The sequence below is a fragment of the Harpia harpyja genome, chromosome 24 (assembly GCF_026419915.1).
Source record: "Harpia harpyja isolate bHarHar1 chromosome 24, bHarHar1 primary haplotype, whole genome shotgun sequence".
NCBI classification, from domain to species: domain Eukaryota; kingdom Metazoa; phylum Chordata; class Aves; order Accipitriformes; family Accipitridae; genus Harpia; species Harpia harpyja.
The window spans coordinates 594245-664488 of NC_068963.1; the positions used below are offsets into that span (position 1 = coordinate 594245).

The following is a 70244-nucleotide window of genomic DNA, read 5'->3' on the forward strand; positions in this document are numbered from 1 at the left end:
CTGGGAGGTACTGGGATGGGACTGGGGGGCACTGGAATGGAGTGGAGGGGAGGCTGGGAGAGGAGTGGTCCAGACTGGTCCATACTGGGTGCACAGGTGCCGCCGGGTGGGCAGGGAGGTGACGCTGGCAGTGGTGACCTTCCTGACCAACGTGGTGGTGGAGGAGCTGCTGCAGGAGCTGCGCCACATCCACTGAAACCTGGTCAGCACCCCAAAACCGGGGGGGGACCCCAAAACCCACCCAGGATTCCCAAAACCCTATGGTGAGACCCCAAAAGCTCTCCAGGACCCCAAAACCCCTTCATGGGACCCCAAATCCCCGCTCGTGGGACCCCAAAAGCTCTCCAGGACCTCAAAAGCCCCTGGTGGGACCCCAAATCTCCCCCCCCGACCCCCAAATCCCCTGTGGGGACCCCAAAATCCACCGTGGGGATACCTAAACCCTTCCAGGACCTTAAAAAACTCCTTGGTGGGACCCAAAATCCCCCCAGACCCCCAAAGCTCTTGATGGGATCCTCAAACTCACCAAAACCCACCCCAAAACCCTTTGGTGGGACCCCCAAAACCCCCAGGGCCCCCCAAATCCCCTGATGGGACACCCAAGCTCCCCCAAGGCCCCCCCGACCCCTCAGGTCCCCCCCAAACCTCCCCAGGCCCAGCACATGGATGGGACCCAGAGGAATTGGGGGTTGTCCCCCCCCCACCACAGGGAGACCCCCTCAACAGCACAAGCGAGGAGCTGGGCACTGCCATCAAGGGGGGGGCACCCCAAAATGGGGGGGACCCCAAAATAGGGGGGTGACCCCCCCGAAAGGGGGCAAGGTTTGGGGGGGATAAGGAACTTGGGGGGGTCTCCTATTTGAGGGGGGTGGTTTTGGGGGGGGTCTCCGGGGGATTTGGGGGGAGCATGAGGGTTTGGGGTGAAACCAGGAGGTTTTGGGGTCCTCTAGAGATTTGGGGGTGTCCTGAGGACTTGGAGGGAGGGATTTGGGGGGGTCCTATGGGGTTTGGGGTGTCCCTGGGTATTTTGGGGGTGCCTGGGGCTTTGGGGTCAGACACTGGCGGGTGTTTTGGGGTGCATCACCCCCCCAGCACACGCTGGCCCTGCAGCCCCCCCGGGACTCGCCCTTCCCCCCCAGCAGCCCCGAGGGGGCCCCGCCCCACCACCCCTGCACCCGGCCCCGCCCCCCGCCCCTTTCTGCTCTGGATCCACCCACCTCCTGCCCCCTTCTGCAGCTGCCACGCCCCCTCAGCCTCCCCACCCATTTTAACCGTGGCTCCACCCCTGTCGACTGTGTCCCCGCCCCCTTCCACTGTCACCCCGCCCCCTCAGTCTTCCCGCCCTCTGTAAGGGTCCTTTCCTCTCCTCAGGCTTCCCGCCCTTTTTAACGGCCGTTCCCCCTTCCATTTCCTCACCGACTGAGGCGCGAAGGGGTCCTGGCGCCGCCACAGCCGGCAGGCAACGGTGGGGAAGGGGGGGACGGGGACACGGACACCCCAGCAGGCGGCTGACCGCCCCAGCATGGACTGGTTCCAGTACAACCGCTGCTTACACCAAGAGAGAGCCCACTTTGCCGTCACCAGGTGTGGCCACGTCCTCCGCACAGTGTGCAGGGGCGCAGGTAGGAGCCCCTTCACCCCCACAAAATGGAGGGGCACCCCCCTCATCTTGAACCCCTAAAATGGCAAAAGGGAAGCAGCCCCCTGACCTTAACCTCCTAAAATGGTGGAAGGGAGGGATTCCCCTCACCTTATAGCCATAAATTGGCGGAAGGGAGGGATTCCCCCTCACCTTATATCCATAAAATGGCGGAAGGGAGGAATTCCCGCCCCCCGTCCAGCTCACCAGATGGTTCCCCCTCCCATCTTGCCAAACTTTTTCCCTCATAACCGCCATTTTGGAGGGGTGCTCATGTCTGTTTTCTCACGCAGGTCCGTGCCCTGTCTGTGCCGCCAACTGCTGCTACCTCCCCATCTCCGACAAGGTGAGTTGCTGCCCTGTCCTGGCTGCCATTTTGAACCCTTCTCCTCCTTCATCCCTGGCCACCATTGTGATCCTTCCTCATCCTCCATCACTGGTGGCCATCTCCTTCCCTCCCCACAGGTGTGCCTGCAGGAGAAGCTCTTCTTCAAGAGCCCGGCCGACATTGCCCTCAAGCACTTGACTCACAAGTCCCAGGCGAGGAGGAGGAGAAGGATGGAGGGCAGCCCACCCCACCCCAGCCATGGGGCCAGCCCCACAGCCTCTGCCCCACAGGTCTGGCGTTTCCAGCGGGCGCAGTCCAACCTGCTGCTGGCCTCTCACAAGGAAGGTGGCTGCCATGTCCTGGACCCCAGCAATAGGTGACACTGTCCTCCCTCAGGGCTGCCATCTTGAGAGGAGTCCACCCTCCTGGAGGCCATCTTGGAAGGGTCTGACCCCCTACACCCTCTCCCCACCACCGTCTTGGGAGGGTCTGCCCCACACCACAGCCCTGCTCCAGCAGGGTGCTGGAGGCGCTGCGGTGGGAGAACGGGGAGCTGCGCCGCACTCAGATGACCCCCCTATTCCCCCACCCTTCTCGTTCAGTCCCCCCATCTCTTCCCCGCCCTCACTGACCCCCATTTTCTCTCCCCACAGCTCTCCCCTGGCTGGCGAGGGGGCAGCAGGTGAGACCCCCGCTGTGGGGTTTCAAAGGGGGGGGCTGTGACAGCATTGGCGGTGGCACCGCCATATATCTCCACGCACGAGCAGCATGCCCCGGCCAGTCAGCATCACCTCCCTGGCGCAGACAGGTAGGTGCCCCCCCTGCCCTCAAATTTTTGGGGGCCCCCCTATCCCCTATTCCCCCCCTCTTTACTTATGAGGACCACTGGGACCACCCTGGGGGCATCTGGGATCGTATTGGGAGCAAGTGGGACCACAGTGGGGGTAACTGGAAGTGACTAGGTACAACTGGGAGGAGACAGGGAGCAACTGGGATCATGTTGGGGGCAACTGGGAGTATCTAGGAGCACATTGGGGCCAATTGGGATATATTAGGAGCAACTGGGACCATGCTGAGGGCAACTGGGATATACTGGGAGCAACTGAAACTACGCTGACGGCAACTGGGATGATACTGGGATTGACTGGGACCACCCAGGGGGAAATGGGGACCATGCTGGGACAATGTTAGGGGGCAACTGGGATTATGTTGGGGTGCAACTGGGACCATCTGGGGGCAACAGGGAGCTGCTGGAATCATGCCAAGGGAGACTGGGATCATACTGGGAACAAGTGGGAGCACACCGAGGGCAACTGGGATCATACTGGGAGCATCTAGGAGCATGCTGGGGGCAACTGGGACCGTGCTGGTTGAGACTGGGATCATAGAGGGAGCAACTGGGACCACACTAGGGGTGACTGGAAGTGACTAGGAGCAACTGGGATCATGCTGGGAGCAACTGGGAGTGACTGGGACCATGCTGGGAGGAACTGGGATCATGTTGGGGGCATCTGGGATATACTGGGAGCAACTGGAACTATGCTGGGCGTGACTAGGAGCACGATGGGGGCAGCTGGGATCATACTGGGAGCAACTGGCCCCTCCCGGGGGCAACTGGCATCCTACTGGGAGCAACTGGAACTACCCTGAGGGCAACTGTGATCATGCTGGGAGCAACTGGAATTATAGTGGGAGTGGGAGTGACTCTCAGGGTAAGCTCCGTTATGCATTGAAACCAAAAACTTGGCATACATACTACACCGAAACGTATTCTCTAGCTTTGCTCTGAAAACCACTGGGGGATTTTTGCATTTTCCCATGGAAAACACCCTTATGGAAGATTCAAGAAGCATCTGTATCACTGATATACCCATGCAGTGGCATAAAACGAGTTGAAGACAAAACTAAGTCACCAAGACCACTTTTTTTTCTTCAAACTAGCCATCTGTTCTGTTTCCATCACTTTCAGCTTTGTCTGCCAGATCTCTCTGAAGATTTCTTTGAGGTTTGTTATTAAAGGATCTCCTCCCGCATTTCCTTATCATTTCACCTAGAAGAATTTCCAGGAAACCAAAACTTTTGTAAGCACTATACGTCACCCATCAACCACGTGTTCTTCTGTGCCTAGCTCCGCGTCTAAAGCACAGATCTGAAGGTAGTTGTCAGAACAGCAACTGCAAAAGAACAGCTCTGTGAGGTCCCCAACACAAGTCACAGCTACCGATCGTGGCCGAATCACATTATCGCTTCCCACCCCGCTTCATCCCTGGCGACGCTTGCCCTCCCGGTCCTCCCGCATGCTGGCGGGATGGCCCCCAGCCTGACTCATGCTACGTGGGGATGAGCCACAAAGGGCAGAGCGTGGCTCCCGCAGGCCATGGCCGTCGCGGGGTCGTCTGCGACGCCGCCAGCCGGGCAGTCCCCGAGGCCCCGTGCCTGTTGCCCCCACGCACCTTCTTTGGTCTGGGCGTTGGTGATCTGCAGGTCGCAGCTGGCCGCCGTCAGCTTCTCGCGGCCCATGATCTGGAGCTTGAGGTCACGCAGAGAGATGTAGAGGCCGTTGAAGGTGACCGTATCATAGTTCAGCTTGGAGAAGAACTTGTAGTGGACACGCGACATGGTCGGGGCCGGGCAATGCCTGCTCTGCGACGGCATCTACCGTGGCAGATGATGATGGCGCCCGCCCGGCTCCTCCCCGCAGCCTCGTGTCCTGTCACCCCCTGGGCCTGTCACTGAGCCGTGTCCCTCCTGTCACCCCCCAGGCCTGTCATTGACCCGTTTCCCTCCTGTCACCCCCAGGTGTCCCTCCTGTCACCCTGCAGGCTGTCACCACCCCGTGTCCCCTCCTGTCAGCAGCCAGCCAGGACAAGACAGCCTGGGGGAGATGCAGCATGCCTTGCTGTGGGGCGCTCGGCTGCCCGCGCCGCAGTGACAGTGAAGGGAGGGGACATCTCAGGCTGTTGGAGCGTAACTTGTGTGTTTATGGAAAGTTCAGTCAAAGAAGCCAGTGGCCATCTAGGTTGAGTGCCATAAACCAATGTACTTCCCAACTGTGGCACATCCACAGCTGCTTGAACTCTGCAGAGGAGGACTAAAGAGTAAGGAATGAACCATTGGCGTTAGGAGGTGCCCCAGGACAATGTTTCTTGCTCTCTCAGTCATCGCAGCTGCTGCTGCAACAGCCCCAGCACAGGACATCATGCCTTGAATTAGGAGGTCTAGTTCTGCTGAGTCACATTCTACAGCTTGCAGCCGTTTCTGGGCTAACTGGCGATTCCTTTCTGTCCATGTACATATAATACAAAAGGCTTGTTGTAGTCTGGCAGGGCTAATGAGGGAGCTTCCATGACTGCTTGCTTTAGCTCTTTAAATGCCTTCTGGGTTTCCAGAGTCAGGAAACCCTTTTGATTTCAGTGCTGTCCTCTATATCCAAGGGATAGTTATTTTTGCTATTTCTGTCTGTTTGTTTTTCCTGTTACTAGTGATTTGGAAGCCTAGCTTTTAATATGGTAGCCTTGCTTATAAGCCTGTGGTGGAATACAAATTATACCTATTCATTCCATAATTTGGCCGTAGCCACAGTCCACAGTACGGCAGCGGAGGCAAACGAGCCCGACTGTTGGATATGCACTTGTGGTGGGTTCACCCTGGCTGGACGCCAGGTGCCCACCAAAGCCACTCTATCACTCCCCCTCCTCAGGTGGACAGGGGAGAGAAAATATAACAATAGGCTTGTGGGTCAAGATAAGGACAGTTTAATAAAGCAAAAGCAAAGGTCGCACGTGAAAACAAAGGAAAACAAAAGATTTTATTCTCTACTTCCCATCGGCAGGCGATGTCTGGTCCCTTCCCGGGAAGCAGGGCTTCACTACTCATAGCAGTTGCTCCCAAAGACAAATGTAAATAACCAGTGCCCCCCCTTCCATCTCCCTTTACTTAACTTTTATTGCTGAGCTGACGTCATACGGCATGGAACATCCCTTTGGTCAGTTTGGGTCAGCTGTCCTGGCTATGTCCCCTCCCAGGATCTTGCCCACCCAAAGCCCTCTGGTGAGGGCAGGGGGAAGTGTTGGAGAGACAGCCTTATGCTGTGCAAGCACTGCTCAGCAGTAGCCAAAACACTGGTGTGTTGTTATCAACACCTTTCTAGCTCCCAATACAAAGCACAGCACTATGAGGGCTGCTATGGGGAGAATTAACTCCATCTCAGCCAGACCCAATACAGGCATAAAGAGCCACCTGAGCAGGGCGGGAGTAAATGCAGGCACCCTGTGTGGAGAAGGGGCAAAATGAGCCTCCCCAAACAAGAGAGGGGGAAAAACAGCTATCCCGAGAGGGACATGGTGAAAGCAAGACAGCCGGACAAGGCCGTGGCCAAACTGGATGCCCCAAGGGGAGGATAAAAAGAAGAAAGCCTCCCCAAGTGGAGCAGGAGCCAAACTAGCTGCCCTGAGCTGAGCAGGAGTAAAACTAACTGCCCCAAGCAGGACTGGGGAAAACTAGATGAGCCAGGCAGGGCAAGGGCCAAACCAGCCAGCTCGAGCAGGGCAGGAATAACAACCAGCTGCCTGATCAGGGCAGGAGCAATACTCACTGCCCTGCAAGCAGGTCAAGGAATTAAACCTGATGCTAAAAAGGCACCAACAAACATTTTTCAGAGGTCCAGGGTGAGAGAGCAGTTGGGGCAGCCAGCCAAGGTCAACCCAGCACAGTTGCTGAAGGTGTTTCTTTGGTAGTGCTAGTTCAGAGTCAGCCCGTGGCTCTATCTTGGGGGCAGAGAAAATTCTTTGGAAATGAACCTGTGAGAGACCAGGTGCTTTGCCACACGAGTGTCACGGACACAGTCCTGTACCCGGGCAGAGTGGAAAAGACACCCTCAGCAACCCGAACGTGCCAGCCAAAGCTGTGAACAGGCACACTTACAGCCCTGGGCAGGTTTTTATTCATCCAGCCCATGCAGCTGCAGGAAGAGGTGGGAGCTCTGCTGGCAGACAAACAGCCCTGCGCCAGCAGCGTGTGGGGAGCTCCAGTGACTGCCGGCTCCAGGAGGTGCCTGGGCTGTGGCGGCTGTGGTGCTCGATGGCCTCAAGGGGACATGTCCCCGTGCAGCCCCGTGTCACAAAGGGGCAGTGATGCGGCACCTGCCCGGCGCTTGTGAGCACACCTGGCCAGGTCTTGGGATCCTGAAAAGCAGGCCAGCAAAAGCTAGTTGGGCTGAGCTGGCCTTCGGGATAACTCAGCTCCTTCCTTTGCTACTTGCGTGCCTACATTTTTCCAACCATTTATCATCTACTGCTCAATTCTCAACTTCCATCCTCTTTCAAAGGTAATTATGATTTGACTTTCAGGACAGATCATAGAGTAGGTAGATACGGGATGAAAGTACAGGCTGGTCTGTGCGTTCCAAGCTGCAGGCTGAGCTATTACACCTTGATAGGCTGGCCAGAGATGGGCTATGGGTAGAGTTCCTGTTTGCTATTTCCTTACCGTATCCTAGGATAGGTAAGTAGGGGGTGGCAGTGTAGTCTGAGGCGTTGGGCTCAGCCTAGAATGACAAGAATCCTGCCCTGACTGAGGCGGTAGGAAGGGAGACAGAAAAGGAGCACGGCAAAGGCAGCCATTAAAATAGCGGCCGAAAGCCGGTCACTCCCGCATCCAAGGTGAGCAAGTGTGGGCTGGAGAGCCCGAGGGCTCTGCTGCTAAGGCTAGCCACAGGTAAGCAGCAGGTCCTCTTCAGAGCAGGTGACACGCAATGCAGTCTTTCAAAAGGGCCTTGGTAATTGCTGTCAGCCGGAGTCCTGTGACAGGGACAGTGGGGCCATCAGCCTGCAGCTCGACAGCGGTTACAAGTGCCACTGAAACACTGTTGATGGCGCATGCTGTTCTGTGGGTTGCGTTTGGGGTTTTTTTTAAGCATTTTGTTGAGCTACAGTTATTTCTTTGTGATCAGGTGAGGGGATTGGTGCTGATCTTCTCTTTCTGGAGCACGTCCTGACCTCCTTTGTCATCCAAAGCTTTCCCCTCTGTTCCTGAGAGGAGTGATGGCCACAATGGGGAACGACTCCCGTAAGTAACGGCTTCACCAGCAGGCTTGGGCTTTGTGAATCCCCAAAGGCAACGGACGTGGCTGGTGCTCCATCCCTGCATGTGCTGACAACCTAGAGTGAATTCTGGGGCATTTCCTGATAGCAGCCAGACTTAGCCAGGTGCTTCCGATTAGACGCAGGAAAACGCTCCTCTGTCACTCCTCTGCCACTAGTACAAGACTTTGAAAGATGACCTCGCTCGTAGAAAGATCTGACATCGGTCGGGTTACCTTCTGTGCTAGACACTTGCTTGTTTTCATCAATTTACAATCAGGAACAGGGGAGACTTGACCTGCTAATCCAAGTCTCGAGAGGGAAAGAAGGTAGCCCTGGGCACAGAAATCGGAGTGTGGGCTTGTTGGACTTTTGGCAAAATAAGCAGGGGAACAGCCTATTTTCCAAAACTGTTTCTTGACCAGTAAATATCAACGGCAGCGTTAGGCTTCCCCCAGTGTTTCTGGGTTGGAGGTTAGAGTTGGTTGTCCTGGGTGCTCCTGTACAGAACTCGACTTTTAAAAATGGTTTTGTGCAACAAAATCGTGTCATCTCTTTTCAAATGTCATTTCCCTGCAGTCATTGCCAAGGGAATGGCTCCACAACAAAGGATCCTCTTTCCCCCGGAGAAGATTTGCATGGATTGGCAGCAAAGACAGAGAGCTGGAGCGGGACTGCACAACCTGGGCAATACGTGCTTCCTCAACTCCGTCCTGCAGTGCCTGACGTACACAGCCCCTCTGGCCAACTACCTGCTCTCTCGTGAGCACAGCCAGTCGTGTGAGTACTTTTAGGAACATTTCCTGGTACATCTGTTGGGCACTTCCCCAGGATTCCCAGCATCTGGAATTTGATTTAGGAGAAAAGCAGCCCTTCTTTGTCAACCCCACGAGGAGCTGTTCTTTGAACGCTCAGGCCTAGAAGCCGCTTGTCTTATCTAGGCGTGTTCATCTTCAGATAGGCACTTCTTTCTAGCCCCGGGTCTTGGTCCCTATTCCTGCAAGTCAAACTCTCTTTGCTTACTGCACAGAAAACTTCTGTCAGTTAAGCATCCCTCTGAAGAAAGTTTTCTACGCACTAAAATGTCCCGGGCTTGTTGGGACGTTGGCACCTTGGGAGGAGTGGAGACTGTTCTTAAAACTTCAGGATCTCCATGAGGTTTCCCATCGCTATGGCTATTTTGCTAACCTGAGGAGCTTGCTTCCCTCCCTCCCTCTTCAGGTCGTCAGCAAGACTTCTGCATGATGTGCGTAATGGAAGCGCATGTTAACAAGGTCCTGCATTCCTCAGTCAGTGCCATCCAGCCTAGCGCTGTCATCAACGTCCTCACACGTAAGTCATTTCAGGTGCTTTTACAGGTTTTCTCCCCTTCTTGTAGGAGAGAATTACTAACTTCTTCTTTCTTAGGAATAGGAGAACATTTCCAGCTTGGCAGGCAGGAAGATGCCCACGAGTTCCTACGCTTTACTGTCGATGCCATGCAGAGAGCTTGTCTGAGTGGAAGCAGCGAGTAAGCACAAGCAAATTACCTTTTCAATGTTCCCGAGCCCTTTGGACTCCTTGGTGTACTCCCACCAAGGAAAACCTATGCCCAGGGCTTTCAGACAAAGCAAGACTCTTGGAGGAGATCACTCTCTGCCTTACCATTTATTTCCAGATTGGACATGTCTTCTCAAGCAACTACCATCATCCATCAAATATTTGGGGGCTTTCTGAGATCCAGAGGTACTTTTCCGCAACTATTGCTCAACTTGGAATTGTCTGTGCCCTTCTGTTGGCCTGTGATAAAGAGCCGATCGTGTGACTGGCGTAGTAGGTATGAAGGACGGAAAGTGGCACAGCCAGTGACTTCCCCTATCGCTGAGCATTTTGATTTGCCTTCCAGTCACGTGCTTGAGCTGCAGAGCAGTTTCCGATTCCTACGAGGCTTTCCTGGATGTCCCTTTGGATATAAAAGTAAGAGGGTTTATAGCTGTGTTTCAAGCCATCCCAAGGCCCCTGTAGCTTTCCGGAATCCATGCGGTTGACTTAAAAACGTATACTGCGAACACAAGAGAGCTTGGTGGAGGAGGGTCGGAAGTGGAATGAGCTGTGTCCTTCTGGGGAGGCCATGGCAGTGGTCTCCTTGTAGGTGCTGGCTTTAAGCTGGACAAGTACGAATTATCCTCTCTGCACCCTTGACGTACTCTCATCCTTCTTCCTTTTGCCCTCCCTCAGCACCCCATCTGGCTCCCAGGCTGATGGGTTGTATCGTTTTCATTATTGATGACCCTGCGGTGCCACAGGGAAGTAGCTCCCGATAGCCCCGGGAATCCCTCAGGAATTCAATTCCCTGAGGGAAATGTTCAGCATCATACCCTCTTTCTGCCTCCTTCTGGACACTGCTTGCGGGTTCACAGTGCGCCTCCTCAGCGTCAGCTGCCTGGGTCTTCTTGTCAACTCCTAGTAAGTGTTTGGGCAAGGGCATTGCCCGCAGCTCACTGCTCTCCTTTCTCACTCCTCCAGGCAGCCTCTTCTGTCACTGCAGCTCTGGAGGACTTTGTGAAACCGGAGCAGCTGGATGGTGAAAACTGCTTTAAATGTAGCAAGTAAGATGATTACTAGCGACACAGTAGTACTAGATCCTGCGGGAAGGTGCTGCATGTCATTGAGCAGAAGTCATCATTTCACATAGGCTTAATGCACGATAATGAGACGCAGCTTTTTTTTAATATGGCCTTATGGTACTGAATAGCCTTAAAATAGTGTAAGGATGTGTGAGACATGAAAGCTTGTCTGGTCTTCTTGGGGGAAAATTGGGTGCATTTCAGCACTTGGCTCTGTGCTTGCTTTCAAGATGTGACAAGATGGTTGCCGCCTCCAAGAGGTTTACAGTCCATTGCGCGCCCAAGGTTCTCACAGTGTGTCTGAAGAGGTTTGAAGGTTGCACCGGCAGGAAGATCAGCAAGGTGTGTATGCCACTGGAGGGCAACTTTCTCTTCCCGGAGCAGGAGATTTCCCAAAGCAGTACGCTCTTTCACAAGCTGTTCATGTTGGGTTTTTCGTGTTCCCTTCCGAGGAGAGGAGAGTTCTGGTGGGAAGACAAGCATGTACTCTGCTCCGACAGAGCTGCTTTGGCTGGGAACAGTTTCCTGCCAGCCAAACCATGCCATGTTGAAGGCTATTTCATGTAGTACTTCAGGATCATTTCTGAGCCGTCCTGGTCTCCCTGTAGGTTGTGGAGTATCCCAAGTACTTGGATCTTCGGCCATACATGTCCCAGACAGCTGGAGAACGGCTCCTCTACACCTTATATGCTGTCTTGGTGCATCGTGGTGACAGCTGTCATGCAGGACACTATTTCTGCTACACAAAGGTAAAGAGCAACTTCCTAGCAGGGAAACAATGTGTGCTGGGGAAGACAAACCTTCCCGGCAGTGTAACTGGTGGCCAAGGTTTGGAGGGAGAAGGTCTCCTTAGGGGCTGGATTGGATTTGCGTTGGCGTACTCTTGGTTCTGTAGTTTTCCGCCTGTGTTTTTGTGGAGAAACCATGCGGTTCATCTCCAGAGACTGATGCCTTTCTTTGCAGGCCAGCAATGGACTGTGGTACAAGATGAACGATATGGCTGTGAAAGGTTGTGGCATCCAGACAGTTCTCAGGCAGCAAGCCTATTTACTGTTTTATGTCAGGTGATGACAAGTATTAAAATGTGTTCAGAATACGTTTCCTTTTCCTGGCTTTGCTATTTTTCTTCTCCTCCTGCATGTTTCTTTTCCTGTCATAGGAGACAATTATTACCTGCATCCTTCAGTGCTGTTGAATCTGAACTACCCCACGTCAGTCCTTATCTTCCCTTGCTGGGCTTCAGGCTGCTGCCCTGGTGTAAAGTGCTACTTGTCTGCTGTCTGAAGCTGGCTAATGTAGAGAAGAGTAGTTAAAGGGGGCCTACAGGAAAGATGGGGAGGGACTCTCTATCAGGGAGTGTAGTGATAGGACGAGGGGTAACAGTTTTAAAGTGAAAGAGGGAAGATTTAGATTAGATATTAGGAAGAAATTCTTTACGGTGAGGGTGGTGAAACACTGGGAGAGTTTTCCCAGAGGGGTTGTGGATGCCCCCTCCCTGGAGGTGTTCAAGGCCAGGTTGGATGGGGCTTTGAGCAACCTGGTGTAGTGGAAGGTGTCCCTGCCCATGGCAGGGGGGTTGGAACTAGATGATCTTTAAGGTCCCTTCCAACCCACACCATTCGATGATTCTATGATTCTATGAAATGGAGGCCGTAGGGACGATAAAGACGAGGACTTGCTCTGACAGGGGCAGACCCCAATCAATTTTCCCATTTGTAGTCCTGGTTACGTCTTCTGTCAGTTGCCGAAACCGCTCCAAGAAAATGACTGAACCCCAGAGAAAGCTGCAAGAACAGCCCTAAATGCAGATCACTCTTTTTTTTCTCCAGGCGCTCTGATTTGAAAATGGGAGAAAGGGTGCCTTCCTCACTGGCACCAGCATATGCCTGTTCCTCCCTCAGTCAATGGGGGGCTGACAGCAAGCAGGAGGATTCTGTGGGACCACAGGGTCTGCCTCCTAGGACTAAGGTAACCTGGGGAGGTGGGTCAGGGCACCAGCTGGACAGCAGATTTCTTTCTAGGACCTTGGCATTGCTCTCTTCTCCCACCCACGCTGCAGCTTTCTTCACAGCCGCAAGGCTGCTCCCTCTCAAAGCGTCCCACCTCGATCCACCCCATTTGTCCGCCTTTGGCCCTTCTGCCTTTGCAGCCCTCCAGGAGAGCCTTTGGGAGGCCCTTAGCTGTCCCCTCCCACAGCTTCTGGGGTTTCCCCACTGTTCAGGTCCTTTCAGGAGGAAAGGGCAGGACCTTTGCACAGCTCTCTTTGCAGGACACGGCGGTGGGCATGGAGGACTCTCCAGAGGACAGCAGCTCCTCTGCACCAGCCAGCACCAGCCAGCTAACCCAGGCAGGTGCACGGGAGGCATCTGCAGGCTGGCCAGGCAGGCTCAGCATCGCCTCCTACGTGGGCTCCTGCTTGCATCGCTTCTTCTGCGGCTGCCTAAGGCTGGTGTCCAGAAGGAAAGCTGCGTGCCCGGTCCGCTCTCCACCATTTGCCCCTCTGCACACTGTGCAAGAAGACAGCAACAAAGAGGAGCAGGGATTCAGCCCTTCTTCCCGCTGCCAGAGGAACAGTGCCAGGGAGAGGGCCCGGAGCAGATCCCCGCAGTGGGGAAGAGATGTCCGCAGCTGGTTGGTGGACACCACAGACTACGACCACTCAACAGGGAGGAGGAGGAGGAGGAGAACTAGTCCTCCAAGTCGTGATCACGCTCCCAGGGATGATGCTGCTCCAGGGCCCCCCAACGGCACCTCCCAGTCGGCTCCTGCACTCAGCGCTGCTCGGGAGCAAACCCTGCCAATGCAGAAGCAGAGCAGATCCCTGCAGCAGGGCTACGCTCTCCGCAGCCGGGTTTTGGAGACCACAGACTACCACCGCTCAGCGAGGAGGAAGGGGAGGTGGAGAGCAAGTCCTCCACGTCATGACAGAGCCCCAAGGGATGATGCAGCTGCAGGGCCCTCCAATGCCAGCTGCAAGCGGGCTCCCACACCCAGGGCTGCTCGGGAGCACGCTCAGCTGTTTCAGAGAGAGCGGAGCAGATCCCCACATCGGGGCTATGACCTCTGCGGCCGGTTTGTGGACACCACCGAGTGTGACCGCTCAGCAGGGAGGAGGAGGGTTTCAGCACCGCGGAGATGCACATCAGGCAATCACTCGGGGGTGCTGAGATGGTGACAGGGGCAGATTGTCGACCTGGATGAGGGAGGAGCATGGCGTCTGACTGCGGCAGTGCCGGAGAGGAATCCAGGAATCCAGGAAGCATCAAAACTTCCCGCAGCAGGGACCAAGCTGCACAAAGGGCACCAGCAGCCCACCCTGTCCCTCCTCCCAGAGCTGCCTCTGGCCAGGAAGAGCTCAGAGAGACCTTCCAGAGACTTGGACAGCTCTGCCGGCTGGCCTGCCTGCCCACAGGTCCCTCAAGGAAGAGCTTTAATCCGTGTTCAGCTTTTGGGATCGCCTTGCAGAAACAGCACTCATTTGCACCCAGCAGGCAGAAAAGCCAAAGCCAGAATTAAAAAGACTCGTTGGCCTTGCCTGTGGAATTTATGGGGTGTGTCCTTCTCTGTAGGTTTTGCGGCAATTGGTGGAAATACCCAGTCCGAGAAGTTTACATTGTGGGATTTTGAAAGCAGTGTGTTTGCGTGTGCCCATCTTGCAGTCTCGTCTTTTTAAAGATGGAGTTCAAGTCACTCGAACGGAAGTGGGCTGGACGAGCCGACAGCGAGCGGGACTGCAACGGGCTGAACGGGCTGGGGGAAGATGTTCTCGTTTGGGGTTATTGCTGCTCTCCTGCTCCCTTTTTAATTGGCAACAAATTGGTGTTCTAGTCTACCTGTCAGGGAGGTTTTGTTGCAGTTACAGGTCTCCAAGCAACCCAGCAAAGAAGTTTTCCAAGGCTACTGTCCCAATGGAAGTGCAGGGTTTGGCTCTGATTGCTCTCTGTGTGGATTGTGTCTGGTGTCAGGCAGGCACAGAGCAGCTTTCGGACAAGGAATGGGACTACTCCAGGCTTTTTTTTCTCTTTTGGGGGAGGAATGTGAAGAGAAGAGAAAAATAGTTTTGGAATAGATAAAACACCTGCCTTGGGTTTTAAGAGAACACTAAAACAAATGACCTGACCCGTCGCCTGTGCCCAAATTATTGCCATTTTGAGGTCAGGATCTTTTAAAGATCTTTTAAAGCAGGGCCTCAACTTCTTAGGGGAGGAAAAAGTAAAAAATCATTGATCTGTTTGGACCAGGGACTTGCCCAGTGGTTTTGGACACAATGTTACTAGATCCAACACTGCTATGAAAAATAATAGCCCTTCAATACTGTCAGTAGCCTGCACCCCATGTAGGAATTACAGCGAGGTCAGATGGGAGACCTCAGACCAGCGGCCGTGACCCAGGACCCCACCAGCATGAGCTCCAACAAATGTAAAGTGGGTCCTTGTACTTTCAGCCACCCATGGCTTCGTTAACTCTATAAAATCAGTCCTGTAAGTAAGGGACTGTTCTAATAGGTTTTTTCTGACCTATAATAGGAAGCATCTGATGTACACCAAAGACACATCTAACATACTTTTATCTCATGCCACACAAAACAGCACTTGATCTGGCCACGTTTGCCTGGATGACAAAACAAGCTGGAGCTGCATCTTCTGTCTAACCGTGCTCACTCCCCTCAGCTATGACATTTCGCTATACTTAACTATGCTTGCTTACCAGTTTGAAAAAGTAGTGCATCCTGGCACCCACTGCACACGTACCATTCTCCAGGACTCATGAAGAAGGGTCGCCAAGGGGAATCTCCCCAAGAAGCTGATTACGCTGGCACGCTCTGAAGGCATTTCACACAGCCTGACAAGCTTGAGTTTTGTGCAAGGTGCAACAGGCGCTTCCATCTAAAAAAATCCACTTAGTGGAGGGGGCCAGTGGCCACTTTTTATCTATGGTTTAGTGTCCTGAATGCTTGCCTAGGAAATGGGGATCCGTCATTCCAGCACAGTTTCTACCAGAAGTTCAAAGCCACCCGGCAAGTTTTACCAGATGCCCGATGCAGCACGCGGTCTTGCTTTGCACTAGGCTGCTGCTACCCAGGGTCTCACTCAGTGCCTAAAGGTTAGGTACGGACGTCCTGAGTGCCGTCCCGCTGGCTCACGGGATCCGGCCCTCAGCAGCTTGTTGCTCTTTTTCCCCCTTTGTTGCCCCTAAAGAATCAGACCCTTGATCTGTTACCCAAAAGTATAACCAAGAGTAATGGCTTGAGATTTGTACTGGGGATGTTGGCTACGTATTTTGTTTCTTTCTAGGTGTGGCTCTGCACCTAAGTCTGCAGATTGGGACAAAAATATGGATCGCGTTCTGTTTTCACATTAGTGCAAGCCCAGAGTAACTACTGACTTAATACATTTATTTGGGATATACAACTGAGTAAATAAAAGAACGTAAGCCAAAAGAACTCTTAGAATTACAAATTTAACTTCTTTAGTTTATGATTCTTGAACTGCTTAACAGATCAGAACAGTCACGTATTTTTGATATGCAAAGTGTATTCCAGGTTGTTTAGCACGCTTAGTTGAGGAAAAGTGGTGCGTTTATATTTAATTATAAAATAAATTCTCTTTGTTGCCTAAATACACTGTTGAAAGCTTAATTTTTTTCTGTCAGCAATATTGCCAAATCTTATTTTCGTCTTCAAACAGAGCTTTTACTGTTTTACTTAAAACTCCTGGAAGCAATCACAATTCAAACTTTTACCTATGCTCCTATACAAAACACAGCAATGACAAAAAAACTTTAAACAATGCAATACTTCTTCCGAGGCAGAAAGGTCATTTGGAACTGAGGTGCCCCAAATTACGTACTGGATTTGGCTCCCTGGAATAAGTCCTTCTGCATGTAGCTACAGCTTCCTCCCTCTTGTCCTCTTTTTCAGATATAAAGGCAAGCTGGGGCTGCATGAATTATTCACACATCTTGCTCCCTGTCATAATGTTTATGGACTGATCACAGCTCTTCTCTCTTCACTTACCTATAAACAGGCATACCATGATGATGCCTGCTCTAGTTTACTGATGTACGATGGATGAATGTCCGCTCACATAAAAGTGGCATGTGTGCTTGTAAGAGGATGAGGAAGGACATGTAAGAGGCTGCACACAATCTCCCATCACGTGATGAGATATATAGCCATTACAGTGAAGAGAGAAACTCGCTGATGAGCATGTCTCAGGATGAAGTCACATTTGGATACATCACTTGAATAAAATGGACTGCTCTTATCAGCTGATTTGACAGGGAATAACTAAGTTTTGGTCTTGTACGATTATACCTCATTAATTCCCCATGTTCTCTCACATCATGCACGAACCAGATCACCCCACCTCAAAATGAAGAGGATCTGACGAGCAGACAGTCAACGACAAGAAGAACAACCCACGATGCCAGACTGTTTCTGTATGAGAGCTGTAAAATAGATGTGAAATTATGAATAGCGATACCCCAATGATTATTCACTATTTCTTACAAAACAAGAACTGGTTGAAACCTAAAGAAACAATCAAATAACAGGTTTAAAATAAAGAAAAGGTGGGGGTGGAGTGGGGGGAGAAGAGTTCCACTTCCCCGCCAAGACTCAATTACACAGTGCAACTCAAACTCATAGCCATGGAAGACTGTGGAGGCAAGAGCTATAAACAGCCATAACAAAGGAATTCGGCAAACTTGGGGTGGGTGAGTATATAACTGGATAATAAACTTGGTGGGCTGGAGTTGCCCTGTCTCAGCCCTAATCTGCTGCCTGATGGAAGCAAAAGGATAAAACTGGAAAAAAGCATCTCTCCACTTCAGATGCAGTCCTTCAGTATTCACAACACAAGCAGATGAAATACTAATCCAGAGGGACTTAAGCGTGGTATTTCTAATGCTTTTTTGTACTTGTAGTCAGACTGAAGAGGATTTTGGCATGCCATATGTCCTGGTTTCGGCCAGAATAGAGTTAATTTTCTTTCTAGTAGCTGGCATAGTGCTATGTTTTGGGTTCAGTATGAGAAGAATGTTGATAACACACTGACGTTTTCAGTTGTTGCTAAGTAGTATTTCTACTAAGTCAAGGATTTTTCAGCTTCTCATGCCCAGCCAGCAAGAAGGCTGGAGGGGCACAAGGAGTTGGGAGGGGACACAGCCAGGACAGCTAACCCAAACTGGCCAACGGGGTGTTCCATACCATGTGACGTCATGCCCAGTATATAAACTGGGGGGAGTTGGCCTGGGGTGGATCGCTGCTCGGGAACTGACTGTGCATTGGTCAGCGAGTGGTGAGAAATTGCACTGTGCATCACTCGTTTTGCATATTCTAATTCTTTTATTATTAGCATTATTATTATTTTCTTCTTTTTCTGTCCTATTAAACTGTCTTTATCTCAACCCACAAGTTTGACTTTTTCCCCCAATTCTCTCCCCCATCCCACTGGGTGGGGGGGAAGTGAGCGAGCGGCTGCGTGGTGCTTAGTTGCTGGCTGGGGTTAAACCACGACACCATACTCTGTGTGCCTGTACAAAGGCTTGGAGGGTCAGGTACACCAAAGGAAGATCATCTACTCCAACCTCCTGCATGCAATGGCCATTTTCATCTATGTATCTCAGCACCAAATTGAACGTCTTGGAAACATAAAGGCTCCTACCTGAGAGCGTCTAGACAGTCATCATTTCCTTTGACAGTTTATTCCAAAGCTTAGTCACTCCCACAGTTCAAAGGAAGAAAAAAAAACAGAAACACAATTTCTTCGACTTCAGTTTTTAATTTCTGCTATGCCTTTTACTGTGTTACATTTTCTCTTTTCCAAAGATTTCTACATGCTTTTTCCAGTCATCTTTTGATCTGCAACTCTTTAAGACTCTCACTAGAAGTTATTTACCTCTTCTATCTACGTAACCGTCTATGTAACTGTTACACAGATAGTCTTCTATCTCTGTAACAAGTATATTCCGTCTTAATTACTAGAAGGCAAATCACGGTTTTGTTTCAAGGATCATGAGCTTAAAGTCTCATTATTTTGCTTTGCTGGACTCATGATTTTTCACATTTGAGACTGCCAGCATCTTACTACAGCAGAGTGAAAAAAGTTTTTGTATGTGATGTGGAAGATAACTGTGACATAGGAAGTACTTCTGCAACAGTAGTACATGTTTGTTTATTGCTCTCCCTATCTTTATAGGTTGTCATTTATAGGCCATATAAAACACTTGCAATGTATTACTAAGGCCATTCAAACTAGCATGGTATGACAGTTGAACTATTCTTTAAGTTAAAGTTTCCAGGCTTTCAAGAAGACATTTTCTCTAATGCTTTGTTTCTGCCAATGCTCATTGCCAATCATAAATATGAGGCCTGACAGGGTCAGGATTATCGTGCTGAAAAATCAAGGCACTCTGCTGGATTAGAAGGAAGAGTTTTAATTGATTCATTTACACTTTCCTTTCTAACAAAGTTAAACAGCCTTTTGCCATAAAAAAACAAATGGGGAATACAGGGAGTTGCATCCAGTGTTCCTCATTTGCCATATTTTCTATGAAACTATCACCTGGAGTGTTGGGGCAGAGAACTGCACTTCAAGTACAGATCAGCTGAGTTTTTTGTAATCATGGTCTACTAAAGGCATCTTTTTTCTATTTAAAGCAGAGAGTTGCATTATGTTACACTTCACAGTTTGGGGCAAATTGAGAAAAAGAATAAAGTAACTGTGAAACACTTTTGACTCAGATGAAATGAGCAAGTGTGAGAGATGTGACTCAGGTCTCACTTCTCCACTCAGAATAAAACATTTATTAAAGACGGACGAAGATGAAGCAAGCGGGTAGGAGCAGGAGTGAAAGAGACCCCAACTTTGGCATCGGAGTTAGCAGAGCGTAGGCAATTGATTCATTGGCACTAACACAAAGGCCTCTGAGTGTATCTAAAGGTACATTTGTGAACAGTCATATTTAGTTACAGAACAAACTATGGAACAAGTTGTAATCATGCATGTACTTCAGTCTGTGCACATCTGGGAATAAAGACCTGGAAAACTACTTAAAGGTATCAGATTAATAAAAGGAAGGTTAAGTCAATTACTTCTGCCTCATGCATATCTTTATCAACTTTTATGCTATGAAGTGACAGACGATGCAATACAATGTTTTAAGTGAGAGAGGCCAAAGTTAGCTCCACTCAGCCTACTATTCATCCACGTCAGCTACAGTGGACACCGTGATTTGACCATATGGTGAGTCAGGCAGCTAAAAATTAGAAAAGCTTCTCTAAACGAAGACACAATTTGGGCTTGAAAATATGTTTCTTCTAAATAAAAACGCTTCTCCTCCTGATAACGCACATCTTCTGCGCTCTACTATACTAGATTTCAATAGTGTACTTACACATGAGTATACAGACTTAAAACCTTGATGTCTATAAAATATTCATAAACATAGGAAGTGTATATCCTGGAGTCTTAACGTACACCTAGGTATGATATTCTCATCAAGACTCTAACAAGTATAATAACCAGCTCCTGAAAAACAGCTTATCAGTCTGCAGTTAGAGTCTCTCCTCCACATTTATCAGAGTTGGTAAGAAAGTTTTAGGCTTTGTATAAAAATAGGCAGTTAACAACAACAAAACATTGGAAATAAATACTTATTTTTAAGACTCTATTTCCATTTTAAATTTGTTTTCCCCATGATTCTGTCTTTTCTAAATTGTAACTGACCTATTGGAAACCAAACCGTAAAATTCGAAGAGATTATTTCATGGAAAAAACGTGAGTGATTTTACTTCAGCTATAGCTGAATTGTTAGCTGACAGTTTTAAGTACACAGTAAATACCTTGAAAATAATAACACATATTTGAAAGGATCCATGTGTGTATACAGATATAGGCATATTTTGTGTGTGTGCATGTGTGTGTTTGTGTGTCTATACATATAAGGGTGGAAACAGCATAATTATACTCTATAGATAGACCTAAATTAAGCAACAGCACCCGGATACAGAACAATACATTAAAATAAAACTATATGACCTCCCAATAAACAGCTACCCCTGGGCGGTACCAGATTTGCCTGTGGGACGCATGGTCCAAAAGAGCAAAAGCAATCCAAGCCATCCGCACAGCAACCAGGGGCGCACTGAGGGAGTCCAAAGCAGGGTGGTATGACAGCGTCATCACGGCTGTAGATACCATCCTTACTGTGCCCAGCTGACACCCAGCACAGGGAGACCATTTACAGAGCTTCCACAGCAGAAGCACACAAGCACATTTCCCTTCCCATCCAGCACCAAGCTCTTGTGTGGTAACAGCCACAGGTTGAATTCCACGGAGCTTCCTGGAGATAAACTAGGTGCCCTGCAGGGGCCTGGAAACATTTTGCACCACAATTTCAAAACATCTTACCTTGATATCCAAGGGAATATCAAGGAATGCCTCGTAGGTGTCTGAAATGGCTTTGCAGCTGAAGCACGTTACTGGAAGGGAAAGAGAAATGCTTCTCAGGTTGGGAAGGAGACTAACTCTGTCCATTTCAGTGACCAAGACATACTGCTTTCAACACACTGGACATACTGCCGCATCCCAGAAGCTGTTTACCACAAACAGAGAAAGAGCCACAGATCATTCTAAGGACAGGAATAGTTTTAAAAAGTACCTCTGGATCTCAGAGATCCTCCAAAGACCTGATGAATGAGCGTGCTAGCCTGAGAAGATGTGTCCTAGCTGGAAAGAAATGGTAATTGGAGCTCACAAGGTGGAAGGCAGAGTTAGCTCTTGCAAGAATTCTCCTTGTTAGGAAAGCCCCGGACAGAGGTTTTCACTGACAGTCGTAAAAAGGGCTAGGGAGTATTTCAACAGTCACGTGCTTATGCTTACTTGCTGTTTCTGCTCAAACAAGCTCTCTGCATGGCACCCACAGCATAGCAGAAGAATTCATGTGCGTCTTCCTGGGTGCCAGGCTGGAAATGTTCTCCTATTCCTAAGAAAGAAGGATTTCACAGTGATCTCAGAGAAAAAAGAAAGAAAACTTACCTTTCTAAAAAAGCTCTCCTCCTTAACACAAACACGGCAAAAAGAGTGACACACTGGGTGCTTCAGAAATCAAAAATACCTCCAAATGAAACCCTCTGAAATGACTTACATGGAAGCTCATTGACGAGAGACGTAGGTTCGATGGCACTACCCGAGCAAGACAGGACCTCCTCAATGTGCGCTACTGTCATGCACATCATGCAGAAGCCTTCCTCTGCACCTGAAGAGGGAGGGAAAGAAGGACGGAAGGGAGGAGGGAAGCAAGCAAGCCTAATGTGCATCTCTGGGGTGCTGAAACCCTCCTCCTCCCTGCTGAGGGGTCACACTCGGTGGTGTCCACAAAGCGGCCGCAGAGGTCATAGCCCCGATGTGGGGATCTGCTCCGCTCTCTCTGCCACAGCTGAGCGTGCTCCCGAGCAGCCCTGGGTGTGGGAGCCCGCTTGCAGCTGGCATTGGAGGGCCCTGCAGCTGCATCATCCCTTGGGGCTCTGTCATGACGTGGAGGACTTGCTCTCCACCTCCCCTTCCTCCTCGCTGAGCGGTGGTAGTCTGTGGTCTCCAAAACCCGGCTGCGGAGAGCGTAGCCCTGCTGCAGGGATCTGCTCTGCTTCTGCATTGGCAGGGTTTGCTCCCGAGCAGCACTGGGTGCAGGACCTGACTGGGAGGTGCCGTTGGAGGGCCCTGGAGCAGCATCATCCCTGGGAGCGTGATCACGACTTGGAGGACTAGTTCTCCTCCTCCTCCTCCTCCCTGTTGAGTGGTCGTAGTCTGTGGTGTCCACCAACCAGCTGCGGACATCTCTTCCCCACTGCAGGGATCTGCTCCGGGCCCTCTCCCTGGCACCGTTCCTCTGGCAGCGGGAAGAAGGGCTGAATCCCTGCTCCTCTTTGTTGCTGTCTTCTTGCACAGCGTGCAGAGGGGCAAATGGTGGAGAGCGGACCGGGCACGCAGCTTTCCTTCTGGACACCAGCCTTAGGCAGCCGCAGAAGAAGCGATGCAAGCAGGAGCCCACATAGGAGGCGATGCTGAGCCTGCCTGGCCAGCCTGCAGATGCCTCCCGTGCACCTGCCTGGGTTAGCTGGCTGGTGCTGGCTGGTGCAGAGGAGCTGCTGTCCTCTGGAGAGTCCTCCATGCCCACCGCCGTGTCCTGCAAAGAGAGCTGTGCAAAGGTCCTGCCCTTTCCTCCGGAAAGGACCTGAACAGTGGGGAAACCCCAGAAGCTGTGGGAGGGGACAGCTAAGGGCCTCCCAAAGGCTCTCCTGGAGGGCTGCAAAGGCAGAAGGGCCAAAGGTGGACAAATGGGGTGGATCGAGGTGGGATGCTTTGAGAGGGAGCAGCCTTGCGGCTGTGAAGAAAGCTGCAGCATGGGTGGGAGAAGAGAGCAATGCCAAGATCCCAGAAAGAAATCTGCTGTCCAGCTGGTGCCCTGACCCACCTCCCCAGGTTACCTTAGTCCTAGGAGGCAGACCCTGTGGTCCCACAGAATCCTCCTGCTTGCTGTCAGCCCCCCATTGACTGAGGGAGGAACAGGCATATGCTGGTGCCAGTGAGGAAGGCACCCTTTCTCCCGTTTTCAAATCAGAGCGCCTGGAGAAAAAAAAGAGTGATCTGCATTTAGGGCTGTTCTTGCAGCTTTCTCTGGGGTTCAGTCATTTTCTTGGAGTGGTTTCTACAACTGACAGAAGACGTAACCAGGACTACAAATGGGAAAATTGATTGGGGTCTACCCACCAGGTCTGCCCCTGTCAGAGCAAGTCCTCGTCTTTATCATCCCTACGGCCTCCATTTCATAGAATCATAGAATCATCGAATGGTGTGGGTTGGAAGGGACCTTAAAGATCATCTAGTTCCAACCCCCCTGCCATGGGCAGGGACACCTTCCACTAGACCAGGTTGCTCAAAGCCCCATCCAACCTGGCCTTGAACACCTCCAGGGAGGGGGCATCCACAACCCCTCTGGGAAAACTCTCCCAGTGTTTCACCACCCTCACCGTAAAGAAATGCTTCCCAACATCTAATCTAAATCTTCCGTCTTTCACTTTAAAACTGTTACCCCTCATCCTATCACTACACTCCCTGATAGAGAGTCCCTCCCCATCTTTCCTGTAGGCCCCCTTTAACTACTCTTCTCTACATTAGCCAGCTTCAGACAGCAGACAAGTAGCACTTTACACCAGGGCAGCAGCCTGAAGCCCAGCAAGGGAAGATAAGGACTGACGTGGGGTAGTTCACATTCAACAGCACTGAAGGATGCAGGTAATAATTGTCTCCTACAACAGGAAGAGAAGCATGCAGGAGGAGAAGAAAAATAGCAAAGCCAGGAAAAGGAAACGTATTCTGAACACATTTTAATACTTGTCATCACCTGACATAAAACAGTAAATAGGCTTGCTGCCTGAGAACTGTCTGGATGCCACAACCATTCACAGCCATATCGTTCATCTTGTACCACAGTCCATTGCTGGCCTGCAAAGAAAGGCATCAGTCTCTGGAGATGAACCGCATGGTTTCTCCACAAAAACACAGGCGGAGAACCAAGACTACACCAACACAAATCCAATCCAGCCCCTAAGGAGACCTTCTCCCTCCAAACCTTGGCCACCAGTTACACTGCCGGGAAGCTTTGTCTTCCCCAGCACACATTTTTTCCCTGCTAGGAAGGAAGTTGCTCTTTACCTTTGTGTAGCAGAAATAGTGTCCTGCATGACAGCTGTCACCATGATGCACCAAGACAGCATATAAGGTGTAGAGGAGCCGTTCTCCGGCTGTCTGGGACATGTATGGCCGAAGATCCAAGTACTCGGGATACTCCACAACCTACAGGGAGACCAGGAGGGCTCAGAAACGATCCTGAAGTACTACATGAAATAGCCTTCAACATGGCATGGTTTGGCTGGCAGGAAACTGTTCCCAGCCAAAGCAGCTCTGTCGGAGCAGAGTACATGCTTGTCTTCTCACCAGAACTCTCCTCTCCTCGGAAGGGAACACGAAAAACCCAACATGAACAGCTTGTGAAAGAGCGTACTGCTTTGGGAAATCTCCTGCTCCGGGAAGGGAAAGTTGCCCTCCAGTGGCATACACACCTTGCTGATCTTCCTGCCGGTGCAGCCTTCAAACCTCTTCAGACACACTGTGAGAACCTTGGGCGCGCAATGGACTGTAAACCTCTTGGAGGCGGCAACCATCTTGTCACATCTTGAAAGCAAGCACAGAGCCAAGTGCTGAAATGCACCCAATTTTCCCCCAAGAAGACCAGACAAGCTTTCATGTCTCACACATCCTTACACTATTTTAAGGCTATTCAGTACCATAAGGCCATATTAAAAAAAAGCTGCGTCTCATTATCGTGCATTAAGCCTATGTGAAATGATGACTTCTGCTCAATGACATGCAGCCCCTTCCCGCAGGACCTAGTACTACTGTGTCGCTAGTAATCATCTTACTTGCTACATTTAAAGCAGTTTTCACCATCCAGCTGCTCCGGTTTCACAAAGTCCTCCAGAGCTGCAGTGACAGAAGAGGCTGCCTGGAGGAGTGAGAAAGGAGAGCAGTGAGCTGCGGGCAATGCCCTTGCCCAAACACTTACTAGGAGTTGACAAGAAGACCCAGGCAGCTGACGCTGAGGAGGCGCACTGTGAACCCGCAAGCAGTGTCCAGAAGGAGGCAGAAAGAGGGTATGATGCTGAACATTTCCCTCAGGGAATTGAATTCCTGAGGGATTCCCGGGGCTATCGGGAGCTACTTCCCTGTGGCACCGCAGGGTCATCAATAATGAAAACGATACAACCCATCAGCCTGGGAGCCAGATGGGGTGCTGAGGGAGGGCAAAAGGAAGAAGGATGAGAGTACGTCAAGGGTGCAGAGAGGATAATTCGTACTTGTCCAGCTTAAAGCCAGCACCTACAAGGAGACCACTGCCATGGCCTCCCCAGAAGGACACAGCTCATTCCACTTCCGACCCTCCTCCACCAAGCTCTCTTGTGTTCGCAGTATACGTTTTTAAGTCAACCGCATGGATTCCGGAAAGCTACAGGGGCCTTGGGATGGCTTGAAACACAGCTATAAACCCTCTTACTTTTATATCCAAAGGGACATCCAGGAAAGCCTCGTAGGAATCGGAAACTGCTCTGCAGCTCAAGCACGTGACTGGAAGGCAAATCAAAATGCTCAGCGATAGGGGAAGTCACTGGCTGTGCCACTTTCCGTCCTTCATACCTACTACGCCAGTCACACGATCGGCTCTTTATCACAGGCCAACAGAAGGGCACAGACAATTCCAAGTTGAGCAATAGTTGCGGAAAAGTACCTCTGGATCTCAGAAAGCCCCCAAATATTTGATGGATGATGGTAGTTGCTTGAGAAGACATGTCCAATCTGGAAATAAATGGTAAGGCAGAGAGTGATCTCCTCCAAGAGTCTTGCTTTGTCTGAAAGCCCTGGGCATAGGTTTTCCTTGGTGGGAGTACACCAAGGAGTCCAAAGGGCTCGGGAACATTGAAAAGGTAATTTGCTTGTGCTTACTCGCTGCTTCCACTCAGACAAGCTCTCTGCATGGCATCGACAGTAAAGCGTAGGAACTCGTGGGCATCTTCCTGCCTGCCAAGCTGGAAATGTTCTCCTATTCCTAAGAAAGAAGAAGTTAGTAATTCTCTCCTACAAGAAGGGGAGAAAACCTGTAAAAGCACCTGAAATGACTTACGTGTGAGGACGTTGATGACAGCGCTAGGCTGGATGGCACTGACTGAGGAATGCAGGACCTTGTTAACATGCGCTTCCATTACGCACATCATGCAGAAGTCTTGCTGACGACCTGAAGAGGGAGGGAGGGAAGCAAGCTCCTCAGGTTAGCAAAATAGCCATAGCGATGGGAAACCTCATGGAGATCCTGAAGTTTTAAGAACAGTCTCCACTCCTCCCAAGGTGCCAACGTCCCAACAAGCCCGGGACATTTTAGTGCGTAGAAAACTTTCTTCAGAGGGATGCTTAACTGACAGAAGTTTTCTGTGCAGTAAGCAAAGAGAGTTTGACTTGCAGGAATAGGGACCAAGACCCGGGGCTAGAAAGAAGTGCCTATCTGAAGATGAACACGCCTAGATAAGACAAGTGGCTTCCAGGCCTGAGCGTTCAAAGAACAGCTCCTCATGGGGTTGACAAAGAAGGGCTGCTTTTCTCCTAAATCAAATTCCAGATGCTGGGAATCCTGGGGAAGTGCCCAACAGATGTACCAGGAAATGTTCCTAAAAGTACTCACACGACTGGCTGTGCTCACGAGAGAGCAGGTAGTTGGCCAGAGGGGCTGTGTACATCAGGCACTGCAGGACGGAGTTGAGGAAGCACGTATTGCCCATGTTGTGCAGTCCCGCTCCAGCTCTCTGTCTTTGCTGCCAATCCATGCAAATCTTCTCCGGGGGAAAGAGGATCCTTTGTTGTGGAGCCATTCCCTTGGCAATGACTGCAGGGAAATGACATTTGAAAAGAGATGACACGATTTTGTTGCACAAAAGCATTTTTAAAAGTCGAGTTCTGTACAGGAGCACCCAGGACAACCAGCTCTAACCTCCAGCCCGGAAACACTGGGGGAAGCCTAATGCTGCCGTTGATATTTACTGGTCAAGAAACAGTTTTGGAAAATAGGCTGTTCCCCTGCTTATTTTGCCAAAAGTCCAACAAGCCCACACTCCGATTTCTGTGCCCACGGCTACCTTCCTTTCCCTCTCGAGACTTGAATTGGATTATCAGGTCAAGTCTCCCCTGTTCCTGATTGTAAATTGATGAAAACAAGCAAGTATCTAGCAGAAGGTAACCCAACCAATGTCAGATCTTTCTACGAGCAAGGTCATCTTTCAAAGTCTTGTACTAGTGGCAGAGGAGTGACAGAGGAGCGTTTTCCTGCATCTAATTGGAAGCACCTGGCTAAGTCTGGCTGCTATCAGGAAATGCCCCAGAATTCACTCTAGGTTGTCAGCACATTCAGGGATGGAGCACCAGCCACGTCCGTTGCCTTTGGGGATTCACAAAGCTAAGCCTGCTGGCGAAGCCATTACTTACGGGAGTCGTTCCCCATTGCGGCCACCACTCCTCTCAGGAACAGAGGGGAAAGCTTTGGATGACAAAGGAGGTCAGGACGTGCTCCAGAAAGAGAAGATCAGCACCAATCCCCTCACCTGATCACAAAGAAATAACTGTAGCTCAACAAAATGCTTAAAAAAACCCCCAAACGCAACCCACAGAACAGCATCCGCCATCAACAGTGTTTCAGTGGCACTTGTAACCACTGTCGAGCTGCAGGCTGATGGCCCCACTGTCCCTGTCACAGGACTCCGGCTGACAGCAATTACCAAGGCCCTTTTGAAAGACTGTGGCTAGCCTTAGCAGCAGAGCCCTCGGGCTCTCCAGCCCACACTTGCTCACCTTGGATGCAGGAGTGACCAGCTTTCGGCCACTATTTTAACGGCTGCCTTTGCCGTGCTCCTTTTCTGTCTTCTTTTCTACCACATCAATCAGATCAGGGTGGGCTTCTTGTCATGCCTGAGCTTTTCCAGCTTAAGAGTTGCTGCCTATCACTATGTTGAAACCAGACACATTTAGCCTCAACTGAAGAGGGGAGATGAGGGATATTCATCCAAGGGTTCTCTGAAGACAGACACAGGGATCTGTGATCATTTCACACATGTGGAACAGGCCACACTTACCTTTAGCAGATGATGGCCAAGCACTATTGTTCCAGAAGGAACATACGAAATTTAGTCACTGAGTCAACATCTGTTTCTTATGTCTGAACAACAGTCAAAGCTTCCTTTGCTCTGTAAGCATGCTGTCCTTCACTGTGGTTAAAACCATCTTAACTGTACTTCACCACCTGAAGTCAAATGCGTTCCAGTATCTACCCTCACCCAGAGAGCCCTGTTCGGATACATCCCTTCACACTACTGTAGGCACTGCATCAACACTTCAGAAATCCCGCCAGAAGACTTCTAAACATGACTGTAGTAAAAACTACCTACTCGGGCCTGAGCGTAACTGCATTCCAGGTGTCTTCAGCTCAAAAAACTTGGAAAAATTAATCATAAGAAACTCCACGTGCAGAGTAAACTAAATTCACAGGAGACTGAAAAATCATCAGTAATGCTGCTATAGCGCTCTGAAAACAGAGGGGAGTTTAACAGAGCACAAGACAGACATCGACTATGGCTTCTTCAGCACAAGGTTATGTAAAAAATACACAATTTTGCCTGGTTTGATGGAGCTACTCCAGAAAAAAAGTCCAAAATTTTATTCCCACGCAAGTTTACTAAGTATTCTGAACCTTGATAATAAAGCATACTTAACACCTTCCAACGGAAGTAAGAATCCCACTTCGCCGAGTCCTAAATTTTCTGTGTTTCATCAGGCCAAAGCATGTTCACAGAGAACGGTCCAAAAGAAATCTTCAGTTTTCAATGGCCTCACCATCACGAGCACAGACTAGGCAAAGGGAGAGTCTGAGGCTGCCTTCAATTCCCATGCATCTGGTGTTTACTTTGGTGATACCAGTTCCCTGGACCACACATAGGAAATGCTAGATGAGCACATTTTTAAAGACTGTTACGGTCCTGTGCTTTTTGATTCTGGAAAGTAAAAATTGGAGTGGCTTAATTGGAAAGCCTGCTTTACCTTGCGCAGAAAACACCTGAAGTCCACCAAGAATGCCTTGACATGGAAAGGCACAAACTACAGGAAGTGAAATCCAGTACCGATTCTGGTTTGTTCTTGTTTTAACCGTCAGAAGTACAGGATGCTCCATCTCTAACCCAGTATTTAAAATGTGATAGTCACCCCCACTGAAAAGCAAGATGAATTATTACTATTACTATTTACTGTTTCTGTACTGCTAAATACCCCAGTAACAACACATATAAACAATGACACTTTCTGAACAAAATAGGCTCCGCAAGCAGGAAGCTCTAAAATAAACGCTGCTTTAATTTTTCGTACTTCCAAACAGAACTCTTCTGGGGCAAATCCCATAGCCAAACAGTTGAGGGCTTTCACTGCTGAATTCAGTCTTTAAATTCAGTCGTTACCACGATGTTATGCCCTTAATGCACAACAAGAAGTGTTTCTTACCATGCTGGCTTTCTGACAGTTGAGCAACACCTACCACTGCCACCTTTTTTTTTTTTTTTTTTTAAATTACGTCTGCCTTACAATTATCAAGCTACTTAATTTTACATTTTCTAGATTTCCTGTCATTGTTCAAAGTAGTTTAAAGCAGAAGCCTGCCTTTCTAGTGGGTTTTCTTCTTCTGCCAAACTCATCTGCTGAACCCCACATTTAATGGAAGGGTGAGCTCTGTATCATGGCACCGCACCACCATATGAAAATACTACTAATAAAGCTTCTATTTAAAGAACACAAACACCTTGGTGATCAGCATTCTTATGAGAGGAAATACAGATTACAGGGCATCCTAAAGTCTATGTGTAAATGTCTGCTGGCAAATGACAGCAGCTTTCCAAACAAACTGGAACAAGGTTGAAATGTGACAGCTTTGTATTGAACGTTATTCTAAAATAGTCAGGACCAGCTGTGAATAGCGGCTCTATGTTTGGGGCCACATACTACCTTTTACAATATAAAACCAAGGCCACTTGGCACATGAAAAAACCGTGCCTCTTGGCAGCACCTCCCCACATTGCATCAGTTCAAAGGATTTAAAGTCCTACCTGTCTTTTCAAAATTAAACCCCTTGATATGCTATTTTTCGTACATGTTAGCTACCAGCAAGCTTTTACTGGTACCTTTTTTCTGTCACTAGTCTCTTCTCTGCTCATGTTCAGCTATCACTGGAAATCTCATCACGTTGGCTAGTTTACTGAAAACTTACTATAACCAAAAAGTGACATAGCAGGGCTGTAATGTATTCTGCAAAGCATTTTGCTGCTGCTATTTTATAACAGGTACCACCTTCTTCTGCCAGGCAATTAAAAAAAAATTCAGCTGTGAAAAGTTTTGCAGTATACTCCACCCAAACTAATTAACAATGGTTAAAAATAACATGCCCCAGCAAAACCTTTCATGATACGTGGCCACAACTCACAATTCTGTTCAAAATGTTCACTTTTATAAAGCTCTGATGTAAAAATCAAATAATCAAGCAGCAATATTTTAAGTGCAGCACAGGGTCTTCCATGTCACTATTTGCAACGCTTGAATTCATTTACATTTTAACAAAATTTAATAGAGATGACTTAGGAATTAAGTCATTTTTTTAATATCCCTCATTCTATGTAGTGACAGATTTCACGGTTTGCTTATCTTTATCTTTGCTCTCCTTCCATTTTTCCTTCTTGCGTTTGTGTTTTTGGCTCTTTTCCAATTCCGCTTCGCTTCCAATGTGTTTCTTATGCTTCTTGTGTTTCTTATGCTTCTTGTGCTTCTTATGCTTCTTGTGCTGCTGCTTCTCTTTTTTCTTTTTCTTTTTCTTGCTGTCTTGACTCTCTCCTGAGCTGGCACTGCTGCTGTGGCTTCGAGGCTGACTCTCAGAAGGGCTTTGACTACAGCTAACACTGTGACGGCTTTGACTTCTGCTTGCTTCAGGCTGGTCAACTGCAGCAGGTGCTGCTGTATCCTCTTTCACCTTATCAACAGACTTTTCTTTCGGGTCTTTGGGATTTTTTCCTGCAGCTTCCTCATCTTTTGCAGATACATTACTCTCACTGTCATTTTCCTTGTGGTCTTTCTTTGCCTTTTCCTCCTTGGCTGGTCTGGTTTCTGGGTGATCTTTTGTCACTTTTGGGTGAACTTTCTGTGGGGTACCAAGAACCTTCTCACCCTTTTGAGAGGAAGATGTTTCAACACTGCCTGTCTTTGGCAACTCCTCCTTCACTTTTTTCGCAGGAGGTTCCATTCGAGGAGATTTTTCACAAAATGAAGGAAATCCTTCATTCTCATCTCCTTTTCTTCTCTTCTGGTGTTTTTTATGTTTATTTCCTTTGCCATCTCCCTGTGGATATTCCACTTCCTTCTCTTTTGATTTTGTAGGATCTTTGATGACATGGCTCGCTCTTCCAGAAGATTTTTCAGGGTAATTTCCAGCTCTATTACCAGGTGACCTTGATCTAGAACAATAGTTACGACTCTTCCCTTTGCCTCTTCTTGGATACAGCCGCGATCGCGAGTAGGAATGCAAATGGGAACGACAAAATGATCGAGAGGGGGAGCGAGAGGGGGAAGAATCTGATCTTGACTTGGAGTAGGTATAGAAACTTCTAGAGTAAGATGAAGCACTATAAGGAGGCTTGGACCTTAAAAAAAACACAACACACACACACACACACACACACACAAGAAGTTAATTCAAAACAGTCACTCTCCCCAGTTTTTTCCTCCCAAATTTGGTTTGGGGTTTTTTGACTGTCCATACACTTATGTTCTTTCAGCTGCTGACATAATGCTACTGCCAATTGAAGAACTTAATAACATGTAAAAGTTTCTGCTCACAAGACAGAACAGCTGTTGCTTTGTTAGTGGAAAAACATACAGGAAGGGTAAGTCTGTTTCCACTCACTTCTACCACATGAACTACCATAGCTATTGGCTGATTTAAGGTGGTGTATAGTGGCCTCTACTGCTATGTGAATGCACACATTTTTTCACTACTCTGCAACTACACGCAGTGCAAATCATTTTTGTTGCAGTAACAGCAAGTCTTAATGGCTACAGTGCAGTATCAAACATCAGGAAAACACGATTTGGCCTGAAGACAGTAAAGCTCAATTTTAAAATGCCAGCTTAGTCTATTTAACTTCACTACTTCTTTGGCAATTTGTACAGGGTGCAAAATACTTGTACTGCAGTCTTACAATCAACACTTCCAGCCCAATGTCCTAGCAAAATCTTGCATATATCTCTAGCTCTAACCAAGGATAGTGACAGCGCTTCAAGAAAAAGTCGTATCTAAACGCTTCTAAACTCAGCCTCTAGTAATATGACTCAATGTCATTACTCTAGGAAAGATACTGACAGCATTACTAAGAGACAGCTATTCAGGCTCCTGCCCAAGTGATATTGGGGGATAGAAAACATCAGCTACCCTGAGTTTTTTCTTCACAAGTTTTTCTTGGTTTTCATTTAACAATGTCAACAAAATTCTAGTGAAAGCCACCAGTTTGCAGTCCAGCTTAAAATCTCTCCGTGTATCCACAGGAGACAGACAAAAGAGGAAATGCAGACAATTATCTCCTCCGATGTGCTTTGAGGTAATGGTTACAATCAGAATAGGGAGATGCAGAAAATCTGGCTAGTACACCTATTCAGTTTCTAGCCTCCTCACGGCTCTCAGGAGGTGAAGGATGTCACTGCAGAGAAGCTTTAGGAAAAGAGACACCTGTTCCTTAACAACTGCTGCCCCATTATAACTACCAGACAACTGTAATCTCTGCCATATCTGAGCTAGTAACCTACATATGAAACTCCTATCCCTGCCAATCCCTTGAATCATCCAATCCATCCAATGAGAGAGAGGTGGAGTGGAACTCCCCCTGATTCTTCCAGACAACCTGCTTCTCCATTACAGACATGTAAACCAGTTACCTGGGAAACGAATGCCTACGCTCCTTTGGAATCTTTTTACATTCCATCAATTCCTTAGCAAAAGCACTTGCAAACTCATCGAGTTTGGACTTTTTCTTTTCCCTGTTAAAATCAGTTTGACCTTTATTACAAAAAGGCACCAACAAACAAAACATGGCCAATATGAGAAAATATAGACTGCATGCAAATGCAAAAGGGGAACATCCTATTTCAGCAAAAACAGTTTAGCATTCCTACAAGTTTTAGGGAAAGTTTTAGAATTACATTTGTCTTGGTTTAGTTTTGCATGTTTACCATCTGCAACAAAAAAGTATATTGGAAAAAACACTGTCATTTTTGCTTGTCAGGTGCACTTGAGTGTAACTGCAGCTCGATATGCGATCAAAATACAAAAATGAAGAACAACGCAGCTTCATTGAGCCAAATACTTACTCCTCTTTAAGACTCCGTTGTTCTCTGTAAAACTCCTCCCTAGAGAAAGGAGATGCTTGTGTCCTTGGGATGGTAATTGAATGAGACATGGGTACTGCTCTTGGAACACAAGCTGATGACGTGTTTGCAGGAGCTGGGGGATATCCTGGAGGGGGGACAGTGCACCCAGCAGATGGAGGCTGACCACGTGGAAACTGAGGAGGAAACGGTGGTGGTGGTACCCCCAGTGGAAGAGGAAGTGCATGGCGTGCTGGAGGATACGAGGGAGCTGGAGGCACAGGCACAAAGACTGGTGTTGGTTCTGGTAGTGCTGGGGCCTGAGTCCTTTGGGTACATTCACTGGGCAGGCGTCCTCGATTTGGACCTCTAAAGAAACCCAAAAACATGTGTCACTGTTTGTGTCTGATTTTGAAGAGGAAAGCGAAGGAAGCGGGAGCATGGTGGCGAGCACTTCTTGTTCTCAACTTAAGCATTTTTCTCCCTGCTTTCCGTTCATTTGAGATTACACTCATTTCTTGATCCTCATACTTGCCTTCCACATCCTCACCCCCAACACTTCCCTCGGTCTTCTCTCCTTGCATTCACCTTTGCAACTGTGGGTGGAGGCTGCCCGTGCTTAACAGAGACTCCCATCTCCCACGTGCCATGTGCGCACCGCTCCTCTGCTACTCCTTGAGACACTTAATATTTCGCACTTCTAACCTTCAAAGTACTGCACAAGTATTAACTCATCTTCTCTCAAACTTCTTTTAACCTCTTCCACATACGCTTCCTGTGCTGTTGCCTCATGATGATGTACTTGGCCTGTTCTTGTCCCTGCATTGTTATTTTCTTGCTTACTGAATCTGAGATTTTAAATCATCTGTGGGATGGATCCCGATTTTTGTTTGGATTTCTCTTTAAGATTTTATAAACACAGTGCACCCTTACAGTCTATCTAACATCAAGTATATAAAAAAATGAAGGACTGACTTGGCACAGCAATAACAGATAAAACACATTCTTCTCTTTCCAAGGGAGAGAAAGCAGCTTGGCTATTTGAGATGAGTAAATTGAAGAAACTCAAAATTGTCATAAAATAACAGCCTTGACTTTTCCAATGATTTGCTCAATCAGAATCAACTAAGTTGTTCAAAAAAGAATGCTGGAGGCTGATTTCTATTGGGAATTCAATTTCTTCAGCCTTATACAGCCAGTAAGCAAAAGGGTGGCTTTTCCACCTGATCCTTTAAGTATATTTGATTTTTATATGTACTTATGGTTTCCTCAAAAAGTGTTCATTTTTCAGAGTCCTCTTTTCAATTAGGCACTGGACTTTTATTGTAAATAATCTTACTGGGAGCACATACCCCTTTGTTAAAACCAATTCAAATTAGGCCATTTAAAAATTCATGACCACTTGTATTCTACACAACTGTCTGTGCACACTTACTTCATTATAAATCAGCTGTTGTAGAATTTATGTGTTACAGCCTCATTTAACAGGTTACAAGTAGTAATACATTGAATTTCTGTAGAATACTTACAGTTCCCAGCCTGGTCTGCCACCTGCTGAGCAAATTGTACTGGCTCTCGCTGGATGACCTTTTGGAGTGGAGAGAGGAAAAAGCAAAAAATCCCATTCAGTTTATCTGAAGATCATTTTTTAAAAGAAATTCTAAAGTTACAGTTCCTTACCAGTGGTAAGTGTTGATTGTCCTTGGGAGCCCAGATGACTTGGTAATGCTGGTTGTCTTAGTACAGGAATCTGACAGCCCTTGTGAATAAATGCAGACAGTTGGAAAATTAGCTCTACTAAAATACAAGAATCGCTGCAAATGTTGAAACAAAGCTTACCTTCTCTTCCAACAAACTGCTGATTGACACAGACAAATATGTAGAAGGTTCAGCAGCAGTCACCAGAGCAGCAGGAGGTGTAAGAATCACGAGTGGTGGTGGCGGCAGTGGCAGCTGCTGCTGCTGTTGGTGCCAAATCTGCTGACGGTGCCTTTTTCTGTAACCAGCTCTATTTTTGAAGTTGCTCACAGCCTAGAGGCAGAAAAACATTTACAAAAAGGTAATATGAAACTTCAGCAGATATACGAACAAAAGCCTCCACAGAGTATTCCTGTAAATGCTATCAATCCCAAAAGAAATCAACATGCCGATACACGAACACATCACATTAAACACTGATACTAGTGATCGGTAACTCATAGTGTCTGTATTTAAAGTACTTCCGTGTTAACACAGAATTTGAAAGCGAGGCAATCATGTTAAACAAAAGCATGACCTGAATTTGCCAGATTGTCTCTAAGGAGTTGTAAGCTTCTGTGATAACAGATAATGTACTTGAAAGGTAAATTTAGCCTTATTCAATTCAACCTTGCTTAAGCAGATGTAAATTAATATTTCCTTCCCTTTCGGCTTTTTACAAATAGCCTATTCTTACAAGCACTTTACGTAAAAGTCATCATGTTACCCGGCGCAGGCACTTGTTGGCCACTAAAGCATCAGGCGAAACACCTGTCTGATGACACTTTGGGCATCTATGTTCCTCAGATTCCAGTAAGGCTGTTCTAATACCTGTGTATAATTAGAATAATCAAAATAGCATTTAGCCAAACTAAGGAAGTTTTGGGGGTTCTAATCAACTATAAAAACACGTATATGATTAACAGGTGAATATGGTCTTGAATTGAGAGCATGAAGCTATAAAGGTTCAATAGCGTAAAAAATTTCTAGTAGGCAGCAAATAACTCTAGAGTTTTGGTATGTCACTGTTGTAACATTTGAAGATGTAGAGTAGGCTGTGTCTTGATCTTTCAGCTAGTCTTTTTCCCACTATATAGTACAGTGAGAAGTCCCCACCCTCAAGGTTAATGAATAAAACTTGTCTCAAAAAAACGAATAGTACGTTCAAAAAACCATTAGTAGGTTCGAGTTCTGAAGGTTTTAACCAACTCTCCCGTGGAGAAAAATGTGGATTAAATGCCTCTAACTATCCGTTTGTTGCAGACCACCGTAAGTCACCAGAGTTGGCTATATAGTTTTGTATGAGAGAAAGGGCTGTGGGCAAACTAAATGCATTCAATATCCAATACTGCAATCACCTGCACAACCAGCCACTCCTCTCATACTCATCCTTCCGCATGTAAATTTAACTAAAAAGCTATTTATTTTACTATTTATTTATTTATTTATTTAACTATTAAAGCTCTGTGGCTTTTTTTCCCCTTTATACGAGAAGAGCCCTTTCCTATTCAGGGTATACTTAAGTATAAAATAGAACTGGTAACAAAGTAATTTCGCTATCTCCTCTTTCTGCTTTCAGAAGAGCAGATGTGCTGTTTTGAATTAACAAACATGGGAGTTCAGACTTACATTCATCACAATAACTGTTTCCACAGCAGGGAATAATAGCTGCATCAGTCATTATCTCCTTACAAATGAGACATAAAATCTCATCTGGAATAGGATCATCTGAGGAGGAAGAGGATGGCTCCTCTGGTAAAAAGGGAGGCTTTTCCTTCTTTCTTCTAGTATAAGCTTCCCTGGAGGAGGGGTGGCAAGGAAAAAGAAACAAATTAAAGATGGGTAAAGGAAAACTTTTCCAAGCTTTGGATATTATCAAAAGAAGACAAGAGATGGAATTCTTCTCACTCCACATTAGCCTTCTAAAACATAGGCATTTAGTTGAAACTACTTTTCTATAGCCACCGCACTAGAATAGGCAGGGGGGAACAATTTTCCTGCTGCAGAGCTCTCCCATTCAGTGGATCAACAAAGAAATTAGCTCAGATGAGAAAAATCATTTCTTGACAGCTAGAAATCAGGTGAAATGAGTCCCACCTCTCCTTTGCCAGAGGGTAAATGTAAATTTCAGGCTCAGGGTAAACTTAGTCTCCCAGTAATTACATTTTATAAATGGAAGAAGTCCATGTTACAGCTTCTACAAAAGGAGATCCACGACAGAAACCCAAAAGTGCTACCAAGCGCATTTTAAAACAGCCACTCTTGTCAGCACACAGTAGTATTTTCTTAGTTCATAGCAACAGGAAATCTGCAGCCTGTTTCACCCATAAGATCTACTAAAACTCAGAGGGAGGAAATCTCAGTCCAACAGCTATTTGTTAAACTTTGCAAGAAGCCTTTGAAACACAAAGCAGAAGCAAAACGAGCTTTCAAAGAGAACGACTCCCACTGTAACCACTATGGAAATCTTTTGCAGAAATACAGGTTCTTAGCATACCACAAGTTTAACCAAGTTCCAGGGGCATGAACAGTAGGACCACCCTATTTTAACATTAGAAAGCATCACAGATTTTAAGGTTAAGATACAATGACAACGCTTCCTCCCTCCTCATTACAGATGCAGGTCAACCTCGTTGCATTGCCACTCAGATGTTGTGGTGGGTTGACCCTGGCTGGACGCCAGGTGCCCACCAAAGCCATTCTATCACTCCCCCTCCTCAGCTGGACAGGGGAGAGAAAATATAACAAAGAGCTTGTGCATCGAGATAAGGACAGGAGAGATCACTCACCAATTACCATCACGGGCAAAACAGACTCAGCTTGGGGAAAATTAACTCAATTTATTACAAATCAACCAGAGCAGGGCAATGAGAAATAAAACCAAATCTCAGAACATCTTCCCTCCACCCCTCCCTTCTTCCCAGGCACAGCTTTACTCCCGAATTCTCTACCTACCCTCCCCCCCAGCGGCACTGGGGGATGGGGAATGGGGGTTACGGTCAGTTCATCACACGTTGTCTCTGCCGCTCCTTCCTCCTCAGGGGGAGGACTCCTCACTCTTCCCCTACTCCAGTGCAGGGTCCCTCCCATGGGAGACAGTTCTCCATGAACTTCTCCAGCGTGGGTCCTTCCCATGGGCTGCAGTCCTTCAGGAGCACACTGCTCCAGCGTGGGTCCCCCACGGGGTCACAAGTTCTGCCAGTGAGCCTGCTCCAGCATGGGCTCCTCTCTCCACGGGGCCGCAGGTCCTGCCAGGAGCCTGCTCCAGCGCGGGGTTCCCACGGGGTCACAGCCTCCTTCAGGAACCCACATGCTCCGGCGTGGGGTCCTCCCCGGGCTGCAGGTGGATATCTGCTCCACCGTGGACCTCCATGGGCTGCAGGGGGACAGCCTGCCTCACCATGGTCTTCCCCACAGGCTGCAGGGGAATCTCTGCTCCGGCGCCTGGAGCACCTCCTCCCCTCCTTCTTCACTGGCCTTGGTGTCCGCAGGGTTGTTTCTCTCACATGTTCTCCCTCCTCTCTCCGGCTGCCGTTTTCCCTCTGTCCCAATGTTTTTTCCCTTCTTAAAAATGTTATCACAGAGGCGTTACCACTATCGCTGATTGGCTCGGCCTTGGCCGGCAGCGGGTCCATCTTAGAGCCGGCTGGTATGGGCTCTCTCACAGGGGAAGCTTCCAGCAGCTTCTTACAGAAGCCAGCCCTGTAACCCCCCCCCGCTACCAAAACCTTGCCACACAAAGCCAGTACAGACATTTACGCATGGTTTCTCTCATTCACTTTTTGGTCGGTCCAATTAATTCCATACTTACACATTAAGACACGGTATTGCGTATTTTCCAGTTTTTGTCAGCATAACACCCTTCGTATTGGGATCTTTCACCTCCACCAAGAAACTCCTTGGAATTCCTGTGCTCTTTTTCATTCTGGGAACAGACCCAAAACTTTCGTCCTGTTGAGACAAGAAATGCAGACATACCGCATCTTAAGACCCACACTTAAAATGACATTTCAATGATTATTTTAAGCAGCAAAAGCCTTTAATCCTCTCCTTTTACCTAGCGTAAGGGTCGCTCGACTAAAATTACCTAACTGCCAGGGTAAAACAATTAAAAACTAAGTAACACCAGAAGTCCCCCACGATCTTACCCCATTTGTTGGGCAGTTCTTTATATAGTGGCCAGGTTTTCTGCAACGATGGCAAGTATATGATGATGGAGGTGGACCCAAGGGTTTCTTCATGTAACTACAAGTTTTGGGGGAATAAAAGAACAAGGTATGCATGTGTCTCTCTTGTTAAACCAAACACCTCTACAGTTTTTTCCATAATCTTCAAAGAACACATTTGATATTATCAACACTTACTTGATTGGATCATATTCATGGCAGGACTGGATCATCATAGCTTTTATTTTATCCTCTTCAGAAGCACTGGCTTCAGCCAGATTGGCAGTCTGTTTAACAGGCAATTATTTGACACGCACATTAGAAACACGTTTAAGCCCACACAGCCAAAGACAACTCCACTCACCCAGTCCTGTAAAGAGCAGCACAACACTACCTGAGGCTGCATGAAAACAGCTGCTTATAGAAAATACCATTGTCCTGAAAATGTTCTGGGGACCCCTTACACCATTATTACATGGTGTTTGTGTGCGTGTTAACCTACTTGACAAGAGCATTCTTGGGCACTCAAAACCTTAGGCTCTGTTTGTACCTTACAGAAAGACTTGCGTAACCAATCCAATTGTCTTCCAAGTGGATCGAAGCTATATGTAGACAACATTACACAATCCAGTATTTTTAAGGCATTTTTTAAGCTCCAGCCTATTTGAAGAAGACATCCACTGTACATTTAATTGAGAAAGATGCATGCAAGTATCCTTCTTTACATTTTGCAGCATTAAAGGGACACACAACTTAAGAGTCAGGGAAGTTGTTTTTGCTTGCTGAAATGCAGCTTCCGACACAGAAGCATTAAAGGGAAGCAAGCTTTTTATAATCCCTCAGCAAGACAAAAGATTCTCGTCACTACAAATTTGACCATCATGTGCTGTAGGCAGTCCACACTGCATGTTTCCCCCTCTACTAACTTCTTCATATTAAGTGATTTAACTACAGTAAGCACAACCTGCAGTTTCTTCCAGTTGACTGTGTCCTTTTAACATACAAATTGTAATATCAACCTTATGCAGAACTAGATCTTTCAAATTATTGCAGCCAGCTGTTTTTTTGAAGTAGTATTTGTTCCAATGTTTTTATTTCACACTAGTCCAGATCCAAGCAGGGTCTAAGGCAGAGGCTGTAAATGATGTGGACCTTCAAGCACCTAGCATTCAGATCAACCACTCAGATCAACCACTCATGGTTTTGTTTTTATATGCAGTCATTGCCAAAAGCATCCAGCTAGTTTCAACATTCTATTAAATGGATGTTTCATAGACACCGGGTTTTTTCTCCACAGTAACATAATCCAGATCAACACCTATGAAATCATTTCCATTAACATTTACAGAAAACTTTACAGATACTTGACTAATTTCTTTAAACCCAAACAGTTTACAAAACACATCCAAAACCCACAACACATTAGTAGGAATAGACCAAAATTCAAATATGGCATTTCTCACGTAGTAATAATAAACCCGAAAACTCTTAACACATCACCTCCGTGCCAAGCCAGTCTGCACTGAACAGGTTAGAGTAAGTAACAGGTTTGAGCTGCTTTACATTATGTTCCTGTATTTTTCTGAAATACTGAAATTTTCTCAGAAGGTTAAATGTGTACACCACAAGGGCGCTGCTTCACATTTTAGCGTAAAATTTGGCATAAGTTTACAGAACCAAGGACACGTTTAGGGACAGCACTAATGGAGACCAAGTTCTTTTGGTGGCTACATTCCAAACATTTCCCCCCCCCCCCCCCCCAAATGCACACAATTTAATTTCTTCGGTGAGAGGGGAAAGAAGTGACCAGTGTGAAGAGATTCCTCTTTCTTGGAAATGAACTCCAGCCTTCCTTTTCAGAAGAAAGAACTAGCTCCTCTGCATTAGGCCCTGCCCTCTCTAAGCTTTGTAACTTTAAAGACTAGTTATTTCATTGGCTAGCACTATGCCTTTTCACAAAGTGCAGCCAGTAGTGCTTTCCCAGAGGAAGGTACACATTGTTGAGCAAAAAATGCAAGCAGTTCCATAGCAAAACATGGCATTACAACAGTTCCAGAAGGTCACATCTGCTAATATGCCACACATACACATTGGTATATTCCTATAAACAATCAGGTACATTTTCACACTTTACACAGTCTGCATTCAAACAAATTAGATGATGTTGTCCACTATCTATATACTAGTATTTATGAAACTGTGCAGCATTAAAAGAATGGATCTGTAACTTTAATGACTAGAAATTCAAAAACAGCCATGCAATTGTCCGTGTTAGAGAAACGATTCTCTTTTGGCTGTTGCACACTCCCCCCTCCAAATGTCCGTAACTTACAGCCAATTAAATTCTTCTGTAAAAACTGTTAGTTTCCAATGCAAAATTAATGAAACATATGAGAAATGGTAAACAGCTCCTGAAGTGCTACTTCTTTGTGTCTGGAACATGAGTAATAGTGCAACATTACGTTGAGGCTGATAAGGTACTCCCCTTCTATCTTCCCAAAGTGGGAACTACTCTTTAGTAGTACCAAAATAGACACACATTTTAAAGTTAAAATTAATACTTTAAATTAATAAAAATTAAATTAAAGTTTTGTTTCCATTACAACAGTTATCCAGCTACAGATCACAGTATAAGATTTTAAAAAACAAAGCAAACACCTTTTTTTTAAAGAATTTGACAAGAATATATATATACCTTAGCAAGGTGGGCCACAGAAAGAGATGCAGGAGAGTCATCTATCTGTTCACAAAAAATTAAACACATATTCAAGTTCTACAGTCAAAACATAGCAATAGTTAACGTCTACTGTAGTCTGAGAGTCTGCACTATATCCTCTGAGTGTCACTGACAGGGGCACTGCCAACCCCGTGTAATTTGTGTTTGCTCAAAGTCCAAACCTATGGCACCTTCAGAGTGCCTGTGTGGTTAATGAGAAGAAACTAAAATAACCAAACCCGCACGACATCAACTTACTGCTCCACAATATCTCAGAGACGGACCCTTGTCAAATGCTCACATCTGTCAATTTTCAGCTAAAAAGGATTTCAGTTTATTTGAGAAGGAAGCATCACTACAGGAAACTTATTTGCAGTGTAGCCTGTAAATTAATCAGTTAACATCTCATCACTTATAAATGCACACAGTTATGCTTTTATGAAGGCAGTAGCTGCCTGGCAAAATCAAGCACAGGCATATCAGCCCTCAACCATGAACTCTGCCCCTCCTGTCACTAAGTTTAAAAATGCCAAACTCACCATACCCCACAACACCCAAATAAAACCACCAATCCAGAACATCAGCCGTAAAAGTACACCACCACTTTGTCTAGAAAAAAACAGACTGCTCAAATTAGTGAAATAAAGGTGTTTACCATGACAGAGCAGCCTACAAAAACAGAGAATACTGATGTCTTGTATTTTATTAGACCACAGGCCATACTATCCAAATTAGTTTGGGAAGTGTGAGAATTTAATATTATGCTCCTTACTATCAGAGCAAAACCAATTTTTAATGATGATGAAAACATGGAGTCAGAGCACAGTCCTGTAATTTTTTTCTCCACTGCAACCACACTCCTCCCTCCCACCTACCTCCTGGAACACCCTGCAGGAGTGAAGCCCTCAGGCCACTAGTTTGTGATAGGCTGCAGCGTCTATTGAGAACTAATAGTGAAATGCTGTTTTTCCACAAGTAAACAGGGTAACACTTAGCTTGTTCCTTTTCCAGAATATGGAATTATATTATGCCACAAGCAGCAGTTAAGCTTACACTAGCAAAACATTATCAGAAAGACACCTGAATCACTGCTTATTAGGTCTTCAGTTGTTCAAAAATGTAGAATAAAGTGTCACAGCGTAAACGGAACAGCTCTCCTCAAGATGTCACTAAATGGATCAGAAGAGAGATTAAAACCCTTCGCTGGAAAAAAGCCCTTGTCCTTTATTACCCAATGTAGTGGAAGAATTCAAGAGAGCAGTTTTAGCAGACTCTGGGGACAAAATATTTACATGCAGAAGATGATTCCTCACTCCAGTTAATCATGTCTTCTCTAGATGTTTAGGAAAGCACAGACAACGTTACTCTAACACTAACTAAAAAAGTCTTGAAAATGTGCCTTTGGAGAGGAGCACCCAGATCTGGAACAAGAGACCTTCTTTCCACTGCAAATCTTACCAGAAGATTCAACTTTCCTTCCCTTCACAACATTTGGTACCCACTTCTGTCAAAACGGAAGTCTGATCAAGTATTTTGAAGCTTCATGCTCCACATGCCACCCTTCTTCACATGTGGAAAAACAGGCCTATGTTCTCTCATGGCAGGCACAACCACTATCACTTTGCGGGTTTTCAGAAGCAAACAAGGAATTAGGAAAGCTCTCTATTGGAGTCTGACATTAAACAGTCTAGTATTGACCAGTTACTGAAACATAACAGTTAATAAACTATTAATTAGTTCTTGTCTTTTTTTAGGAAGCAGTTATTATATGGCCTGCAGGCAACAGTCTATTTCTTAAAGGAGATGAAAGCACTCCTTTCTATGAACAGTTACCAAAAGCAGCAAATAGAAAATTAATGTACTATTTAGTACATTTGCCCAATGACCATCTTCCAATGATCCTACATTCTTGTGTCTTTGTTTTTTTCCTTTAAATGTCTGCTGAAGTATTTCCTGCCAGTCCCTCCAATCGGTCAGATAGAAACAACACCTCCGTGAAACTTGTATACAACCCTAAGGTAATACTGCAGAAGAATTGGGGGAAAAAACCCAAACCGAAAAAAACCCAAAAGTAAGCAAATAAAGAAAACCCTCAAAAACCCAGAATCAACAGTCAATGTATTAACTCCCATTTCAAACAGAAGACTAAACAGAAACTCACATAAAGCAAGTGGGAAAGGGGACAGAAAATAGGAGGAAAAGGCTAATCTCACTGCTGGAGTGCTGCATTTAAATTACAGTGGTTTCCTAAAACCCAGTAGCTTGGTTAAACTCAAAATTCAGCCAGGAAGGATCACAGCTGTGCTTGACGGTGCCAAAACAATGCGCATGACTCTCTGCATTTCTGCAAACTCTGAGGACTAATCCCAACTACAGATCCCTGCAGTTGCTGAAATAGGAATACGAAAACAAATAGGATTCACTTTCTTGATTTGGCCGTAGTAACAGTAGGACAGCAGCACAGATTTGGAAGTGTAGAATGACACCTAACATAAGAGCAAGACAATTAAGAAATATTCAAAGTATAAGTTTTTCTGCATCCTTTTTAAAAAAAAAATCTGAACTGATTTTAACATTGCTGCTTTACTGTTCAACAATAATTGGCAAGCCTTCCCAGTGGTTTATTCAGACCACAATAAGATCCAGGTTTTCTTTGAAATACATGCAGAAAGATGTTTATTTAAAATAACAAAACAAAAAACCCACACACACACTTTAGACCAAGACCTGAGTTAGCTTTAAGAAGAAAGCTAACTGTGCCTCCAACACTAGAAGCACCTGAGGCTGCAGTGCTTTTACTCTGTGTGTGCGTGTGTGAGAGAGAGGACTTGTAAAAGGCTTCCACCCTCCCTGTGGCTACCCACAACCCACATCAGGTACACTCAAAGCAAACAAGAAGGGAACAGTTTTGTGTTGTCTTCCTTTTAATTAGTTCTAACTAACACTAAGTCTTCCCTCCCACTCCAGGATTTTTCCTTTTTAAAAAAAATTTTTTTTTGAGACATCTATGTGAGCTTATGGTAAGATGCTACTTAGAAATGTAATACAAAGACGCCAGGGAACACACGAGGCTGAAAGAATATCAACCTTATTTATGAAGATGTGATTTGTGTTTATACACAAGCTAGTAAACAAAGAGAAAAATAACTCTTTCCAAGAAATAAACACCCATCTCAATTAGATCAAATACTATAAATGTGGTTTACATAAATGCATTACATTAACTACTAGGGTCACTGGGCTCACAATGAGAGGCATTCATGTCCAAAAAGGAATTTGAGCCAATCAGTGATAGAATTATGAATGTCAGATTTTGACTTGGTGTTTTTACACCAACATACAAGAAGCTTTCCATTTTAAGTTCATTGTATACCATTCCACGAGAATCAGAGGCTGTATTCTTCACAGAACACAACCCCAGAGTTCATGAATTTCTAGATTAAGTTACCCAAACAGCTGATCAAGTGATCAGATCCAATGATCCAGGGTTAGTGCAAAGCCTCACACCATTCTAGTGAAGAAAAAGCAGTTATACTTAAAGGTGAAAAATAAACCCCAACAAATAGGAATTTTTACATTATAAGGGCTATTTTGAAAAGCACAGTTACACCTAGCCTTTGACCCAAGTCGCAAATCCAGATCTAGACCATTACCAGTTAGGTATTTCCTTGTGTGAATTATCTCTAGTTTAGCAGCCGAATGACAGTGTTTTCTAACCTGAAGAAAAATGCTGCCCCTTTTCCAAATGGAAATTCAGAGTGGGGGTATACTAAAGAAAGGCTTAACCTTTGGGAAATCAAAGCAGCATCTAACCCCGAAGCCACCCAGATCCAAAAAAGTACTGCAGGCAGAAGTTCAGAAAAATGACAGGGATTTTACCCACAAATACACCAGGCTCTAACCTTGTGCCAAAACCTGTACACTGGGTTTTAGATATTTTCATTTGCAGACAAACTATTAAACTAAACTGCTTCATCAGATAGAGTGGAAAGATGAAACGCAGAACTTCAGAATACCACTTTGTGTAGCAACCATATTTAAATTCATGGCAATCTCTCAAAGACATACATGTACTCAGAGGGGCCCAAATAATTCTACACTTCAATTACACACTTTTAGGAACAAATACCCAAGCATTTAAGGACATGAAAAGGAAACATTTAGCTGCACATGACTGTCCTCAAAACGTATGGGATGTGTTGGTTTGGGTATTTGTTTGAACCCCCAGGTCAAAAGTAAGAAACAGTACCAAGTTTAAGCACAGTGGTTTCTCAGTGGGTTTTGATAACATTTTCAAAATCCATTAGGCAAAAAGAGTATTTAAAAAAAAATGCTAAGTGATATAATGTGGAAATGGCAGAAAATTCACTCCAAACAATTTGGATTCCAAGAAACAAAAAGCACAAAACAACCTGTACAAACATATGCATTACTAGCTATACACAGATGTAGAACAGGGCACCATGTTCAGTTGTGCAAACCTCGGACCTACATGATCTAAAAGCGATCATACATTACCTGTACAACACAAAGTCATACAGGAAATATTCTAGCATATTCAATATGAAATGCAATGCATCACTAGGCACAAATACCAATATTCACATTAGGACTGTGCAAATGATGGCATTACCCAGTTTTTCCTATGCTGAATCAAAGACATTGTCTTTACAACATACACCAGGTTTTACTGGAATATATAATTAGTTAATGTCTGGAAAATTAATACAAGGCTACGTTGTTTAGAATTAAGTGCAGTGTGTAGAAAAAAGTGTGAGATTGTGTTTTTACATACTGCTTTTGATGTTCCACTCACTGGCTCGGTACGACTTCTGGAAGAAGAAATAAAGGTGATCAGAATTTCAGGTAAAGCACTTGTACCCAGCATAAAGCAGTGACAACAGATTATAAAACCTGAACATCAAAACATTATGTTCTGATAGTCTAGGGAATGTGGAAATTTATTCATATACCTAAACTGTTCTCTCTTGGTACATTCAGTGCAACTAAAAAAAAACCCAAATCCCGTTCCTACTTTGTCACAAATTAAGATGTACAGATATAGAACACAACAGTGCAAGAGGAAGTCCTCAGGTATTTTGTCTCTGCTGCGTAAGTATCAAAAAGATGAAGTCTGTGTTACAGCTTGGTGTTCTTAAATATTATCAACTATCAAAATACAAAGGCAACTTTAACCAATCTGTACATATCTAGTATTACAAATGGGTACCAGATACAGTAATTTCCAAGAAAGAACACTGACGTTCTAGACACTTTGAAGTGCAAGTTTACTTCAGAGAAAACAGTCGGTCATCTGACAAAGAAATAACAAAAATGGCAGCAGCATAGGCTTTAGAACAGAGTTTCTTTGTGAAAGCCCAAGCACTGTATTCAGATAGCTACTACATTTAGCCATGGAAGTGCCAAAATACTAAATGTGTTACACATGCAATATTGACTAAAAATAGTAGCAGAAATGTCACCTGAAAGCAGTTTCTAGGGTTTGGTGTGATTTAGGAGCCCTGTGACAAAAAAGAAAAGGTCTTACTTGCCAGAAGTTGCTTGAAGGTAATCTTGAAAAGGCTACAATCTTTTTGGCAATAGTCATTACATTTGAAAACTTGCTGAGATTCCACACACTTATTGATCTGTATCTGCGTGCTACTCATCATGAATCAGATGTGCAGCCCTTGATCTAGTTAACAAACAATTCCTACGTCATCCAAAGTGTCCCATGAGCAGAGACAATTCAAAGGCTGCTGTGGAATTTATGTACAAATAGAAAGGCTCAGGCTTCCTGCCACTACTAGAATACCACCAGGCTCGCAAGTACAGCCACGTACCTCCTGAAGATGAGAAAGTACAGGGAAATACTTTAGATTACCACACAATGGTTTCTTCACCCATTTACCTTGAAGAACATGCAACAAGGTGAGTAACACATTTTTGAAGGCCTCTCCACCATTATAGCATACATTCCTCGTTCCCAAACATTAACCACTCTACCAAGTTGTTTCTGCAATGTTTCCAGCTGAAGGAATAGAAAGCTCATCTGCCTGGTTCATTTTCAACACTACAACAGCAGTGCCATTCTTTCCTTATCCCCACATACAGGTCTTTGTTTGATCTTTGATGCTAGCAGCATCTCTCCTCTCATTTCAGGGCAGTATTATGATACCAGGAGAGAGCGCCAGCCAACCAGAAACAGAGGATGCATTGACAGGGCGGCACTAAGCACACATATTTAAATTAACCCCCAAAACAAGGCCATGGTTATAAGCACAACACTGTGGCGTCCTGAATGCCTAGGTAGTGCCTGAAAGCACTGCAACAACTACTGAAGTAATATGCCCAAAGTTTACATGCAGAGTCACATCAATTCAGGGTTTTTTGCTCGCAAATGCTTCACAGGTACCAGGATGCTGCTGTACTGTTTTTTCGAGACACACAGTAACTCATCAGTCTACTGTATTGACTGAGAACCAACATGAGAAAGACATGGCAAAACCACAAGCTAATAATAACGACTAATTGTGGGGGAGAGGCGTCTCTTTAAGAAGGCTGGAAAACATGAATGTTCAAACAATGCTAATGTAGCTGAATACATACCTGACAGCAATAATCCTGCAGTCAGCATTGCATTTGGATAGCTGTAAGTTTAACCAATACATCCGATTCTCTGTCCTCCATAAATCTTAGGAATATAGATTGAAAACCTGGAGCACTGATATCAACTTAGGGTAAAAACAGACTTAGATAACTAGTAACACTTGGTAACGTGCTGAACTGCTTACTGAGTTTCAAGTTTGGAAAGGGTTAACTATTCCTTTGTTGTACTCGCTCAAAAGGTGATACACTTTAGGATAGTGTTCTTTTTCTCTTGCCTGAAGTGGACATTGTCTTTAGGAAACTAATAGGAATCACTTATGAATGGAACTTCTGGTTTGCATGGTTTGCCAGCTGGCAACCCTTGGTCTTTCCTCTGTGCCTAGTACGCAAAACACCCAGATTTGGGGAGTAAGAATACCTGCCATATCCCACCCTGCCTCCCCCAAATGCAAGAAATTGTCAGTGTTTGACTATCAGACTCTTCTGAGGTGGGAACAAATTATAAGTTTACACAAGAATGCCTATCTGTCTTTACTATAAAAGCAATAAAATCAAACACATAAAAGAAGGAATCTCTCCACGCAGAGGAAATGGGATCTACAACTTGGCTCTCAGAAGAATCAACCCCAAGAACAAACCCAATGGAATCATCTTAAAAGCTACCATTGTTGCAGTTTGAACCCCATCTCCCAGCAGGCCAAAACATGTAAGTCTACTTGGGGACAGATACATTAAAATCTAGCCCATGACAACAAAAATTAACAGCAGCTTTAACAAGAAAGATACAATCTGAATGTCTCTTGTAAACTAATATCAATTTTAAAAGTTAATGCGCTGAAACCCCTAACCAAGAATACAATGCTTTATGGATACTTACATAACACAGGTTTTGCTGGTGACTTTAACTCCTCCAGCGGGGATTCTTCTAACAATTACCGATGAGTTCTTAGGAATCAGGGCATTACCATCTGTGTATTCTGAAAACAACATCAATACAGAAAAAGAATTTGCCAGTTTACGAGAACGTATATCAATACATAATTACACAACATTTCAGAGAATCCCTTTATGGATAGAAAAGCAAAATTTGATATGTAACATTGCGCTTTGATCGTCCCAACACACTGAAAGTACATTTCAAGAAATCGTCAGGTTTGATAATCAAACACAAGCAGCACAATCTTTTTCATGTTTTTAAAATGGCTGGAATGCCAACAGCAAAATGGTCTCAAAGGTCACTGAAGCGGAGTCTGCTAATGCATGAGGTTCTTTCCTGATCTAGCTTAAGTTGCTTTTGCTTCTGTTAGGCTACAAAACCAATAGACCTTTGGAGAAAAACCAACCACAGCAAAGTCTCACCTGCATAAACCAGATTCTGAAGTCTGACTAGCTTGTCCTGCAACAAAAGAGGCCCTCAGCTAAAGCATGACAACTCTGCACCATTGCTTTCAGAGCTGTTAACTGTATCAGTTCCCCTGTGCTGCTAGTGGTCAAGACTGACAGAACACAGAAGAGAGCCTGCCATCTCTGTCTATTCCTTGGAGCTTAATCCATCAACAACACCGCTTTACATGTAAATGGAAACAAAACTGGCAATGCTAGTATTTGGATCACAGAAATTTGGGGGGGTTTTGAGCTTGCTTTCACAAGTAGGGCAGAATTGGCTCCAACTAAAGTGCTATCTCCCCTCTGAAGCTTATCATCTCGTTTGAATTAACCCAAGGGACGTGAATTGGATGTCAATAGTTGTGGATGCCCTGTCCCTGAGCTTTTGAGCAACCTGGTCTAGTGGAAGGTGTCCCTGCCCATGGCAGGGGGGTTGGAACTAGATGATCTTTCAGGTCCCTTCCAACCCAAACCACTCCACGATTCTAGGATTCTATGAATTCTTGCGATTCATTTTGCAGAGCAGAGAGACTCAAACGAAATTCCTTATGAAGACAGCCGTGAAAAGCCTTTTGAAAAGAGTGTGTGCCTGAAGCTACCCATGCTTTGCCTTGGCTTACACCATGTTCGTCTTTGAAGAGGAGGAAAGCCTTCTGACCTTCTACATAAGGCCCAAACAAAAAAACAAACTACCTGAGACACTTTGACTGAGTAAGCTTAAAATGCAAAGATCTCTCCATGAGAATGGTTTTTATATTGTCCTTACACAAGCTGGATATGACTAAATATTTTAAATCACTATCAGCAGCCATTCCCTGTAATCTGCCTACAGTTTTAAACATTAAAAGCTCTTACCTTTGCAGACCGAATCAGAACAATGGTCTGAAAACCAAAGATGCTGTATATCTAGTCAAGCTCTGTCGGGGTGGTTTTGCTCAGTGATCACACACAAAACAGGAATATTTCACAATTTATGCTTCATTTTTCAGTATATTATTCCTACAGGCAGGAACCTCTCTTACCCCAAAAACCTACCAGAAGACATTATTTCAACAATGAAATGAAAATTTTACTTCTCTTTCCAAATGACAGAATGCTTCTTCAGAAAACTGAGAAATCATTTAGCTGAAACTAATTCCTGGTCTTCCCCCCTAGGGAACCGAACAGCAAGCTTCCCCCAGACTTCCAAGTAGGTTCAAATTGTAGGAGAAAGGACTACTAATGATGAAAACAAAAGCTTTTACAGAAGTCATATACCCTGAAAGCAACCCCTAGAGCTCTTCTCAAAAACGAAACTCTAACCCTTCCACAGCCACCTGTCAAGAAAGGCCTGCACTGGGACTTTTTGATGGAGAAGGAGCTGAAGCAGTACTGAGGCCCAGGCAGGCAACTGGGACATCATGGCAGCTGCAGATCTAGAAGCCCAAACCAGCTGTTTCGACCTGCTGAATGGAGTCATACAGAGCGTTCTTTCTGGTCCAGATCACAAACTGCTGGACTGACATTTCAGAGACAGAGGACAAGCAACAGTGGCTCCACAAAAAGGCAGGAGTTTGCTACGCCTGTGCTGAACTGAGGATTGTTCTAGTTCTGCAGCAGATTTACAAGTGGCAGCACCTCGCCTAGGAAGAGACTGTATATATGAGGACAGCAACCAATGCATTTATTCACAAATGATGCAAGCCTGCAGAGGTCAATTCGAACATGCCCAACAGCTGTGTGATGCAAAAAGAGGAATAAGTCCTCTTCTAGTACTTGGTGACAATTCATTGACCTTTAGAAGAGAAGCATTGACATCTGCCTTCTGAATAGACTATCCTTGCATGCATTTCTCTCTCTCTCTCAATATATGCTTGTTTTCAATACGCTCGTTAAGTGCACCGTGAAGAGAGCTCCAGCCATCTAGTAACAGACTGATATAAAAATGAATTCACCTTAAAAGTCCATCAGTACACATTTAAATGCATCAGCTGAAGAGTGACAATAGCTCGGTGAAGGAAAGGCTTTCTTTGTATAGGACACTTATCACGGCACCTATTTGTATTTGGTACTTGAAGTATCCCACCAGCTTGGTCACCATGTCAGAGAATTTGTGGAAGAGTGTTTACATACAGCAGAGTCCATTGCTGAGTTAGTTCTGTGAAGGGGCCTGATATTAACTGGCTTTAATACATTTATTTTTCCTTCGCCTCAATTAACTGAATTAATTTTGGTGATGAAATTTTATTAGAGGTGAAGCCAAACAATGTCGACTAAAAAGTCAACTTTTTTCTTTTTTTAAGTAGGGAAGGACTAAATCTGGCACACTATTCCTGAAGTCCCTCTCAATTTGAATTTAACAGACGCCAGCTTAGTCTAACAGCTCTCAGACTGAACTGGTGTCTCCCAGCAGGAACCTATTCCCCATGGGCAGCAGCATCCCCTAGCAGAGACTCAGTAACTACCAGGACCTGCAAAGCAGTGTCACACTGCCTCACCTCATGACTCCACATCTGCAAAGTGAGCAGTCATGTCATGCTCAACAAGGCTACTTTTCACACTTGTCCAAGCAGCACTCCAATAGAAATGTTCAGCAAAGCTGGAGGTTACAACATTGTTGATTCCTATTTCCTGATAGCACGACACTTGTTTTACTGGCAGTGATGGCCAGTAAGGGGCTACTGGGCTTTTGTCAATCTGACCTGTGATTAAAAGTAAGGATCCCATTAACTCAGAAAGCTTGCAAAAGCAAAGGAAGATTTGGATGTTATCTTAAAGTCAAGAGCAGAAGAGACCTAACAGTCTAAAAGACAAGAAATTTAGTATGCTTGAAAGACCCAAGGGAAAGAAGTATTTCATGGAGGCAGACAAGTTAAACAAGAGCTACTTTGACTGCTGCCTCATACGGACTCAGAAAGCTTAAATCAGCTATTGCATCAGTGTCCACAACCTTCTTCCTGCAAAAAAGTACAAGCAGCTCAGGTTATGCTCTGCTTCGCATTGAATGCACCATTTAAAAATCCCATTTTTAAATTCACCTATAATTCTGAAAATCTGCTAGCTTTAATAATTTCTCTCATATGTATGCTATCAACAGGTTACTGAAAAAAGCTCCTACTTTATTTTACGGCCTGCTTTAATCCACCATTTGGAGTCTGACAGCAGTGCAAAAGCACCTCTCCGAGCACTATGTAGAGAAGTATTTTCACCCAGATAAAGTACAGAAGCTCTTCAGAACAGAAGTCATTGGAAAGCAAGCCTATATGTGAAATGACAAAGAAAAGCCTTTACTAGCCTTAGATGCCTTGCCAACCAGCTATTATGCTACTGGGGAAAGGATTTGCAGGGTAAGAGCTGACAATGACTACTAACATGCCAGACTGTCTCTACCAGAAAAGAGGGTAACTCCCAAGAACACTTTTTCCCCCTAGCGCTTAAAAATACGCTTTCTCACAGTGTGAGTTTTTAGCTCTCTTCTAATCAACACCACTTGCACGCTTTGCGACAAACAAACAAATCATCTGTGTAGCTGCACTGAAAGCACTGCCTTGAAACATCCTGATGAACAGACTGGACTACTATTTCTGGATTTTCAGCTTCCACCCAAGCAGGTATCCCTGATCTCACCTACAACTGGTATATCATCATTTCCTCAATGAGCTAGCTCAGTAGGTCAACCAGTTCATGGAGCTTTCATTTGCATTGTTGTCATACAGTACTGTGCTCCAAAAGAGCACCTGTATTGCTTTGAAAGGATGAGTCAATAAAATCTGACATACTTTCAATCATTAATCTGATTATACAGACCGCCTGATGCCTTCATGTCTTATTGGCACTGCTCGCTGCTTCAGCATGGGACTGGGAAAGCGAAAGCAATGCTGGAGGCAACGTGGTAATGTCCAAAACGGAGCCTGCCCTAAGCACCTGGCCAAGGGACATTAACCCAGCTGACAGCACACCCCCGAGAGGTCCCAAACCTGCTGCTGATGGAGTCCAAGCAGCTGACTGCCAGACAGGCAGTGCATGAGCTCCACTGTAACATCTTGTTTTTTGAATGGGTACATGACTTACCCTCAGCTCAGCCTGGGAAACAGGGGACTCCATACCCTTTCTGAAAGCTCTACACAATAATGCTGCACGGCAGCCCAAGAACTAATTGCACTCGGAGGTGTAATCAAAGCAATCCCCCATACTAGCACTGCAACACAAAATGCCACGGTGAAGGACAAGGTTTAAAAGTTGCTTAAAAGTCTTCTCTAAAATGCTACGTTTGCACAGTGTTGAAGACATTCCAGTAGACAGATAGACAGACTGACATCAGCTGTGAGGCCAAATGATTTCATTCACAGTTAGCACGTGGGTGTTTTTGAAGACATCACATTGTGGCATTACTAAAACTGTCAAGTGCATGCTGCAACACTGAACTCAAGCAAGTTCTGCGTTCAAGAGACAGTCTTCTAAGAGCACTATTCTTCCTTAAAACTATTCATCTAAGACCAGTTCTGAGACCCATTTTTGCTTTTATATTTTCTTGCATTTTGCCTGATAAGCAGAATTGCACGTTCTCCAAGTGTTTTGAGTCAGAATGGTACAGGGCAGGAAAGAGTATTCAAGAGACCCGAGTTCTGGAGTTTGCAGTTCTTCCACAATACTGTGAGAACATCCTATTACAAAAGACAGGTCAAGAAATCCAGATCAAATTCAAAGGAGGCAAGTTTAAATGCATCATTCTGGCCTAGAGGCTTTTGGAAGGCAATTCTGCCTTTATAGAACATGCCTCCATAGTAAGCTTGGAAGAGGACACCCACACTCCCTCCCTACTTTTAAAATCAGTCCCAACCATCCATTTTGCCTTCCCACCATCTTAAAAAGAGTCCTTCCCATCATTTTTTTCCACTGATATTTAAAATCCTGTTTCCTTTTAGCTGATATTAACATTGCTTCTCCTACTAGATTTCCATTCTGAAAAGTAACAGTTACTGAACTGTAAAGGCTTAGAGTGCTTGGAAAAATCTGAGCAAGTAGGCCATCTTCACTCAAGGTTCACTTTGTTCTTTCCAAGATCATTTCAACATTTAGGCAGGACTCCAGCACAGGCAAAGTTATAAAAACTCAGTCCTTTATGTCCACACGGAAGAATTCCAAACATCCCTTTTCGGCAGAATATCCTGGTCTACATTTTTCCTTTATCTTCTGAAGGTGAGCTTAAGCATCTACATCTGATTAATAAAAACTGAAATTCACAGTTATGCATATAAACCAAAAACTTGGCATACATACATATTACACCGAAATGTACTCTCTAGCTTTGCTCTGAAAACCACTGGGGGATTTTTGCCTTTTCCCATGGAAAACACCCTTATGGAAGATTCAAGAAGCATCTGTATCACTGATATACCCATGCAGTGGCATAAAACGAGTTGAAGACAAAACTAAGTCACCAAGACCACTTTTTTTTCTTCAAACTAGCCATCTGTTCTGTTTCCATCACTTTGAGCTTTGTCTGCCAGATCTCTCTGAAGATTTCTTTGAGGTTTGTTATTAAAGGATCTCCTCCCACATTTCCTTATCATTTTACCTAGAAGAATTTCCAGGAAACCAAAACTTTTGTAAGCACTATACATTGCCCATCAACCACGTGTTCTTCTGTGCCTAGCTCCGCGTCTAAAGCACAGATCTGAAGGTAGTTGTCAGAACAGCAACTACAAAAGAACAGCTCTGTGAGGTCCCCAACACAAGTCACAGCTACCAATCGTGGCCGAATCACATTATCGCTTCCCACCCCGCTTCATCCCTGGCGACGCTTGCCCTCCCGGTCCTCCCGCATGCTGGCGGGATGGCCCCCAGCCTGACTCATGCTACGTGGGGATGAGCCACAAAGGGCAGAGCGTGGCTCCCGCAGGCCATGGCCGTCGCGGGGTCGTCTGCGACGCCGCCAGCCGGGCAGTCCCCGAGGCCCCGTGCCTGTTGCCCCCACGCACCTTCTTTGGTCTGGGCGTTGGTGATCTGCAGGTCGCAGCTGGCCGCCGTCAGCTTCTCGCGGCCCATGATCTGGAGCTTGAGGTCATGCAGAGAGATGTAGAGGCCGTCGAAGGTGACCGTATCATAGTTCAGCCTGGAGAAGAACTTGTAGTGGACACGCGACATGGTCGCGGCCAGGCGATGCCTGTTCCGCGACAGCGTCTACCGTGGCAGATGGAGGCGATGCTCGCCCGGCTCCTCCTCGCAGCCCAGGGGGGCAGGCGGACGATGGGGAGAGGCCCTGTGAGAGACTGAAAGAGTTAATGTCTCAAACATGGCGGTGGGGCAAGTTCTATGTAATGACGAACTCTGCATAGCAAGGAACCACAGGTGAAAAGAAGGCAATCAGCACAGATCAGCACAGACATCAGCAACAGGATGGGGAGGCCATGCCGGGGGGGTGTGCAGCTCTGTGTTCTGATACGCTGATCTGATATGCTGAGCAGGGCAGCTCACCATGCATGGCCAAAGATCAAACAATGGTCGTGTCTGCAGAGAAGGAGGAGTTACTCCCCAAATGACCTCCAAGCCCAGCGATCCATTTCCCGAAGGTTCTGAAAGCACAAACCACGCATGACCCTTAACTAGCCTAATGAGTTGGAGTGCTCGCCTGAAGGAGGGGCAAGGATGATAAAAGGACACAAACTGAAGCCCCACGCACGCACGCCCACCAGAACTGGACCCCTAGGCTGACTGGACCAACGCTGGACCCAGGACCAGTGACATCTTTCTCTTTTCCTTTTACTCCCTCTGTCTTGCTCTCTCTTTCCCTCTCCTTTCCCATAATCCTTACACCTCATCCCTTTAAGACATAAAACCGCTGACCAAGTCTGGGACTAGGAGTGGATTGAGCCGCCCCTAGGCTCTCCTCTGAGAGGGAGTCTAGAAAGCAAGGGGGTCTGCTCTGAACCTTGAGACTCAACAGGAGGGACCTCCTTCTGCCCTGAATTGATGCATATGGTTACCACGGGTTACACGGTTTACTGAGGTAGTTTCATGCCAACTCCTGTTGAGAGAAACCCCGTCACCTACTGTTGTTACACCTTACAAGTTCAGTTTGCTTCCGCCACGAATAAAATGCTTAACTGATCCTTTGGTGTCGTTTCACCTTAATGTAGCCCGGGGGAATTCTGAACTCAACACGACTCCCTGGTCTGTCTGGCCTGTGTCGTGACAGACCCCCGCGGCCCCGGCTCGGCCTCCAGCTCCCTCTCTCGCACGCAGCGCTCCCAGTCCTGGCCGCTCGCTGTGGTAACTCGGGCACCCCTGCCTCAGCGTTCCGCCGAGGGGCTCACCAGCCACCAACCGCAGAGGCTGCCGCCAGCGTGTCAGTGTGCACCTGCAACGGAACACCGCACCCGCCCCTCTGTGCCTTCCATGACCCAGTGCGTTACGACAAAGAGCCCGTGTCCTGTCACCCCCCGGGTCTGTCACTGACCCGTGTCCCTCCTCTCACCCCGCAGGCTGTCACCACCCCGTGTCCCCTCCTGTCAGCAGCCAGCCAGGGCAAGACAGCCTGGGGGGGTTTGCCGTGGGGCACTCGGCTGCCCGCGCCGCAGTGACAGTGAAGGGGGGGGACATCTCGGGCTGTTGGAGTGTATCTTGTGCGTTTATGGACAGTTCAGTCAAAGAAGCCAGTGGCCATCTAGGCTGAGTTCCATAAACCAATGTACTTCCCAACTGTGGCACATCCACAGCTGCTTGAACTCTGCAGAGGAGGACTAAAGAGTAAGGAATGAACCATCGGCGTTAGGAGGTGCCCCAGGACAATGTTTCTTGCTCTCTCAGTCATCGCAGCTGCTGCTGCAACAGCCCCAGCACAGGACATCATGCTTTGAATTACGAGGTCTAGTTCTGCTGAGTCACATTCTACAGCTTGCAGCCGTTTCTGGGCTAACTGGCGATTCCTTTCTGTCCATGTACATATAATACAAAAGGCTTGTTGTAGTCTGGCAGGGTGTCCTGGTTTCAGCTGGGAGAGAGTTAACTGTCTTCCTAGTAGCTGGTACAGTGCTATGTCTTGAGTTCAGTATGACAAGAATGTTGATAACACTGATGTTTTCAGTTGTTGCTCAGCAGTGTTTAGACTAAAGTCAAGGATTTTTCAGCTTCTCATGCCCAGCCAGCGAGAAGGCTGGAGGGGCACAAGAAGTTGGCACAGGACACAGCCAGGGCACCTGACCCAAACTGGCCAACGGTGTATTCCATACCATGGGACGTCCCATCTAGTATAGGAACGGGGAAGTGGGGGGGGAATCACCGCTCGGGGGGACTGTCTGGGTGTCGGTCGGCGGGTGGTGAGCAATTGCACTGCGCATCATTTGTACATTCCAATCCTTTCATTATTACTGTTGTCATTTTATTAGTGTTATCATTATCATTATTAGTTTCTTCTCTTCTGTTCCATTAAACTGTTCTTATCTCAACCCACGGGTTTTGCTTCTTTTCCCGATTTTCTCCCCCATCCCACTGGGTGGGGGGGAGTGAGTGAGCGGCTGCGTGGTGCTGAGTTGCCGGCTGGGGTTAAACCACGACACAGGGCTAATGAGGGAGCTTCCATGACTGCTTGCTTTGGATCTTTAAATGCCTTCTGGGTTTCCAGAGTCAGGAAACCCTTTTGATTTCAGTGCTGTCCTCTATATCCAAGGGATAGTTATTTTTGCTATTTCTGTCTGTTTGTTTTTCCTGTTACTAGTGATTTGGAAGCCTAGCTTTTAATATGGTAGCCTTGCTTATAAGCCTGTGGTGGAATACAAATTATACCTATTCATTCCATAATTTGGCCATAGCCACAGTCCACAGTACGGCAGCGGAGGCAAACGAGCCCGACTGTTGGATATGCACGAAAAGCCCATCCTCTACCAGAAATCAGCTCTCCTGGGTATCTGCCCCATTGAATTCTCAGTGGTACGAGGACAGGCATCTACGTTATGAATTTTCACCACAGAAAGTGAGCATACGGCCCTTCCGCCAGGAAGGGTTTGTCACTAGCCTCAAAGGAGACCTCTGGGTATGCCTGGAGAGCAAACCTATTGACAAGCTTACTGACTCTGTAGCAGCCGGGAACTGGAAACGCCAATAGAGCCTTGAAATGAATACAATGGACAGAGATGGACAATTCACCTCTTAGGACCATACAGATGAAAGGGGGAGTCTTATGCCTGCAACATTCCATAGATCAGTTCCTAGCTCTAAAGGCAACTGGTCTTCCTCCACAGATTCTTCCAAAACCTTACTATATACCACATCCACTGAACATGGAGGGGAGTTTCTCCAGAAGCCCGTACATAAAACCTATTCTAATAAGCCACCCCACTGTAGCGTTTTCTCCTGGATGGAGTTTCTCAGGCCCTGCAGACTCTTGAGACAATATGGATATTTGCAGATAGATTAACCTGGTATTCTGCAGGAAGCTGTAATCAAACCAAAGATAATGATACAATTTTGGTTGCCGCCACAGGCCTGTAGGATCCTGATTGCTCCGAGTCATCTACTCTGGGTCCAAACCTTACCGGTTTACCTGAACATCCAAATCCAGCACATGCAAACCCTTTTGCAGGAAATAACTTACATGATTCAGACTTATTTGAAGATTATACTACCCATTGACACAACTACCAGGGTGATACTGGAGAGGTGGAGAAAGGGCAGTTGAGGATTTACCCTCAACCCGAGCTGAAAAGTGTATTCTAAGTGCATTAATACCATCCACACAGGTTAGAACCTGTATCTCTTCTGCCTCTGTAGCTCCTAGCTACTGCTATCTATGGGAAGAAGTGTTACAGCCCACTGACAGAATATGGCACAAAGTTCCACCTGCCTGTAACAGCTTTTATCCCAGGGTTAGGCGTTGCAGAACTAGAAAGAGCTGTTGCAAATGTGTCGAGACAATTAGAAAAAGCCATTCATGAAAGCACAGAGTATTACAGCCCTACAAAAAGAAATCAAATTATTATCACAAATGTAAAGGGAACTAGGCCTTAAGCCTCATTGTTTCTAAGACTATTCATATCAGGCATATAACTAATGATTAGAGATTGTTTTAGATGTGATTACTAGAATGCAGGTGCTTATAAAACAATATGCATAAGCTGCTCATTTGTCCCTTGTGTAGCCCTCACCATAGCTGGCTTAAAACCCAGTCAAGCTGAATCAACAGAAAAAGAATCATACATCTTAGATCTAAGACATAAGAATAGATAAGAGTAAGTGATTAACTTTAGAGTAAGATGAATTAATAGAACAACCGGAGTGATTCTCAGAAATTCAAAGGTGATCTTTGGTGTGTAAGAAGGTAAGTGACTGTGGTGACTGGAGACCTTCTGCCTATGACCACTAACTTCAGAAGAACCGAGACGAGACAATAAGAATCGGTCGAGACAGGAAAATGTATTGGACTTTTGAAACCACTGGAGAATAGAGAACTGAGAGTTCATGCAAGAACACCAAGAACTTCTTCTGACAAAACATCAATTGCATATTGTTTTGTAAAATCGTATATATAGAAGGCGTTTTTGAGTTATCTTTCGCCATTCACTGCGGTGGTGGCCCAACTCTGAGTTGTTAATAAAGCAAACCTAGAGAAACCCACGTTTGAAAATCCTTTAACACAAATGGTAATACAGAATCGATCACCCCTAGACCACCTTTTAGAAGTACAGGACAGACTACGTGCATTATTGTGACAGATGCACTTGAACCCCCCTTAACCAAACCAGCAGCAATTTGGTACAGGCTCCAAAGGAGGTAAAGCCTGAGCCGTAGCCGGGCCAAGAACTCCTCTAGGAAACCCACAAAGGAGCAGAGCGGCACAGCGAGAGTTGTGGGTACAAGGACTCTTATGCATACCTCTCCCATTGTATGCAATTTGACTATGAGCCAACCACTTTACCCCATAAATCTGACAGCCTCAGTGAGCCTTCTTTGAGCTCTCCCTGCTAGGCAGCATGGCTGCACGGCAGTAATCTCCAGCAACGAGATCTTTTAACAACAACAGGTCGTTGGATGAGCCCAATTTGAGTTCTCCCTGGGCGGCAACTGGACTGCTCCACCAGGCAACTCTCCCCTTGAGCAGGGACGACTCTCAATGTTAAGAGATATTAGTCGTTGACCTTAAATAAGTAAGTTTCAAGTAGAACGAATCACTTTTGAATTATAATGGTGTGTGATTTAGTACGCTGTTTACTTAGATTTACTTAGCATGAGTAACTGGATTTGCTGAAGCCTTAGGCCACAAGCTGTAAACTTGCACTGAGATTTACTGAACATGTACCTACTTAGTAAAAATAGGAGCCTCCCGAGCCAGCGTAAATCAGATGATAAGGAGCCTTCAAGGCTACAACCCTCAACAGCACCTGCAGCTCGGCAAGACAAGGGCCTGCCCGGAGAAAGTGAAGGAATCCAGTGAGGTGTCAGAAGATCTCAGGCCACAACCACGACTGGACCAAAGGGTGTGTGAAAGGTGCGTGAAGATCACATGAAGAGGGGGGTGAATAGTCTGTAAGAGTATAATTGCCCAGGGATTTCTTTGTTTGGGTTTCTGTCTGGGGGCACCGAGCTCGAGCTGATCCTGCTGCTTACCACTCTTTTAAATTATGTACTTTTATAAGACTCGAGGCCTGAGGGCCTGTTTCAGGAAACCAAGGGCTCAAAGTTCAGAGCGAACTAACACCAGATGCCCGAATGGATCGCTAAGTGATTAACAGCATGCTAAACTTTGAAATCTTAACTAAGTGATATAAGGATTGATTGTGCACACACAGTCTTTTAGCCATAAACTGATGACCAAGTCTGGGACTAAGTCTGGATCCAGCTGCACCTAGACTCCCCACTGAGATGGAGTTTTGAAAGCAAGGGGGTCCATTCTGAACCTTGTGACTCAACAGGAGGGTCTCCCTTTGTGATACCTTTCCACACTTCCCATCTCTCTGTAAATCATTCTAAATCGATTCTAACACGATCTGCCTTTGTATGATTCTCCCATGTATTAACAGAGTGAACCTTGCCATCGAACTGTTAAGTCGCACTTTTACAAATTTTTTAAGTGATCTAAAACACTCATCCGTGACAATTACTGAATAACAGCTGATGGGTTTTTTATGTAAATCAAGACCAGAAAAATGAAACTGATAGAAACGAGAAAAAGACTCATTTAAAAATACTAGATGAAGTAAGGCAGGAATCGCCCCTAAATCTATTTGGGTGCTTAACCTCTTGGCTCCCAGACTTAGGTAGAGGACTGTGAACTAAAAGGATTTGGGTTGTTGTAGTCACTATCTTGTTTTGCTTTGTAATTACATATGTGTGCTTACAGTGTTGTATGACCTTATGCACTCGACTTACGACTAAAATAGTGAATAGTGTGACCCTGAGGGTCAAAAGAAAAGGAGGGACTGTTAGGAAAAAGCTCATTCCCTGACTATTGTACCAGCTAGTCTTTCGAGTATGAAACTGTATGAACTTTCTGAAGATCTATACGGTTTACATTGTATACTGCATAGCCGTGGTTCAGCAAGCATGGCTCATTGCAAGAAGCAGAAGGACAGCCCCCACCCTGAAGAAGAAAGGATACCCCTGGACTACCCCGATCACGCCAGCATCCCACCCCTCCAACTCCTCTGTGAAACCCTCCTGTTAGCTGGCATCAGAGATAAGGAACTGTAGAAAGATTGACTCCAGGGACGTCTAGATCCAGAAAGAAGCAGATGGATGGTGACACCACAGAATTAGAGTTGCTTTGCAAAACAGCAGTATATGTGTGTGTTAAGTAGCGATTGATCAAATCGTGTTGTACCTGAATGCTTGAAAGGCATAAGAACCATGTATAAAACTGCATTCGGGGTGCCCCAATTTGACTGGGACACCCCATGTGCATGAATAGAGAATTACTCTTGTAATTCTATACTTTGTGTCCTAGCCTCTCTCCTCGGACAGCACAGCCCAGCTGCAAAATTTTCGTGACAGTACCCCTCTCCCCACTCTGAAAATTATCCTCAAAGGCCAAGAATTGCCCCTAGGGCTGGCCCAGAAGCCTTCCGTTCAGCGGGGGACACTTTTACCTCCATCATCGCGCTGTCCTCCCAGGAAAGGATCGTTCAGGAAGGACTCCCACTGAAACCATCGCTCAAATAGGACTGCCGCAAGAATTTGAGAGCGATGCACCACCCTCTCCTATGCAAGATGCTCCCCCGTTCAACCCCAGTAATACTTAAGGAGTATGGTTTACAGACACAAGTGCCCACTTGAACAATGGTGTTTGGTTCGGTAAATCCACAGCCATTTCTGCAGATGAAAAAACAGACTTACTTAACTGAGGAAATAAAATGTTCTGCCCAATGAGCTGAGTCCCAGCCATCACCCAAGCCTTTGAAGCTGGAGCCAGCACAGTTTATACCGATGCCGATGCTGTATGGGCTGGAGCCACCCAGTGCCTTGGGAACAGGCAAGAGCTGCTGCACTCCCTTCAGAGAAGCTGCAGGCAGGGATACGTCTCCGCTTGTGCTTTGCCTGGGAGAACCAGGGTAAAAGCCGTAGCCTCAAGCCTAACCTGGTACTTGGGCCCTGCATTGCTGCCGTCCCAGTACTTACGAAAGGCAATTCACAATTGCACTTGTGACCGGTACCCCCATCCTCCTGACACCTGGTAGGACAGTTAGCAAAACGAATGCCATTTTATGAGGCAAACAGCCATGCTCTGCGACCAAGCTGGTCACTTATCAGTCCCCTTTCCCCTCTGCATCAGGCCCTGGAGGTCCCGCGCACCAGGCAGACTTCTTCCCCCGCTCCCTATCAGCCTCAAGGTTCCTGGGTGCCAGGCTGATTTTTTCGCTCCTTATGGGCCTCAGAGGTCCCAGGAACCTGGCCAGCCAGGTTGTGATGACCCTGGCACGCAACTGGGAAGCGCAGCAGCACGCAGAGCACCGTCTATAAAATCAAACAGTACTTTTTCCCTCTTCTCATCCAAGGGCTAATTGGTGGAGGAAATGAAAATGACGCCTTCCCCTCCTGTGGGGCAGAGGCTTTCTGCCTTGATACACATCAAACTGGATGGGAATGGTGGGAACCTCACGGAGCCACATGGGTCTTCCACCTGCCCTATATACCCAAAACTAACAGCACTTAAATAACGACACTTTAATAATGGGCAGGTACCCACTGGATGCCCAGTGGAACGAGCTAATTTTCCTGCTCTCTCTAACCCACAAACCCTTTAAAACCCCCACTGTCAGCCTGTCATTTCTGTCACGCTGGCACAAGGAAAGGGCATATGGAAACCCATTTCTAAATGGGGAATCGAATCCCTTGATCCATCACTGAGTCCCAGACACCCAACCAACCAGGCTGTGATGACCCCATCACAGAGAATTAACAGAAGGACAAACAGGAGGAGGAGAAAAAGAAAGAAGACAAACAGGATGAACTGGTGGACGGCAGCAGGAGGAGGAAGGGAATGAAGAGGACGAGGAACATAGAAAAAGAATGAGAACAAGGAGGAAGAAGAGAGAGAACAGAAGGAAGAGGAAGAACATGAGGAGGTGCAAGAGGAGGAGAAAGAAGAGGTGGAGGAGGAACACAAGGAACAGGTGGCACAGGACTAGGAGCAGGAGGAAAAATAGGGAGAGAAGAAGGACGAGCAGGAGGAGGAACAGAACACAGGAACAAGATACAGAACAGGAGGAGGAGAACAAACATGAGAAAGAAGAGAAAGAAGCGGAGGAAGAGGAGTAAGACAAGAAGGAGGAGGAGGAGGTAGAGGGGCAGGAAGAGGAGAAAGAGGAAGAAAATGGAGGAGGAGAATGAAGAGGAATGGGAACAGGAGGAGGAGGAAGACAAAGAGAAGGCAGAGGAGGATGACATACAGGATGAAGAGGAACAGAACAAAGAGGAGGCAGTGGAGGAGGTGGGGGAGAAAGAGGAGAAGAACGAAGATGAGAAACAAGAAGAGGATGAGCAAGAAGTTGAACAGGAGAATGACGACTAACAGGAGAAGAGGATTAGGGTGAAGTTGTGGAGGAGGAGTGGGAGGAAGGGGGAGGAAGAGGAAGAGGACAACTAGAGCAACAACAAACAGGAGGGCAGACAGAAGGAGGAGAAGAAGGGTAAAAGAATGACAATAAAGAGGAGTAGGAACAGGCAGTGGAGGAAGACAACCAGGTGGAGTAAGACGGGGAGAAGAGGAGGAAGCATTGCGAGCTAAATGTTCCGAGGCACACATACAGCAATGGACAATGAGAAATTACAAATAAATATACTTAGAAACAAGTCCCCATGGTCACCTTTTTTTTCTTTTTCCCTTCCAGGTGACACTGGTCAAGCCCCAGGTACCTGCAGCCATTTGCTGTACACAGCTCCCCTAATGCTGGATATCTGATACACGTTTAATAAAACAACGCACCCCCAGAGATTTTGACTGTTCACCTTGAGCTGGGGAGAAGGTGTCTATGTGGGTGAGGACAATCTGCTTTCTCCCTTTAATTTTTACGCCTCAGTAAAAACACTGCAAGATTCAGACTAGAGGACAGCACGGAATTCAAAGAGTAAGCGACCAAGAAGGCTCCAACCACACATTTTCACCTGATTGCCTTAAAAAAAACTGAGTTTGGATCCTGATTGCCCACTGCAGCCTGGAATAGTCCCATTCCTCATCTGAAAGCTACTGCATGCTGGCTGAGGACAGACACAATCCACACAGAGAGCAATGAGAGCTCATCCCTGCACTTCCCTCAGTCACATTTCCTTGGAAAACTTCTTTGCCGGGTTGTTTGAAAACCTGTAACTGCAAGAACCAGGAAGAAAACTCCCCTGACGGGTTGACTGGAACTTCCCAGCTGTGGTAAAACCACCCTCCCTCCGTACTTCCATTTCACAAGAGCCAGCAGCACAGCTTGGGTGGGGGGAAGGCACCAGTAAGACCTTGGGGCCGAAAGACGAGCACAAGCATCTGCCAAGGGAGCTGCATCCAACCAGGAGCGCTCCCCATTGCTTCTCTGACAACAAAGCCCCGGTGAGTGCTCCCACCAGGAGGGAGAAACAACTTCCACTTCTGCAAACCCCTGTTTACGAAAGACTGCCAACAGAGATGGGGCTGCCCAGGAGCACGAGAACCACATGAAGGCCAGCAGACAGCAAAGGCACCTGGTCTGACCGCTCCCTCCAAAGCGTGGCAGTCTCCTGTCAGAGAGGAGGCAACTCCACCTTCCCCTGCCCTGCTGGCGTGAAACATCGGTCTCCAGATGTCAGGGCTCGGGCTGCCGACACTTGGGGTACCAGCAGGAACGCTTTGGCCTATGTGCCAAGTGTTCCCAGAGCTTTCTGCTGGCCTTTGCACAGCTCACAGCCCAGGAAAGGTGCGTCTGGGGCCACCACCTGCTCTTCAGTTTGCCATCCCAACCAAGCCAAGCTGTGATACAAGAGCTTTGGTCCTCCCTGTCTCCCAAGGAAAGTTAGAAATGGCTTGATCACCACCGAGCTCCTGTGGGATATAAAGAAAACTTGTAAGGCAGCAGTGGCATCCTGTTGTGTAGGCTTTGAACTAGCCTAGTGAAAAAGCTGACCAGCAGATTATGCTACGTAAGAAAAAGCTCCTATGTGAAGATGGCTTTGAAGACACGTGCAAGAGAACTTGACCGACAGTGACCTTGCCTACGCAAGTGGGTCTATTGTTAGAAGAGACCAGACAGAAACGAGCTGAAAGTGGCAAAGTTGCAACAAAATAGTGCAAACACAGCTAATAAATAGGCATTAAGCGTGCTTGCACGTGGGAGTTGTGTGGACAAACACTCCAAAGTGAATGGTAACAGATGATCTCACAGCTAAAGCCAAGAGGTTTTTTTAGACTGTAAAAAATGAGTATGTGAGTAGGCTTAAGATTGCATATAAAGAGTCAAGAATTCTTATGTGGAGTCCTTCTCAGGCTCGCAGCCGAGAGGCACCTTTACAGCTGACAATAAAAGGGGGTTTATCTAGTGTGTACATCTGCTACCTTCTTAAAACACCCATCACTTTCTCAAACTCTTCATTGCCCCATCTGACAGTCAAGGGACAGGATCTCCTAAAGGCTCTTGCATAGGCACTGCCCTGAAACCCCCCCCACTGCTTCTCTACCAGTGCACAAAGAGATTAGCAGGGGTTTCATTTTTGAGTCTATGTAGACGGCTTCTGAAATTAGACAAGTAAACTTTAACGAGGATAAGCCCTTTGCCTTGCACCTGGCAACCAATACAGATGCAGACCCGGCAGCACAGATCAGTGCCAGGCACAAACCACCACCCTACACACAGGGAAAGCACGACAAGTCAGATGCAATATCCAGTAATGCCAAAAAATGGCTCTTGACATCAGTTCTCTGTATGATCACGTTAGTTCTTTTAGTCAGACACAGAAATGAGAAGTAATTTCTTTGTCTTTTGCTGAAGTAGACTTTTAAGTAGATATTGCCAAAGAATGCAAAAACAACCAAAAAAAAGGTTAAAGCAGGTCCTTGCATCCTCACTAGATGCATATCATTGAAGTGTTTCTCACATTCTCTTCTCTGCTCTAAAGGGTCCCCACTTAAGATGCACTTGAGTTACATTACCGTTAAACACACACCACTAGCAGACATTTCTCTAGACTGAAGGCTGACAGCAGTGTACAAGGACAGCTGTCCTGGGTTTGGCTGGGATAGAGTTCATTTTCTTTCTAGTAGCCGGTATAGTGTTATGTTTGGGTTCAGTTGGTAACACACTCATATTTTCAGTTGTTGCTAGGTAGTATTTATACCAAGTCAAGGATTTTTCAGCTTCTCATGCCCAGCCAGCAAGAAGGCTGGAGGGGCACAAGAAGTTGGGAGGGGACACAGCCAGGGTAGCTGACGCAAACTGGCCAAAGGGGTATTCCATACTGTGTGACGTCATGTCCGGTATATAAACTGCGGGGAGTTGGGCAGGGGGGGCGAGGTGCTGCTTGGGATCTAACTGGGCATTGGTCAGCGAGTGGTGAGCAATTGTATTGTGCATCACTTGTTTTGTAGATTCCAATCCTTTTATTATTATTAATGTCATTTTATTATTGTTACTATTATCATTAATTAGTTTCTTCTTTTCTGTTCTATTAAACTGTTCTTATATCTCAATTCACGAGTTATACTTTTTTTTCCCCAATTCTCTCCCCCATCCTACTGGGGGGGGGGGAAGTGAGCAGGCGGCTGCGTGGTGCTTAGTTGCTGGCTGGGGTTAAACAACGACAACAGTCCTTTCTGGACATCTCACTCCTGGGTAGAAATCCTAGAGACTTCCTTTAAGGACAGAAATCCAGAGAGCTACAATAAGCATTTTAAACCAAGCACCGCAAAGAACAAGCTGTCGTGGTTTAACCTCGGCTAAGACTGACATAAGAACAGTTTAATAGAACAGAAAAGAAGAAACTAATTAATGATAATAACAACAATAATACAATTGCAATAACGATAATAATAAAGATTGGAATATACAAGTGATGCACAATGCAATTGCTCACCACACACCAACTGACACCCAGTTAGTCCCCAAGAGGCAATTCCTCCCAGCCCCACACCCCCCAGTTTATATACTGGGCATGACATCACATGGTATGGAATACCCTTTTGGCCACTTTGGTGCAGCTGCCCTGGCTGTGTCCTCTCCCAACTTCTTGTGCCCCTCCAGCCTTCTTGCTGGCTGGGCATGAGAAGCTGAAAAATCCTTGACTTGGTATAAACACTACTTAGCAACAACTGAAAACATCAGTGTGTTATCAACACTCTTCTCATACTGAACCCAAAACATAGCACTATGCCAGCTACTAGGAAGACAACTCTATCCCAGCCAAAACCAGGACACAAGCAAACAAACAGACAAAAAATGACAGGTAAAACTCTGAGGCACAAATGAGGAACAAAAGGTCTCCCATTCAGTCCACTACCCTTCACAAAACAGACAAGTGGCTTAAAGAAATGCCTGCAAAGAAACTGCAGATGGAAGATAACTCTGATAAGTCCAGTACAAGCGACCAACGTGGAAACAGCAGTGATGACCCTTCTCCTGCTCCTCCTACGAGCTCTTCACCTGCCACGTGAAGAGGCAAAACCAAGGATGATCAAATCGGAGCTGATAAGAAATTGCCCCCCCCAAATCCAAAATGATCAAGAAATCTATTTGAAATGCAGATTCACGTCCACTGTCATGGATGATGAACCTCACCCTAAGCACACATTGTGCCTTGAGGTAGGAGCCAAGGACTGCATGAAGTCACCACCACGAACAGATGTTCAAACCTGAAGCATCCAGAACACGCAGACAAACCTCCAACATTTTTTCAGCAATGCATCAAGTCACGCGACACTCAGTCCAGCACTTTACAAAATATCACTAAACTTAACGATAGCAGCCTCCCCGCAGGTTTTTTTACTCATGAGCAAAAACCAAAGAGCCACGTACCCTTGGGAAACCCTTGTCCTTCCGTGTGGCTGGTATCTTCCCACAGCTCTTCCTCAAGGCAGGAGAAATGACCATGAATTTGGAAGTCCACATAAATTCAGAAGTACACTTAGTCCTCTGGTAGTCATTACCTATGGGCCAGAAGTCCTCTCGCCTCTCCCCAGAATTGCCCGTCAGTCATCTGGCAGTCATTTTCCATGAACCGCAAGTCCTCCCTCCCTCCCTACCTACCTACCAACCCACCAGAAAGGAGTCAGACCGCACCAGAACTGCCACTGCCCAACCTGCTGTAGACACATTAGACCAGAAATGTTGGTTTCAAGACAGCAAACACAACACAATCCACCACAGCAGCAACAAATCAACCAGAATTAACACACACAAACCAAAGGGCCCTATCCAAACCCTGAAAAGGCAATCAAGCTAAAAAAGGACTCTGCACAAAAAAAGACCATGCAGAACACAAGATAAGGTAAAAATAGCCTAACCCCAGGAACCC

General features: G+C 46.3%; 4 protein-coding genes across 4 annotated transcripts; 1 reads left to right on the forward strand and 3 right to left on the reverse strand.

The window, feature by feature from the left end:
- Positions 1-7862: 7862 nt before the first annotated feature.
- LOC128135803 (ubiquitin carboxyl-terminal hydrolase 42-like) lies at positions 7863-11966 on the forward strand. Its single transcript, XM_052774882.1, has 11 exons — positions 7863-8033; positions 8627-8827; positions 9269-9379; positions 9455-9557; positions 9705-9772; positions 9933-10003; positions 10553-10635; positions 10884-10995; positions 11262-11402; positions 11617-11717; positions 11813-11966. Exons 1-11 carry the CDS (start codon positions 8009-8011, stop codon positions 11964-11966), a joined length of 1170 nt encoding a protein of 389 aa, XP_052630842.1. The 5' UTR covers positions 7863-8008.
- Positions 11967-12289: 323 nt separating this feature from the next.
- LOC128135741 (uncharacterized) lies at positions 12290-27174 on the reverse strand. The gene is made up of 15 exons (XM_052774803.1): positions 26947-27174; positions 26395-26505; positions 26217-26319; positions 26002-26069; positions 25771-25841; positions 25139-25221; positions 24779-24890; positions 24372-24512; positions 24061-24161; positions 23820-23965; positions 22350-22787; positions 21805-21915; positions 21069-21139; positions 13058-13160; positions 12290-12420 (listed from the first exon to the last, which is right to left on the reverse strand). The coding sequence occupies exons 1-15, from the start codon at positions 27131-27133 to the stop codon at positions 12290-12292; spliced, it is 1977 nt and encodes a 658-aa protein (XP_052630763.1). The 5' UTR covers positions 27134-27174.
- Positions 27175-30588: 3414 nt separating this feature from the next.
- On the reverse strand, positions 30589-39953 carry LOC128135742 (E3 ubiquitin-protein ligase RBBP6-like). The gene is made up of 10 exons (XM_052774804.1): positions 39800-39953; positions 39584-39680; positions 39247-39386; positions 37065-37228; positions 36163-36266; positions 35538-35729; positions 35228-35280; positions 33702-34067; positions 33270-33371; positions 30589-31981 (listed from the first exon to the last, which is right to left on the reverse strand). Exons 1-10 carry the CDS (start codon positions 39835-39837, stop codon positions 30961-30963), a joined length of 2277 nt encoding a protein of 758 aa, XP_052630764.1. The 5' UTR covers positions 39838-39953; the 3' UTR covers positions 30589-30960.
- A 2313-nt stretch (positions 39954-42266) lies between these two features.
- LOC128135743 (E3 ubiquitin-protein ligase RBBP6-like) lies at positions 42267-56438 on the reverse strand. The gene is made up of 4 exons (XM_052774805.1): positions 56273-56438; positions 49804-49903; positions 47113-47149; positions 42267-42341 (listed from the first exon to the last, which is right to left on the reverse strand). The coding sequence occupies exons 1-4, from the start codon at positions 56436-56438 to the stop codon at positions 42267-42269; spliced, it is 378 nt and encodes a 125-aa protein (XP_052630765.1).
- Between the last annotated feature and the right edge of the window lie 13806 nt (positions 56439-70244).

Excerpts from the sequence above, each read along its gene's own strand:
- LOC128135803 (XM_052774882.1), top strand. The coding sequence starts at position 8,009 with ATGGCCACAATGGGGAACGACTCCC. Across the intron at positions 9,380-9,454 it reads TGTCATCAACGTCCTCACAC|GAATAGGAGAACATTTCCAG; the intron begins GTAAGTCATTTC and ends CTTCTTTCTTAG. Across the intron at positions 10,996-11,261 it reads CCGGCAGGAAGATCAGCAAG|GTTGTGGAGTATCCCAAGTA; the intron begins GTGTGTATGCCA and ends GTCTCCCTGTAG.
- LOC128135741 (XM_052774803.1), bottom strand. The coding sequence starts at position 27,133 with ATGGCTCCACAACAAAGGATCCTCTTTCCCCCGGAGAAGATTTGCATG. Across the intron at positions 24,891-25,138 it reads AACTGCTTTAAATGTAGCAA|ATGTGACAAGATGGTTGCCG; the intron begins GTAAGATGATTA and ends CTTGCTTTCAAG. Across the intron at positions 21,140-21,804 it reads TCTCGTCAATGAGCTTCCAT|TAACGTGCTTCAGCTGCAAA; the intron begins GTAAGTCATTTC and ends TTTCCCTTCCAG.
- LOC128135742 (XM_052774804.1), bottom strand. The coding sequence starts at position 39,837 with ATGATGATCCAGTCCTGCCATGAATATGATCCAATCAA. Across the intron at positions 37,229-39,246 it reads GCAATACCGTGTCTTAATGT|TTATACTAGAAGAAAGAAGG; the intron begins GTAAGTATGGAA and ends CTCCAGGGAAGC. Across the intron at positions 31,982-33,269 it reads CGTAGGCATTCGTTTCCCAG|GTCCAAGCCTCCTTATAGTG; the intron begins GTAACTGGTTTA and ends GTTTTTTTTAAG.
- LOC128135743 (XM_052774805.1), bottom strand. The coding sequence starts at position 56,438 with ATGTCGCGTGTCCACTACAAGTTCTTCTCCAGGCTGAACTATGATACG. Across the intron at positions 47,150-49,803 it reads ACCAGCAAAACCTGTGTTAT|AAGTCGTACCGAGCCAGTGA; the intron begins GTAAGTATCCAT and ends TTCTTCTTCCAG. Across the intron at positions 42,342-47,112 it reads TGAGTGGAACATCAAAAGCA|ATAGATGACTCTCCTGCATC; the intron begins GTATGTAAAAAC and ends TTTTGTGAACAG.